Source organism: Vigna unguiculata, chromosome 7 (assembly GCF_037176805.1).
Source record: "Vigna unguiculata cultivar grain cowpea cultivar isolate G323 ecotype 2 chromosome 7, ASM3717680v1, whole genome shotgun sequence".
Taxonomy (NCBI): domain Eukaryota; kingdom Viridiplantae; phylum Streptophyta; class Magnoliopsida; order Fabales; family Fabaceae; genus Vigna; species Vigna unguiculata.
In genome coordinates this window covers 38579982-38640929 of record NC_140798.1, presented here as the reverse complement: position 1 = coordinate 38640929, position 60948 = coordinate 38579982, and the positions used below count along the sequence as shown (strand labels likewise).

The window sequence follows — 60948 nt, the reverse complement described above, 5'->3', positions numbered from 1 at the left end:
TACATATAAAAATGTGAATCCACTAAATTTCGTTTTTTGGAAATCTCCTCCATGCAAGGCAATGGTCAACAACCTTCCAATGGCCACATAAGCACTTTTTTGGTTTGTTGATCGTCCACAACAAAAAGCACTATACTTCTTTGTGGACCGTTATCACACATTTCCAGAGAACCTTCCATTCCATCTACCCTTTGTCATTACAAGACAAATTGGATAAACCACAATACCTGGCAAGAGCAAGACACCTGTGCAAAATGTGGCTAAAGCCCCATTTAGAAAAATTACTAAAATGGATAGATTTGAATTTTTTTACTAAAATGGATAAGTTGTTTTATTTTTTTATCAGAAAGAATAAAATAAATAAAATAGAGTACTTAAGATATTCTAATTCTTCTACAAAAAGAGTTATAAGGTACTTTCACATAAAGTTTACACATTTTAGGTATTTATGCTAATAAAGTGTCGAGAACGAGACTAATATGTTAGTCTAATATTATAACAATCTATAATTGCACAGATGTTATAGATTGACAGACATATCTAGTAATAGAATAATTTTTCAGACCTTGTTCACTTTAGGTTAATGTAGAGGTTATAAAGTCACATGGAATTATGCTCCCAATATGATGTTATGCTGACGTAATGAGCATAATGCTATTTTTCTAGTGGTTGTCTACCCTTGCTTATTGTCCCTCATGCCTGCATATGCTTTTTGTCGCCCAATTCCATTCATGCATTAGAGGAGTTGTATTGTCCTGTTGTCTATTCCAGATAGAAAGAACATTTGTATTTCACTGCAATCTCATCCTCAGCAAAACAGAACATATCTTTCTCAACCCTTCCATTTACATGACTTTTATCAACATCAAATGAAAGTCGTGTTATTCTGATACAACTTTAATAAATATAAAATATGTTTGAAAAAATGCATTATCAATAAAGAATATTCTTCCAAAAATCATCATATTAACTGACAAATAAGATAAAAACAAGGAATATAAGGATATAAGATAGAAATCTCCAAAATCGAAAAAAAATCACGAACACTAAAGAATAACACTATGTAAAAATTTGTACAACATATAAACTACTATCTCATGTCCTTTAACCCAAGTACATCCATACTCTCAAAAGCAAAAATTAAACTCAAACCTCACAACACTCTACTACTCTATTACAATAGTATAAGAAAAGTTAAATACAAGCTTAAAGTGTATTTAACTGGGACGAGAATTATCATAAATTTAAAACTCATTATATAATCGCTAACACTTATCTCTAAATTATCCTAGACGATGTGAAATTTTTCAAGACAGTATTTTCATCTGTCCAAAATATATACCAAAAATTAAAGTCATGTCCCCTTAATATGATTTTAACTCACCCTAACATTATTATTTTTTCATTAAAATCGTGTGAAAAATACAATTTATTCATATTCGTAATTTTTTTTAATTTAACCATTTCAATAAATTTTCAAAAAAGTTGCAGCAGAATAGTGCTTTTGCCCCCAAAATGTCATCAAACATTATGTCTTACCGAGGTTAAGAATAAAAACATAAGACTGGTCGTTAAGGAGAAGGTTGTTAAGTGAACACAGTTTCTTCGATTTTCTACCAAAATGCCTTGTCGCCGTTTCACTTTCAATGAAAAAGTGCAGAGCATCTTACTTTAACGGGGCACACCCCAGACAAATGCAATTATGCATACGCGCAAATATTTGATAAGTAAAAAAGAAAAAGGAGACATTTAAAAGAAAGTATAAACAAATCCTAAAGAAGGGAGAAATCAAATAAAGTTAGGTAGGTTGAGGAAAAAAAAATTGAAATTCTTGATGAATTTATTTACTGTGTTTGTAGCTTTTGGATCCGTTAGCAAACCGAATAAAATGGATATTGTTTAAAAATGTTACGCAAAAAGTGTAAAATTAGGTGTATTTTTGGTCTAAGTTTCAGACCGAAACATTCACGAAAAGCATTGAAGATATTTTTGGTGAATGAGAGGATCACTCTTATTTGTGTTCATGAAATCAAAGTAGAGTGTCCAATGAGCAGAGTTCAGACTTTTCAAACTCATTTATTCATTGATGTTGTTTTTGGCTTAAGATATTGTTGATGGGGATAAACTAAACGTGCATGCATGAATAAGTGATTGTTGATTATTATTAGTATTAGTGTCATTTTCAAAGGTTTAATTGGAAAGAGTTATGAGCCGACGGAGAAGGAAAATTCAAACTTCAATGGATCCTTACTTTGAACGCTGGCTATAGCTTGTTGCATTAAAGCTGGGGGACAAAATATACTCAATTTTCTTTTATCCTATTAACTTGAAACTAAATAAGAAAAAATATTTTAGAATATAACATAAATTTAATTGTTTTATTATTTTTTTTAAAAGTCAACTTTCTTATTTATTTTTATTTGAAGACAAATGATATGAGTGTAATTGGATTTAAATAAAGTTATGAATTCAGCTTGAATAGCATTTTAATAGAGGAGTTAAGTTTTTTCTCCATGTGGTCTTTTGAAGAACATCTATTAATTTTAGAGTAAATTTTGTTTGTTGAGTCACCATCGATTAATTTTTTAACTTGAATATAATAAATTAGTAGAAAACACGAAATTATAAAAAAGATACATCTAAAAATATGGTCAATTAAGTTTTTTTTTTATGATGACTAATCATCAATAATTATATCTATAAAATATCTAAAAAATAATAATAATTACACTATGTTTCATACCTTCAAAAAATAACGACAAAATTTAAATACATATTTTTTTTCTGTAACCTTTTAATAACCCTTCTAATGATAAAACCGTGAGATAATTCTGAATTTTAAATTGAAAAATATCTTATATGCACTAGTTGATTATAATTATAATGATATTATCTCAAAAAACTTTAAACATTAAGATAGATAAGAATGAAAAAGTTATAACAATTTAAATACTTTTTTTTATTCCCTAATGTGCCTATTTAAGATCCAAAAAATAACATTTGTAAGAATATATGCGTTTGTTCGTCTATTCAAGTTATTTTTATTTTGATTTGTGACATTTATATTTTTTATTGGAGTTTTAGATATTTATATAAAGAATAGGGCACGAATTTCACATATATTGTTGCCCGTACGTAATTCACCTTGTAAACCTTGATATGTAACACATGAAAAATGAGATTGTTTGTTACACTTTTAATTGTTTTCCATATGTGATGTAATTTTTTATACATTAAATATTTAAAATTTCTCAATAAAATTTCTTTATAAAGGGTTGGATAAATTTTGAAGATGCTGATACTTTTTGTTAACAAGTATCGTATTGCGAAAACAATTATGTAATCAAATGTTTATTAACATATATTTAAACCTTAATTCGATGAGTGGTAATAAATTAGTGTCTCTGTTTTTCTATAATTCTAATTCAACTCTAAATGATTAAAAATGTTTTTAATTCTATCAAGTACACAAGTACTGCATTCAAGTCATTCTAAAACTATTCCAAATCAAACATAATCTCATAAATCACACTTTCTTAATGTTATCATATAAATAAGCTGTAGCTTATTTAAAATTAAGAAAAAAAATAAAAATATACTATTGATATATATAGATATGCTGTCTCAAATTTCATTTATCAAAATCTTATTTTTTTTACCAAGATATTCGGGGTGAGTGTGATGTTAGTTTTTAAATTGTAAATATAAATCTAAAATAAAATATATCCCAATGTAATTAAAGTAAATTAAATTAAACCTAATTCCAAAAGTAATTTTTATCTTATTTTTTGATATACGAGATTCTATATTTGTTACTTGCTTTCTCGATATCTGAAAAGGATAAACATAAATAGACAATTTTTACCACCTAATCTTAGTTACCAAAATCAAGTCTACGTTTAATTTTAAAGTTTATCTTATTTCTAGAAAGACAAAGTTTGAATCAAGATCAACAGGGACCTTTTTATTTATTTATTACCAAATTCAAGTCAAATTAAAATAACGCTATAAACTATTTCTTAACAGTCAAATTTAAATAAATAAAATATTTCAATTTATTAATTTACTTATTAAATAATCATAACTTTCTGTGCTAAAAAGAAAAAAAAAACATTTTATTTTTAATCATTACATAAAGAAATTTGTTTCCGAACTAGAAAATTATTCTCTCTCCATCATCTCCTAACTGTACCCAGATACAATGTAACACATGCCAAAAAAGTAAATTTTCAAATACACATGTCAGTGAAAGCATAAGAATCTAACAAGGTAAAATTGTGTCTGTTATATTAGTGTCACTATAATGAATAAGAATCTAACAACGATCTAAGAAAACATTATTCTATCCACTCATTTATGGTTTGAATTCCACATAATATCTTCTCTTTTCTTACAATTCTACAAAATATCTCTGACTCAATTAGTCTATGTTCTTGGTTTCAAAATCTTATAAGTCAATACATTGCCCGCATCTTTCTGCAAAACCCACTCCAAATTTTATTAAAACAGATTAAATTAAATAAAATTAAAATAAATTAATAACTTTTTTATTTGATCCATTATAATTTGAAATAAAATTTATAGATGTTCTAATCTATTCAGATTTTGCTTTGACTGGATACAACACCTGACTCCGCATAAAATATTTAATACCGTTAAGGTTTTCTTTTGTTGTTGTGATAATACCGTTAAGGCTTCTTTGTCTGTGTTTTTGTAAAGTAAAGAAATTAAAAGTTGAAATATAAAAATATTTTATATTTTTTTGTTAGTTCTAAATTAACCTTTTGATTTTTAAATATTAAAAATAAATAAATATAGTATTTTTAATTTAAAGATATTAAAATTTTTTACTTAATAAACTGTTTCATACTAGAATTTAGATAAGAACATATCAAATAATTTAAACTACTTAAATCTCAAACTAACATGTTTGTTGCATGAATAAAATTTAATATAATTAAATTAAAATAATTATATAAGTTGTAAAAATTAAAATACATCAAAAGATTTTAAATTAAAAGACCTAAAATATATTTAACTTTTTAAAAAATACAACTAATCATTAACCTAACCCGTAAGATAATTATTATAAATAGGATTAAATATGTTTTTAGTTTCTTAATTTTAAGTGAAAATTGAAATTAGTTCCTCTTCGAAACTTTTGATTAGTCTCTCAACTTTTACAATTCCGTGGGTTTAGTCTTTTTAACTCAATTTTCTTAAGTTTATTTGATGTTTCGAACGTACTTAATGATAGGATTTGAGTTATTTTTACCGTTTGACACATTTTTACTTCTATGTTAGTTAATAAACTATCGTAAAACGTATTCAAAACGTTAAATCAACTTAAAAAAAAAGTTGTTGAAAGGACTAAATTTACGCAGTTCTAAAATTAAGAGACTAAATTGTGTCAAAATTTTAAAGTGAGACTAATTCTAATTTTCACTCAGTAAAAAAATATATTTAACTCTTATAAATATTAGTGTTACAATCATCTAATAGATTATAGAAGTACAGAAAGAGTTGATTGAACTTCATAAAAATTCTGAAATACTGGAAACATGAAAGAAATGAGAGAATTGAGGCGTGGCAGGTTCCTGCATGTGTGAAATGAAAATGTTTGTATGGTGCCAGGGTGGATCTGGTCAACCATTGTTGCAAAAATACATAGAATGTGCCATCTGAAAAAAAAAAATAATATAATATAATATAATTGAGTACAGCTGATTAAATTGACTTGAATATTGATGTTGGATGAGCCACCTTAATGCTTTATTGGCACCCTAAGCATTCATAATAAACTAATCATCGACCAAGTTGTTACATCTGTGTGTCAATGTCCCATAAACCATTCTAAATTATCATTTTCCAACTCACTGTGGTTATGTTTCTTTGACCACCCTCACTCAATCATGTTTCTGCACCTAAACTATTTTTCGTCTTTTTCAACATTCATGTCAACTTGCATCATCGCTTCTTATTTATCTCGCTCTCCGTGTGAGATCATACACTGTGATTCTTATCATTATTTCTAGCTCAAGGTACATATATACATTCAAATTAAATATTAGCTGCAGCGGAAAAACAAAACAAAACAAAACAAAAAACCATTCAAGAACTGATTGATACAACAACAGAGAGAGAGAGAGAGAGGGAGAGAGAAACTGGGAACAAAGATGGGAAATGCTACTCGCAGCTCCTCTGAAGTTTATACAAGTGACAGTGAAAAGGGGTTTGCGATCAACCACTCTACTCCGCCAGAGCTAGATGCAGGGGCAAAGTTCGTTCTTGTATCTCGAGGTGAGAGTGCTTTTCCTTGTTCTTGCTATATATATAAAAAAAAAGCTTTTGATTTTGACTTTTCGATGAAGATGAGAGAAGGGTGTTTGATGAATTGTCCACCTTACGGTGATGTGTGCAGGATCATGGTTGCACTGTGGGTATCATTTGACTACATCTATTGTGGCTCCGGTGCTTCTTACTCTTCCTTTCTCCTTCACTCTGTTGGGTTGGGTCGGAGGAGTGCTTTGGTTGACCCTTGCAGCCGTCATCACATTCTATTCTTACAACCTTTTATCTGTTGTCTTAGAACATCATGCTCAACTCGGGCGTCGCCAGCTTCGCTTCAGGGACATGGCTAGAGATATTTTAGGTCATTCTTCACCCTCTTTTGCTTCATTCCATGAATCACAAACCTCACATTTTTTCACTCAACTATCTTGTTCTTCTATGCGGCATGAGATCAGCATGCTATATACTTTCACTGTTCAGAAGAAAAGCACTTCAGCCTCTTGATTATATAACAGAAGCTTTCTTATTTCTGGTGTTATCCACTAATTTAGTCTGATTTTTCTTTTCCCCTTTATAGACAGTAGTTGGTAGTTACTGTTTTCCCCTTTAAATGGGTTTGTGGCATTCAAAGCTAATGGTATAATTTGAATGTTGTGGCAGGACCTGGATGGGCAAAATACTATGTAGGCCCGCTTCAATTTGCCATATGCTTTGGCACGGTGATTGGTGGTCCTCTAGTGGGAGGAAAGAGCCTCAAAGTAATTAATCACTGGTGTCATTGAGCTATTACAGTATCTTAATTTCCCATTCTCATGTTACTTTGTTTATTGAGAAGCTACATTTTTTTTCCTTTTTGCAGTTCATTTACCAGCTCTACTACCCAGAGGGATCAATGAAGCTCTATCAGTTTATTATTATATGTGGAGCCATAACACTGATTTTGGCTCAACTTCCATCTTTTCACTCCCTGAGGCACGTTAATATGATTTCTCTGATTCTTAGTGTTTTGTATGCCACATGTGTCACGGTCGGTTCTATATACATAGGTAAGGAAAATTGATATGGAAAACACAATTGCGGTTGCTGGCAAATTTGTAATCAACTTGATGTGTTGCTTGTATCCACCACAGGTCACTCAAAATACGCGCGACCTAGGCATTATTCTGTTAGAGGTTCTGATGCTGATCAACTCTTTGGTGTCTTCAATGGTATCTCTATCATTGCAACCGCATATGCTAGTGGAATCATTCCTGAAATACAGGTTTGTGTAGCATCTTGGTACTCATTTTTCAGAGAAACAAATGTTAGATATGCAATCAAAAAAGCAAATTTAGTATGAAAACTTCACTTAAAACTTGTGTTCAGTTCTAACAGAATAAACACCAATTAGACAGCAATGCATCATTTGAGGTCACTAAGTAGAATTTTTTTGAAATGTGCAGGCAACTTTAGCGCCTCCTGTGAAGGGAAAAATGCTGAAGGGACTGTGTGTCTGTTATTCTGTAATAGCTACCACCTATTTTAGTGTGGCCATATCAGGTTATTGGGCATTTGGTAATGAATCTGGTGCTTCAGTTCTTTCCAATTTCCTTAGTGAGACAAAAAAGCCTTTGCTTCCCAAATGGTTTTTCTTGATGACTAATATTTTCATTCTGCTACAAGTGATGGCACTGACTGCGGTAAGAAAAGCCTCTTGTTTACATTTGTCAATTTTTCAATTCGCATGATGAATAACCATAGATTGGTTATGTTATGTTACAGGTTTATCTGCAACCAACTAATGAAATATTTGAAGCAACTTTTGGAGACCCTAAAATGGGACAATTCTCGATGCGCAATGTTGTGCCAAGGGTGGTACTTCGGTCAGTGGCAGTGGCAGCAGCCACGGCTTTAGCAGCAATGTTGCCATTCTTTCCAGATATAATGGCATTGTTCGGGGCATTTGGATGCATTCCTCTTGATTTCATTTTGCCTATGATTTTTTATAATATGACTTTCAAGCCCTCAAAATACACCATTATGTTTTGGGTGAACACGTTGATCGCAGGAGCATCGTCAATTTTAGTTGTAATTGGAGGAATAGCATCTATTAGACAAATTGTTCTTGATGCCAAAACATATAATTTGTTTTCAGATATGTAAAGAGTTTATAGCAATACATACAAACACCGGTGTTTAGTTTCTTTCCAAGTCTACCATTTATCTCAAAATCAAGCAATTCTTTCAACCCTGTCGATTTTGTTAGCATTATGATTATGGGGAATTAATACACGTATACTCTTATACCCAAAATAATGAATCAAATGATTGTGTTGACCTAATATCTTCCCACTGAATAGTTGATCCACAGAGCCAAACATCAAGAATATTCTACTACGATACAAATATTTCAATGCATCTCATAAGCGCCAAACATTTTATCTAATTCTACAATGAAATTCACAAGATTCACGCATTTCTCACACCTATATATAAGAAACAATTATGTAACTTATGTAACTGAATAATAATTTTTAAAACTGACATATTTTATTGGATTAGTAAATTTTACTACTTCATTCAATCCAAATTGATTTTATAAAAAATCACAAGTTTATAATATATACGACTCATTTATATGTTTTTGTTTTTAATATATTATTTGTAACATTATAACATAATTATAATTATTTATAAAAAACATATTTAATTAAAAGGAGACTAGGGAATTTTTTGTAAGATAAAAATTATAATTTACACATTTTGTAAAGAATAAAACAATAATTCCAAATTTCATAAAATATAAATTTATATATATAATAAACCAAAAATTCACTAATTATCAAGAATTAAAAATATAATTTTAAAATAAGTATGATTAATTTAACTTAATTTAAATTAATGAGAGGGATATGAAGAGCGTAACAGTGTTAAGTAACAGTGGAGATGTAATGAAGAAGGTAAGGTGGTAAGGAATGACGTCGTAACCATCCAACTACCTCCTTACACTTTCTCAACCATCCAAACCTCGTTTTCTCTCTATATAAACACGTCAGGTTTCTCATCTTCTTCCATTACTATCTCTGTTAGGGTTTTCTTCTTATTCCCATTGCTATCTCCGTCGCTTCAACAATGAGCACAGACACCGAGGAACCCAAACAGTCTCCACCAAATCTCTTCTCTTTGATTCCTAAAATCCATTTTCAGTTTCCTTTTCTTCCGCACCTGTTGCAACCTCAACCTACACCTTCACCTCCATCTCCACAATCCAACTCTCAGGATGAACCTCCCAAACTCACGCGCAACGTTGTTACTTTCCCCAAAACCCAAGCTACTGTGGTTTCTACCACTCCTCTGCAGGCTGAAATCGACGCCGCCAACTCTCCCGCCGCCAGGACGACCAATCCGTTTTTACTCTGGCAGGTAAATCGTTGTTTCTCTTTCTAAGCCTGAAATTCCAATCATGTTTGTTATATTAGGGTTTGAGGATTCTCTTGGAGCCTGCGACTGTTATTTTTTGATTTCACGAATATTATCTCTTTGTTTCTGAAATTTAGTTAATAGTCGGATTAATGGTGGAAATTACTTCGCTAGTCCCTCAATCGTCATTGTACTTTACCTCGAGTGTATTTTATATCCGAGGATTTTTTTCTTCTTCTTGATTTTATGCTTCCACGTGCTTGTTTTGGATTTGGATGACTGAAATATTCTTCTGGCATTGGATTTTATTTGTCTTTTGTTTCTGCTCCTTAACTAACCACAAAGGATGGATACCTTCTTTTAAGGTCGGCAATCATAAGGTCAACTATAAGCGAAACCTTGGAATTAGGAAATCTCATGGTTGTATAACCAAAATATAGTTCAGTGAATTTCTTAGACTAATGTGGCTTACACTTTTTGGGCATGATAATTCTTGGCTAAATACTTCATACACACTCTTATAAAAGATATATTATAATTATTGCAAGGTTCATAATTTTTTTTAGGTTTGTTTCTATAGGACTTAGCTAGTTATTTTAAATATTTAAGGTTTTGTTTTTGAGAAATCTGTTGCGAGGGCTGTTATTATCTAAAAACAATAAAACCTGGCAATATTAAGGTGGTTATGTTAGTTATGTTCTGACTAAATCTGGAAATCTCGACCTATCCCTTTCCACCCAATTAGGTTTAACTTCCAGCATAGTTAAGGAATGGTCGCACAAGCTTCTGTTAAGAGGCTGACATTCTGTTCTGATGTCCGATCAAATAGTCCCGTTGTACTTGGTAATATTGTAATAAAAAATCATCTAGTATTGGATCATCATATCGCAACTGATCTATGTATTTTAAATATCCTTTGATTCTAGGATCTTCACATCTGTGGTCACTTGTGTGTATATCTACCTGTTACAGCTTAGATAAACTCACTTAGATATTTCCCAGAAGACTGACAGGCAGCCAAAAAGTGTTGGAATAAGAGGCCATCGGTTTCTAAGTCTAGAGAGATGTAGCATGTACCCCATGGGAAAGGGTTATCGGGTTAGACTTATCAGATTGAGACCTTTCCCTTTGACAGTGTGGTGTTATGGTGAAGTTTGAAAGAAAGAAGTCTCTGCAAATGGTTTGACGACAGTTTTCCCTGCTCCCTCAAGCCAGAATTGCTCAAGTGGCATTCTCTACGCGTCTTGTCTATTTTGTTAGCTCTTTTTTTTTCTCATTTTCTTATATTATTCTTATACTTCTCATTCCTGAGGTTTGTTGAATCTGGATATGATTCTGGAAGAGTTTGTGTAATGTTGTATTTGTTGAGTATGATGTTAAGTCCATTTGCGTTTTCTGACAAGTTTAGTTGATTTGATTGGTAGATTTACGCATTAGGAACGATCGCGATTTCAACATGGGTGTGGGCGAGGTGGAATGAGAGGAAGGGTCGAGGAGGGTCTCCCAATGATGAGAGAAGGCATTCTGATGATGGTAATCACTGAGCTTTGTTCAAGCGATGAACAGAAATTCGCATTAGATTCCGTTCATTACTTTCTGAATTAGTATATATTTTCTTTCATTTCAAATAATAGCATCCATTCTTCCTCGTTTCTGTTCTCAAAATCCATGTGGGTTTTTTAATTCCGATACGCGGATAAAACTTAGTAGGTAGTATTTGCGATCTCCCGCAAATTTTTATTTTTGAATTAAAATAAAATAAAATAGAATTTAAATTTATTTTATATTTAAAATTCATCCAGAAAAGTTTAAAGGAAACTTAACTAAGGTATATATATTATTGTAACATACTTTGCTACTAAATTTTTAAATTTGTCCAATCAGACATAATTTGGTTTTATAAAATTCCATTTCTGAAATTGACATGTGTTTAATCGTTGGTGTATAAGATCCTTTTATTCATACTCTCAATCTTGTAATTTATTTTCAAAATAAGCTTTAGTAATAATGAAATACGCAAAACAAATACTAAATTGCTCCCTTTCCCTTTAAATGTCCTTCCGGATTTTATTACTTTATCTTACTGAAATATTAGTCATTTTAACCTTATTATCTTCTTTTGTTGAATTAAAATTCAATACTTATATTAATTCTAGTCTTATATTATTAACAATAACAGACATCTATAGATGGGTAATGTGTATCAAATTAAATGAATATGGATAGGTGTTTGGAGGAGTGATTTGTTTGTGGTAGCACTAGAAATATTGAAATTTTGTTTTGAAATTAAAGTTTAATGAAAATACTTTTGTCGATACATCATTTGATTGGAGTAATTTTGAAGGTAGTAGATCCTACACGAACATAATAATTATATCATTATTATTATTAGAAAGTAAAACTTTTATTATTGTTGAAAAAATAGTGCAGCACAGAAATTTTAGAAAAGTATACAACGATATAAATAACACGTTTGTGTATCCGCATCTACATTATAAAGGAATGTTATCACAATAAACTTACATTTAGAACGTATCCAAACTATATAGCATTTAGCGTGATAATTAATAGTTATCAAAACTATAATATAATTACGAAAAAGGTGTGTACATAAAAATTAACTAAAAAATATTGACCGCAAGGTGCTTTGGACGTTGGTTGTTGAGGGATGATTTGATTCAATTCAACTGCTTCCTTCCATCGTTAGGTGCTTTTAGAAAGGAATGGTGGTTATATTCAGATTAATTATTGAAATTTTTGTACTTTTGACCAATCTTAATATATTAATTTTCACACACGTATCCTTGTCTTTTTCAAAATCCTACACTATCCGTGTATTGGAACTCCAACGTACGTATGACTTAACTCGCTTCACTATTGTACTGATATGGTTGACAGTTATATCCACACACTTAAAATTATTTGTCATAACTAACCTATTGAACCTCTAAAACCTTTTCCTGTCTTATTTTAGTGAAATATAATAAATACCAAGTCACCGTGTTCTGCAAGAATGAGCTGCGAATTATAGTTGCTATATACATTGATCCCTCTAGATATAAAATGATCATCTGTACAAAATTGATCTTATTGAAGAACAATGATTGAGCGACTATTCTAGATATGAATGTGGACCACCATGATGATGATCTCCAGCCAACTCCGATAACCTGTACAATTTGGGAGACCCTATAAAAATGAGAGGGTCCTCTACTTGAGGAGTGCTAAAAAGAATCAACGACCATTCTGAATGTTTAAAGAAACCAAAATTGGTTACTCAGACTTGAAATAAGTATCATCAATTGACAGCTGGTCAAATGCATCAAAGTTTGCCTTGAGGCCAACATACTGACTACCTAGTTGAGCACAACCACCCTTCGGCCACCTACAGCCTCCAGCTGCAGAGCCAAATGGGCATAGAGTTTCACATACCCGAACAATCCCATTGTTTCCATCATCATCTTCTGTTGTAACTAGTACTGAAACAGGTGCCTCCGTTTTCTCATCACGCACATTACTATTTGATTCTTTTCTTGAGGAACAACACACAATGTCTGGGTTGCTTTCAATGTCAACAGTGCATTCACCACTACCAGACACATGAACCTTGCACCCCATTGACTGAATTGCACGCTTTATAGCCATATTTTCTTTGCTCACACTCTTTGCCATGTTCATAGCTGAGCTGTTTAGCTGCTTCTCACGTCGTAATTCAGCATTCAGTGACTCCATGGAATTTGTAACTTCTTTAACTTTTCTTTCTGCCATTTCTTTAGCCTGTTACAATCCCAACAAGATCATTAGTTCCACAAAGGGCATTCTAAGGAGCTACAACCATGTATTAATCAGTAGTGACTTCCCAGAAAGATGGAAGACGATTGCTTTTAAATGGATCATAACCAAAATAAGAAAATAGAGGAAAATAACAACCTTCTGCATCTCAGAGCATTTCATAACTATCTTCCTGCATTGTGCTTCAATCTCCCCGGCTTGTGCTTCTTCTGGGCATGCCCAACGAAGGTGGAATTGAGGCCACAACGTAGGGGCCAATGCTGCTGCTGGGGGCAGAAGAGGACCATTATGCTTGAGTGAATCATAGAAGGGATTGTAATGCACATGAGAACCTCCTTCTGATGTCCTTAAATCAGCTAAATAAGCCCACAGACATCCACATGCCTCAAAAACATTGCATTTCTGCCTCTCCTTCTCACTAAAAGAATTGTAATCAGAACAAATACAATAACCAGCATCAGGACAACTGCAATTTGTCCAATACTGCATCATGACATTTACGTCCTCTAGTTTTAAAATAAACATACAACTACTAAGGTTTTTAACAAAATAACAAAATAGACATCCACCTCCCTTATAGTTTTAATAAATTAAATGACATTCATCACCCTTATGTTTTTTTAATAAAGTGACACTTGCCTTATTTTATTTAAATATAACCTTTACTAAAAAACAAATAAAAAGTAGGAAAATTACATATTAAAATTGTAAAAAAATTAAAGAATTTATAAATTTAAAATTAGAGTGAACCATAAGTTTGAGGGAAATACTTTTGTCCAAGTAAAAATAACAAAATTTGAGGGATAAATGAAACATAACTGCTGCAAAAAATAAAGCGTAACATTTCACAATTGTTTACTATATGTCAGCCTATGAGCAAAAAGTCCATATTGCTACGAAATTATAATTCTTAAATCCTATACTATGTCTTGCTAGTGAAACCTACTCACTACGTTGTTACCTTTCACTGCATTAGAGTTAGAAAAAAGGGTGTCAATGACCACAACCATTCCATGGAGAAGACAAGTTGCAAACAAAGTACCTGTTACATAAGAAGTTTCCAAAACGACAAGAAAGCATGCAGTCTATGAAGTCCACCAGGAAAGCCTGGGTCATTGAAAATAAAATACAAGTTACTAAAAGAAAAGATACTAGAAAGAAAACCATGCAACGAAAACAAATAGGTAAACATTCAAGGGTGCATACCGCAGAGAATTGAAAAGCAAAAGGATACATCCGCAATAATTGTGAAACACAATCAACCCACTGAAACAAATACAAGAAAGTAAGCTCATAATAGAAAAACACTGAAGATAACTGTTATACAAAACGTAGATTCAAATCGAAGTAAAGCACCAAATATAAAAGGCAAAGAAAGAACAAAATAGCCATCCAAACTCCAAATCTAAACATGCAACTCTGCTCATAATTAAAGCCAAGCTGAAACTGGTAGAAAATTATATTTTATGCTAGTATAACAATAATGCCATTAAGTGAATTTGTGTACAAGCTAACTCACCAGTGTAACACTATAAGCAAATTATCCAACCATCATTTCAAGAGAATAATACAAAATCATCCTTAAAATGATTTAAAAATGAAGAGCACCCTTGGTGTTAAATACAATTTTAAAAACATGGAAAACCAAAATAAAGTTTAGTAAAGATTGTCCAGCACGTGTCATACAGATACAGGAATAGGTGTAGGACACAGGTCCCACAAATCAATTCTTGAAGCAAGGCAAATGTATGTACTTCGTAGTGATATCAACCTTGAAAGGATTAGCTTAAGCCATAAAAGAAGGAAAATGAAGCATTTACTGCAGTCTTTATTTGAATGAAATTTCTATGGAAAAATCGAGAAAACATAACCCAGCTAATTATTATAAACTACATAGTTGATTAAATGAAGCCCACAGACAACAGAACCCTTCTTCCCACACTGGGTGTGGTGGGCTAATGCCTAAACCATTTAATCCATATCTAAAATAAGAAACCAACCTGCAAAAAAATAGGAGAATAGTTGTTGGAGTTATGTGAGTGGGATGAAGCTGGAGGTTGTGATGAAAATGTTCCTGTTGACTGGCGCACGGGTGACGGTGCGAAATTTCCAGTTGAAGGCTGCCTAGATAACTCGAAAGGCATGTTGCCAGTTCCTGGCATTCCCACCCGATCAGAAAATGGATGACCAAAAGCAAGCCAGTCTTTTTCAACAAGTGCCTGCATAAGGAAGAAAAATGTGAAGAAAAATTAAATAGCACATGTATTGATTCATTTTCCAAAATGTTAAAAAAATGTGATAGTTTGACTATGGAATGTCAAATAGTTAAACTTGTTAATCTTCCTATGGTGACATTGAAATAGAATTATATTCAACAGTTGAGTAATGCCAGCCTTACCTGAAACCCTGTGAATGTGCGATAATACGGATCAAGCAACAAATTAGCTAGTGAAACCAACTGGCTTGTCCTATCCCATCCATCACTGCATTAAAAAAAAGGGAGTAGAGGGGGGGGTGAAAGGCTGCTAGATACCAAACAAAGTTAAATATCATCAGAAGGAATAGATTGTTAATTCTCAATCTAGATTTCACAGTTTTAAACTAGCACCTGCAATGCACAAGAACAGAAGAGTTTTCCATTGCAACACGAGCAGCAATCCAAGCTGCTCCGGCCAACACATTCTGAACATGCAGTAACCATCCACTGTCCCCAAGGGTTGATACCGAAGCAGACATACTACTTAGATTGCCACCACCCCACGTTGACCCACCTTGTCTCTAAATAAACTCGTAAACAGTGAGAATAAAATTCGAGAATAAAATTCGGAAAAAAATAGAAACAGACTGTTAATTGATCCCCAGCATAGTTAACCCAGCCAATCATAAACTGAGGATATTTAATATTAGATTAAATCAGTTTGGAAAAGAAAAATCATCAGACCCAATCAATCATTAATTCACCATAAAAATAGTTTAGTTTAAAATTTAAATCCAATTCAATTGACTTGAGTTAAAAGCATTTGGGATTGGATCAGTTTTCAATTTCAGTCTTTCATTTTTCTTTGGAGTATTAAAAAAATTACCAAGATATGTAATTAATCTAATTTTTTTTTTTAAAAACATGAAGTATCTAATCTACAAGTCATTATAGAGCTAATAGCTGTATAACTTTTCAAATCTATACTATTAAATTCACAACTTGAAAAATGATAATTATGTTTATATACTTTTATATAATAAAGGTAATATACAAGAGATCTCGTAAATTTATAAATAAAATCATCAGCATACTTATAAGTTTGGTTTGGATTAGATTGATTTTTGAAATCAAATCCAAACTTCAATACAAAAGATAGTTTTTTTTTTTCAGTTTTTTGCACTGGTTTTTATGAACCATACATAAAACAGTTCAGTAGAAAAGTATGAGAAATGTCATGCCATCAGTATGAATTCTTAAATTGTTTAACCATACTGGATTATTTGAAGAGGTATAAGAGAAATACTTTTGTGCATGCATCTAAAGTTTTCATCAAAGCAAAAATTTTAAAAACAGTTTACTCTAACAGCTCCAAAGTGTGTTATTCTAATAGCCCAGTCAATTCATCTAATGCCGCAACAGGTAAAATGTTCAAACATTCACAGACTAACCAAGAAAGAGGACATTCCATCTGATGACGCTCTGCCATGGGTATCCATGTATTCTCGGAGCCGAACAAAGCTGTCTCTCATCGCATGGATGTTGTCTATCCCCAAGAAGACTACCTGGTAACATAAAATAAGAATTCAGGTACTTCGGAAGTAAACTGAAATTTATAATTCTGACCGGATAAAACAAAAAATCACAATTGGTCAGTTCAAGCCTATCACAACCTCAGATTGAAAATAGTTTGATGATGATTCTGAACCACCTCCCATGGCTCCATTAGCCAATGCATTTTTTCTTGGCCGTGCATCAACAATATATAACTTTCTGAAATATAATTTGGACAGAAGTTTCAAAAAATGCAGAAAATTGGACCAAATCACACCACAACCACCACACTCCCTCACAAACACAAAGAAGACACATAACTACCTGAAGATATAATCACATACTCTGTCAATAGAATATTTAAATGTCAGTTATAATTACTTATGGAAATCAGTTAAGGCCAAAAAGTTCAGATGGTTTTTTCCAACAAGGATGGGGAAGGAAATTGATAGAACTCTTACAGAGATAAAAGGAAATGTAATTTTTAATTGACTAATAGAGAATATCTCCCTATGAGAATGACACAAGCGCTAGATATTTCAAGAGGTCTGAGAAACTCTTCACAAGTTTATAATTCAAAGATGTCCCCCTACAGTATCCCATTAAACCCCTTTTATAGTGTTAAACTATAGGGAAGAGAGAAACACTAATATGGAACTGTGTTTCTAAGACAGGGTGTATACCTTCTTTATATGGAGAAAAAGAAACCAAGGCAATAAATAGAGGGATTTGATATCCTCTCTAATTGCAAAAAAGATATAATATGGGAAGAAATAAAAAAGGTTCCTAATAATACATGTATAATTTAGATATTCCTCACTATACTGGATCAGCTCCTTATTTATTACTGTGATTATAAGATCTACTACTTATTCCTACAATTACAGAACTTCTCCTCAAGCTAGATCATATGGTCTTATGTACCTAGTTTGATGCAAATATAATAAACCATCAGTCCTCTTCTTAGAGATTAGTGAATGTGTCAATCAGTTGTTTGTTAGAATTGACAAATGTAATGGTGATGTCTCCATGCTCCAATTTTTCTCTTATTAAATGAGAATCCACATCAATATGTTTGATCCTCTAATGAAAGACAGGATTAGAGGTAATGAGTAACGATGCCCAGTTGTCACATATAAGATACATTTGAGAAGTTTCTCCGAATTTAAGTCCTTTGAGGAGTTTTCAGCCGTATGAACTCACGAGTAACTAATGTCATTGCCCTATATTTTGCTTCTGCCCCTAACTTTGCCACAACATTTTTGTTTCTTACTTCATGATATTAAATACCTTCAACAAGAATACAATACCCCGGAGTGGGGCGTCTATCACCTACTGACCCTAGGGGTGGCAAAGGTCATTGTTCGCCCACAAAAAAACAGTGCAGAGCAGGCTGGTCAGCCATAGCCAAGCAGTTAAAAAATCTTGACCTGTAGAAAAAGTAGAAAAAAAACAAAGGGGTTCTAAAGTAGAAAACAAACCAAATTTTGACACATGATACTTTCCAACGGTGTTAACACCAAATTAACCAAAGGTACCAAATTGACTCTATTTAACAAATATTGGGACTCAATTGAGTGTGTGTGTATATATATATATATATATATATATATATAGAGAGAGAGAGAGAGAGAGAGAGAGAGACTATTTTAAAATACAATAAATAACATAATAACATAACAATTTTTATATCTATTATTATTATTAGTTTGTCGTATTATATATATATTTTTAAATATCTTTTTCTAATATTATTCTTCTTCTATCATTATTCTAATTGATTATATGATATATTATACTTAGAAAAAATATTGAACTTAAATGTTGGCCCAACAGTTCAACATAGTAAGAAGGAGGCCCAGTGGTCCAGCATTGTTAGAGCGGATTGAAATCGAAAGAGATAAAACCCTAATATGGTGAGCCTGCAACCCTAAAACTGAGGTGGAGAAAATAAATGGGAGTAGTGAGATGGCAAAGTGTGGAGGAGAATCAAAAACACAAAAACAGAGCGGAGCAGAAAAGACACCAAGAGAGATCTACTGGTGCAATAGGCGATTGCAACATCAACACCCAAAATAGCCAGATTATTGCAAGAGAACCAATGAACCCATGAAATCATTTCCTAGGTGCATTTTGCATATATCTTGACCTAGAAACAAACAAAGCTAGTGTCATTTTTGGCTAATTTCTAGTGTCCAACTGAGCTCAGTAAGTTGCCTCTAAACTCACAATTTCACACGAGTTTAACCAAGTTTGTTCAAGTTTCCATGAGCCTACTTAAAAACGATTCTAGCGAGTTAAACAGGTTTAAGCTAGTGGAAACGTAAACTCGAGTTTACAAGTTGAGTCACAATTTTGATAACTATGCTCACCGTCATTCTTTATAATGAAGATTCAACAAGGTAAAATGGGGATGTACATTGCCTGCATAACACGGTGAAAGAGTATGATATTAATATACATCTTACCTCCTTGAGCCACTATCTAGCTTGCCACAGAGTGCGGCCACAAGTTTTTCATCCATGTTGCTGGAGGAAAAAACATGAAAAAGCTTGTCAGTGTTCTGTTCATTTCATTTATTATAAAAGAACTTATTTAAAGAAAGCATCATTCAGAAAAAAAGAAAAGAAAAGATCTAAACAGTCCCCTCTCCCCCATAAAACAAATAAATGAAATCACTACACCATAAGATGTAAAGAAATCACAGTTCACTCCATTCACAATATACCACATTAAACGAACACAATACCGCACTAATCATGATGTTTACACAAAATTTACAACAGCATTACACCAGAATGCCATTTGACAATGCACCTGGAACAAACAATATGTTTCTTTTGCCTTTAAGAGGGCATATTTGATAAAATAGAAAGCATTACCTCCTCATGTTCATCATAATACCAACTAAGGGTTGAGAAGATCGTGCAACAACTGCTCCAGTCACTGTCATCAGTAATTCCATAGAGTTAGAAGGCCATCCTCTAATTACAATAACAAATGGCAAAAGTACAGAGAGAAAAGAATGGAAAAATAAGAAACATAAATGAAACCTAGATTCTGCACTTACGTGGATGGCACCATGAAACTACAGGTAGCCGACCTCTTGCACGGAAGCTGGATGCCTGGAGCACTTCATCATCACTAGCATTGAGACAATTCGTGGTAAACAAATAGTGGTTCAGGGGTCTCAAGCTTGTCAATATAGACAAAAATCACAACTAGTGAAAAAGTAGAAAGTTTGGCCTCAATAAATTACCTAATGATCTTTGGAACAACCAAAGCAAATGGATAACTCTGGCACATTGTATAATTGGAATTCACGCTACTTATTCTCCATAGTTCATTTGACCAGGTGAACGACCCATTTTCAATTATATCCATTGATGCATGATAAGAACCAAGGCAAAGAAGCCGACAATATTCATCTAGTAAACGGACCAGTGGAGTAGCGTTCTTAAACCTGGAAGGTCCTGAAGCAAAAGCATAAAGATCCCACAATCTTGTTGGCTTTGTACACCTCAGTAGCGCATCAAACACCACACGTCTCTGTAAAATTTTCACAATTATCATTAGATCCCAAACATGTTATAAGAAAATAAAAAGCAACCACTGACATCCTCACTGGCCTACAACACTTTTAAAGTTAAGTGTACCAACAACTACTTCAGATATTTTCTATGTCATCAAGTATAATAAAATGATTAATAGAGCACCAAGAATTCCAACTAGTATATAATATAATTAAATTTCCGCATTTTCACTTAAATTTCTTGCTTTTTCCTGCCAATGAAAGTTGGCTCAATTGGGACGGTCATGATTTAAGCTGAACCAATGTAAAGGTCTTGGATCTGATTCTTGCTAATGATCCGCTATCAGTAGGCATCCCCTAATTGTTGTGCACTTTACCTTCGTTGTGAAACAACTTAAGCACCTCCTCGACTTTTGTAAAAAAACTCAATGAGAGGTTATAGAAACCCGAATACAGTCAGTAAGAAGATAAACTTGCTCTATATTTGTCAAAACCATGCTGCTCATTATGTATTTTAGGAAGTTTTTTATTTGATACATTCTATATTTTTAATCTTTATTACAAGTGTATATTAAAACTAGGATTATGTATTTTAAAACAATCCCATAATCACATACGTAAACCAAAAACTAACCTTAAATGTTGGGGCCCCCAAAATTTATAAGGTTAAAAGCATATTAATGAAAAAATCAATTAATTCATTAGTAGAAGCATATATCTTGAAGAGAACTTGCAAAAAAAATCAAGCCACATCTATCCTGTCCAAGGATCATCTACAAAGGCCTGCTGAAAAGAAAACACAGGTTTGTATTTCATTGTACCCCTGTTCGCTGCAATTACATGTGTCTTAGAGTCGTTCATGGTGATCACATAGGATCCATGTGAAAAACTTTTCTGGGTTTGGTTGCAGTTCCCGGTGAAGGAATGAAGGGAAAAAGGGGAACTAAATTGATACATTAGAAGTATTCACAACAGCCTTTCATTTGAAAGATGTTAATGACATTTTGACCATTTATAAAGATGAACTTCAAAAGTGTAAATAAAACCACGATAAAAGTGAAACTTACACCCTTTTACAAGGTCACACAGCTACTTTCTTGGTAGAATTACCTGTTTTGTACGTGGTCTGAAACTGAAGACCAAAATTCTCATATCTTTTCCTGCATAAGTAAATCAAGAATATTATTATTCCTCTATTAAAAAAGGGCTATTTAGATTTAACACACTACAAATGTGGAGTATAAAGAATCCCCCCTTAATAAAAAAGGAAAAAAGTAACGCAAAAAATATTATTGCAGAAAGCTGCTCAATTTATATCATAAAGTAAATCCTTTACGCCATGCACTTTACACCCAACAGAAGCAGCACACAATGTATGCTAGTATTTATTAATATTAATTAAAAAATAAATACACAGACAGAAAGAACTAACTAGCTAGCCATCAAGACATCAAAATTTAAAGTTCTACCCAGTTTTAGCCCAAACTCAAAATAACATTGTTCCAAATAAAAGTTGTCATCACAGATTACAATAGAACGTTTAAAACCATAGTACACTTAATGAATATACCAAAAGAGCAAGCAATTTAAGGTGCCCATAAATTTGCAACATATTAATAGTTCTCAGAAATATAAAACCGACTCTGTGTGCCTTCCCTAACAACTAAAATTTCTAGGAAAGTTGGTGTTTGACATGGTATCAAAGCATATATGGTTAAGTGGGGCACGACATGATTGCAATCTTTGTCAACCCCATTCTTCTAAAATATGTTGAATTTAAGAAAAAGAAGAACAAGCATGTCTACTGTCCATGCTTTAAGGCTGAAGGAATCTTGAGTAAGGGGGTATGATACAGAGGTCTATAACCAATATTGTAAATGCGTTTTAGGCTACGTTAACACATTGTTTCATTTGACCTATTATTGAATGTAAAGAGTCAACCGTGAAGGGAACTTAGGTTTCCAATCAATTGCAAGATTTATCTCCTATTTAATAATTAATAATTTATGTACAAATCTTGTATAGTTATTTCATTAATTACATATTTAAAAGAAAATATTGACTTAGAGAAGCTTTTGCATACCAATCACCTGGAGCAGTCTCTGAGCTGGTGTCTTGTCTACATAACGATTATTTGACTGAACCTTTACAACCTGGATTTATAAGAGAGCATTGTATGAGATTCCAGATAATTGCAACAAAAGAAGGTACCAGAATCAAGCCACAAAAAGTACACTCATATGTTCATAAGTCATAACACCACATAAATATAATTATTTTCACAACATTAATAGAATGAGAAAGAGTACAGATAATAGTTCCTGTTGCTGAGCTCATATGAGCATATCACCTAATGACACAAATCCATCTCATTGACAAGTCAATCAAATAAAAAAGTCCAGAATCATTCAAAAAAATTGTTTTATAGAACTAACCATTTAAAATATCAAAGTTCTAATTTCCATTAATGAATCAGTCTAAGTATACTTTGGGTATTTGTGGTACATAAAACAATTAGTAATAAATTCAAGACTTCATGTATTCTACAACCAATTGCTAAATTCTAATGTAAAATAATATGAAAGTGTGTCCACGTGAACATTTGTACACTGAAAGGCGAAGAAAAGAATAAAACAAAAATAAGTGAAGAAATAGATGGGACTAAAATGGAGGCTGAAAAATGCATGCAAAAGGGATATGCATGGTCAATCAAAATTATTATTCAAATTTCATTTCACATGTCCGATTATAGTATATACTAGTATGTCAACATATATGTGAAGCAGACAAAGAGAAAGTTTGGATCAATCTAATGCAGCATAACTAAAGTAGATAACAATATACACACAAAAGAAAATAGTTGGCAGAAAATATTGCATGAACTTACTATCTTGTTAAACTTCTCAATGGTTGCCAGTGGTATCGTTCCAAGGGAAATGACTTTTCTAGTTCCCTCACTCTAGAAAATGCAAGGAAATCAAAGAATAAAGTCAATACAGGTTATTTACAAATAACTAGGCAGGTAACAAAAAAGGCACACCAATCCGCAACAGAACTCAGGAGCTTAATAAGCCTGACATTGGATGAAGGTGAGGCAAATAATTGCCACCAACTGTATCCAATAAAAGAAACAGAATTTGGCATAAGAAAATAATGTTCCATAAACTAATTATATAATTCACATTCCATACAACAGATGCTAATGTTCAGCATATGAATCAAAAGTTAGACTCTGCAAGTGTAATACATAAGTGACTTACAAAAGAAGATAAACACCTAAGCAATCAAGGGACATCAACCAGCACACAATAAAAAATAAACTCTTCCTCTTTCAGTCGGTGACTTTATTTTTTTCTCCTCTCTCCATTAAATGCAACACTCCAAACCAGTTTCTTTTAGATAGAGCAGTTTTTTAGTGGCAGTTTCTCATTTTTTTCATCCGCCTTTAGCGCCAATACCCCAAAAAACCAGGATCCTTTCTTTTGTCAAATCTCCCCTCCCTTACCCTACTGAACTCAGCATGCTTCCAATTCCACTGCCCCTCTTCAGTCTTCTTTTTCTAATCATTTTACATATTTTCACCCAATTTATATTGTATTTTATAGTTCTTTTTGTGGAAAAAATGTTTTTGGTCACTGTACTTTTGGTCAAATTTAATTTGGGTCCAAAATCAGATTTGTCCAAAAGTGCAAGGACTCAAACCACACTTTTTCCCTTTTAAAATTTGATTTAGCAGGCACTCACTGACCTTGTCAGAACATATCTAAGCCTAACACCAGTAAAAATTGAAGTTGGTGTACTGAAGATTGGAATCGACCATGGCTAGAAAGGTAAATCACGAATTATGTCTAGGCTCACACACATGCATTAGCTACAGTTTCAAGCTTGATGGTCAGGTCAGGTGCTATGAACAGTACCAACAGCATAGAAATTTAAGGCTCGAAAGATTTGGAAAAGGAAGAATTGAACAACAAAAAACCATGGTAAGGTGAATGTTTGATACAACAAAACAACAGGTTTGAGTAACGTGGAAATTAAAATGCACCTTTTTCTAATATATCTAAAGAGTTAATCATTAAATAGTTTCAAGCATGATGATCGGGTCAGGTCGGGTGCTATGAAGAGTACCAACAACATACATATTTGAAGCTCGAAAGATTGGGAAGAAAGAAGAATTTATCAACAGAAAAACAATGGTAAGGTGCATTTTTTATGACAGCAAAGCAATAGGTTTGGGTAACGTGGAAATTAAAATGCAACTTTTTTCTAAAGAGGTAATAGTGTCTCCAAAACTTCCTCCTTATCAAGTGGTCTGGCCGAATAAAAATTCAAAAATTCTACAGCAGCAGCATGCCATTATTTTGTCAACCAAAATTCTTAATTATCACACCAATATATATTTAATATTATCTTTTCTATGGGTATTAATTGCCTTTCTAGGTTGCAGGCATTCCCAAATCATAAATTCAAGACTTCTATGGCATCATACTACCTCGTAAAGAATTATCCAGGAGTTATGTAGAAAGTACTACAAAACTGAACTTACCAGAAAAATAAGACGGAAATTTGTTACCATCAATGTGCCAGCATCATCTGTATTAACAAGAACAACACCATGTCCCTGAAAATAAACACCAACACCAACTTAGTTTCATTCGATATATTCAATCATGATAAATGTGAATTTAAAATATTAAAGCCTGTATTAAAAGTTAGCAAAAGGTTCACACTAAAGACAAATTTCTAGGAACATTTGCTTTCCAGGTATATTATCATCCTCTTTCCCCCATCCAAAAAAAAAAAAATCGTCCTCTTTCATTGTTGAAGGTTCACATTGAAGAGAAATCAGTTGCTTTCTTGGGTATACTTTGTTCTAGTACATGCAAGCCAGGATTTCTAAAAACAAATGCTTATTTTAAAATCCAATAGCCAGGTTCACATTCTAGTATATTTTAGTTATCAGTTCACAAATGCTTTGATTCTCTCTTCCTCTTTTTCTTTTCCAAGTATTGCACCATTTTCTATGCATCACATATTTTCAAAAATCCTTTGTAATTCTAGTTAATATGTCGAGCATTATTTTTGCATCTCAAGCTAAACATGATTTCAAAGCAAAAAAATTGCCACTAAATTAAACCAAGAGAGATGAACTCAAAATAAATTCAAGGGAAAGTAACAGGAAAATGCATATACTAAACTAAATATTTAACTTTTATTATATCACTGCAAAAGTCATAATTAGACAGTCCAATAGCTGGAACCCATTTATAAGATGTTTATATATATTAGTTCATATTTACATTAAAAAAAAAAAAAAAAAAAAATCAACCCTCTACTCCAGTGTTTAACATGTCATATCTAGGTCAAATATCTTCAACTCTGACTATATGTTTGTTTTCGGAAGCAATGTCATCTACCAAATTGAGCTTGCAGTGAGATAATGTGAAGTAAGGAACAGAACACTGACCCACACTCTGCACACAAAGTCCTATCCACCAGTCCCCACTCCCCACTCCCCCCGGGAACTATCCTCCACCCTGTTTGGCTCCATAATGACTTGAAATATTGAGAAGAAAAGACTGAGTTGCTCACTTTGGCACTCAGCTGTATATTATGTGTGTGTGTGTGTGTATTATATGTGCAAGTATGGGTCAATAAAAGCAGCAATGAGTAAATTGACAAAAAAGAGGGCTACAATATAGAATAGGGGAGGAACCTTAGAATCATTTGCTAGATCAATTAGATGGGGAAATTTTGGAAAAGATATTGAGATGTATATGGAGCCATTACTAAAAATGTGATCAAAAGCACCTAAATCAATTAGTCATGGAGCTTGGCTATTGGATATAAGTCCAAGATATTCTTGGTACTAAGAAAGGTTATGCTCAATTTTTTCTGACTTGGATGCATTGGTTGTTTTCACATGAAAACCACGCAAGGAATAACATGTTTCTTGAGTGTGTCCCATCTTCTTACAATAAGAACACTGAGGTAAACCATTTCTGCCTCCACATGCAATTTTTCGCTCTTTTTAAGAGTAGAGACATGGAGAAGACATGTAACTAAAATTTCCATTGAAGGCATCTCATGGCCAGACACAGAGAAGTATGTATTCATAGCCCATAGAATAAAAATAACATTCAACTGATCGTGCTTTTACTTCATTCCTACCAATGAATCAGCTTCAAGAAACATCTTCAACTACTGCATCGTATAGACGTTAGCCAAAATACTCCTGGCCATCTTTTGAAAAGAACAAGTCTTAAAGTTCTAATAGAACCCACAATATTGGGTTCTATAGACTACCACAACACAACAAAAACACATACTTGAAAATCAAGTTTCAACCACTGAATTTTATTTTCATATTATAGAAGTTGTTGCAGAAGCGAAGGAAGCTTCACTAAAGAAAAGGTTGAATATAATTGATAAAGACCGTGAAAAAAGTATGGAGGTTGAAGAAAGACAAAGTATGGTTTCTTTTAGAGGAAAAGAAAGAGTTGGTTGTAGTAGGGGGGAGTTAAAGTGACTATAAAATCAAATGATAAAAAAAGGCTATAAAGAAGAAGTTGATGCTCAAGTTGCTGAGTGTTGTGCACCAATGATAATCAAAAACGTAAACAGAGGAGACTACAATGCACATTTTCCAATCAAAACAGAAACCGGATGTATCACACAACATAACAATCAATATCTACACCATCATGTTGTTTGAGTGTATGACAGTAATGATTCAGAGCCAATCAGTTGCAGGAAAGAATTTTTATATGGATATTAAATTGGATGATTGTTTGCAGGTCACATGCGTCAAACTCAGTATGCAGTGATTCCACAATGTATTGTGCACATTCACACGGAGGTAACAAAAACAACAGGACTACTAAACCTGATAAAGTTTTCAAGAAATTCTGCAAGCTATTTCGTTGGTATTCATACAACGGTAACCAAGACAACAGAGCCACTGACCCAATAAAGTTTTCAAGAAATTCTATAAGCTATGTAGTTGGGTAAGGAACGTGATGAGTTCAATACAACTTAAGTTTCTGAAACGAATCTTTGATGAGCTACCAAACCTGCATGTACTTCTGGCAAATCCCCAATCACCCTTACCATTCTCAGTCCTATCTTCATTCCCCACATTCTGTACAATTTCGCAGACTAAACACACACGATCAAAACCAGGCTAATTCATTCCAAAACAAAACTTCTAAACAACAAAACCACAACCTCTCCGCAAATAACACTAGAAACAACCTAGATTACCAAAACAAAAAAGACAAACGGCGATTTCTCAAAAATCTTGGAAACAAATGAAACAACAGAGAGAGAGAGTTTAAGGAATTGTTGCGTACTTCGGCGACAACTTGCTCCGCCTCGATCAAGAAATCGAAATTCGCATTCGAAACGAAGTGCGTAATTGGCTGCATATAAATTACGTAGAGAGGTGAATAACAGATTGAATCGAGAAATGAAGAAGGTTGAATAAAAGAAAAAGAAAAGAAAGAAAGAATAAAGAAACCTCAATTTTGGTCCATTCGAGGGCGTCCCAGCTTCCGGTTACTTCCATCTTGGAGAAGTCGGAGACATCCCGGAGAGAGGTTGTTCGAGTGGCACGGTGCTTGGGCACATCCATGCCGGAAACGGCGGAGGAGGTTGGACTCCGGCGAGTGATGTAAGAGGAGAAGAGAGAGAAAGGGTTGCGTCAAATCGAAGAGTACCAAACGTTCAAGCGGGTTATGGTACGGTATGGTAAGTTTCGTGCTCCCGCGTCACATTATTAAGTTATATTGTGCCAAACAAAACTTGTAGGTGTTTGTTTGTAGTGATGCTTCTACCGTCCCGGTGTTCCAAGCCAAGCTATTGTTATCTTTCTCTTCGTAAACATCCTTTAATATTTCCATCTCCACTATTAGTTTTACAACCCTGTTTTTTCTAATTTTTTTATCAAATAATTCTCTTTAAAATATTGTTTTCTTTTCTGTGCATTTTTTACGAATTTTCAAAATAATTAAAAATCTAATTAGATGTTGGGTTTGTTCAGAACAGTTTCTCTTCAAATCAAATACTTTTCAAAAATATATTTTTTTGTTGTAAAAAAACTTGAATCAACTTCTCCTTTTTTAAAAAAAAAAACTTTTTCTGTTTTCATTTTAAACAAACTGATTCGGTTTCTTCACCGTCCACGATTTCTTTTTTTGCTTAAACATCGGTTTGCTTTCTGATTTTTTTTCATTTCCTCCATTTTTTTAATTTATTTATTTTGTTCAATTTAATCATGTTTAGTAACAATATTTAAATCATTAGTTTTTTATAACTTTTTTATTTAAAAAAAAAATTACGTTCCTGTTAAAAAAAGTTTGGAAATTCTAAAAAAATAATAAAACTCGTTTCAACAATTTTATTTATACTAAAAAATTTTAACATTAAAATAATTAAATCTCATTATTTTTAAATTATTAACACTTCTAAAATCTCATTTTCTAAGATTTTATAATTTAATCAAGAGACAAAATTGCATAATTTAAAAATAAAGAAATTATAATTAAATTGAAAAAAAATATATAACCAAATTTAATATAAAAAATTTATCAAACACATAACACGATATTAACTTAACCGTTTATTTTTTTTATTTTTAAAAAATTATAAACAAAAAAAAACTATGTGATAACATGTTGCTCACCATACATTAATTATTTAATCAATGTTAGAAAACAAAATCAGATTAAACAAAATTAATGAATATTAAAACGAAATTAAAAAAATATATATTAAACCAAATAAAAATATCTGAACGAAAATTAGAACCAATATTTAAGTCTTTACATTTTAAACGAATTTGGCAATTAATATAAGATAATTATTTGTGTTTGAACAAGAAAGCTTTTTTGTTTATGCATCTTTTTAAAATAAATAAATTATTTACTTTTAATGGACTCAAATAAAAACTTTAGTGCATAATTAGATTATGGTACCATACTTTAGTACGCACGTATATAAATATTTTGCTCTTATTAGCTTTTATAGTATCTAAACTTTTAAAATTTAGATTCACGTTCCAAGTTTCATTCGTTTTCTTTCCTTTTGTCGGAAAAGAAAAATATTCGACAATTAATAGAAATTTAACGTATTAATAAGGTGACATCGCTTTCAATGCATTCATTGGCAATGAATGACGTGTAAGATATTTGAATTAAAATACAACTTAACAATGTTTTATTTCTATTTCCTGTTAAAATATCTTATACATTTTCCTCGTTATCAATCCATATAATCAATGTCATGACACGCATTTGATATACTCTCATTAATTGTTAAATAAAGTTTATGATGAGAGATTTAGTCTTAAATGTTGGAAAAAAAAAATGTGAATAGTCATAGAATTAAATTAGGAGTGTTTGATTTTTATTTTTTTTTAAGTATGCTGTTTTCTTAATTGTATCAAATTCAATTCCATCCAATTTAACTTAGTTTCTTGTAGATTAGGTGATAGGTTCTTTACGCTGAGCCTCAAATTTAACCTTATTAAAATTATTAAATAATATTAAAATTAATAATATACTAATATTATTATTGAATATAGTTCGTTATTTTATTTTATTAAATTATTTGATTATTTAAATATTAAAAACATAGTCTATTTTACAAAAAAAAAAGTTATTCTAAAGAATTTTTTTTAGATTATAAAATTTAACAAAAAAAATTCAAAAAACTATTATAATGGCATCATCATTACAATAAAATAAAATGTTACTTGAAAGTATGAAAAAAGTATAATATTTTTTATTAGATAACGTGCTAAAATTAATATAAACTGTTTTGTATTATGTTGTCCTTTTAAATTAAAAATTTACTTTAAATATTAACTAATTTTAGATCGAGGTAAATAGACTCGTTTAAAAAATAATTAAAGGGGAATATGAAGTATCTAAACCAAATCGTGCGCTATCAACGTATGATGTGCGCTTCGAAATACATAACTCACACGGTATAAATCTCCCTTTGGTGTTCTAAGTTTCAACAATTGAGTGGTTAAATATATTGATCGATGTTTTGTTCGAAAGTAAAAAATGTGTCTATGTTCACTGCGAAAAAGTCTTATTTGTTGTTAGACCAGTTATAATTTAGTTTGAACTGGTCAAATGATATTTTGGTTTTTAAGGCTGTTTCTTCTTCTTCTTTTTCTCCATTAACAACTCCCAGTATCAAGGAACAAAATCTTTCATCTGTCAGTAGTATTCTGTTTAAAGATATTGATAGACTCAACAGAATAAATGGTTCAACATTTCTTAAGTAAGACAAATATTTACACTGCATCTTTCTCTTTATTTTTTATTTTTTTTATGATTTAAAACTAACCATTGGTATCCAAGTTTTGCTGTTGAAGGAACTGTGAAATGGATATTGAATAAAAAGTTTCTTGCAATTTACTCCTACTGAGTTTGTTGGGAAGAACTGTGAGTTTTGTAATATTAGATTTGTGGAATGATATGGCAGAAGATTATGAAGTGATACCCACCACCATGACTTAAATAATGCATCACAGGGAGAGAAAAAATATGAAGGCAAAAGATAAGTTCTGGGTGTGATTGTTTTAAATCAAGAATAGAATGAGTATGATACTTCGATAATTCTCTCCACATAAAAATCAAATAGTAAGTTCAAAATCTATGTTTCAAGTAATCGCAATATTTCTAACAATTTAATGTTGATTGAACTATAGCGGGAGCAAGGGGCCCCTCCTTGCCCCTTGGATCTGTCACTGATCATAAAAATATCATTTTAATTACTGTCAGTAACAAACAGTCTAAAAAACAAGAAATAAAATGAAAACATTATTAAATTGTTTAAATACTAATTAAAAAAAAACAGAAAATATCTTTACATACCATAAATATAAAGCATTTGAAATCTTTGTGTCTCACCATTCAAAAGATACCGACGTAGAAATTTATAGAATTCAACAGATATCAATATAGAAATATCCCGGCTGATAAAAACTATACATTTAATACATATAAAGCTCATAAATATGCACCCATAGGACTACTATTCAAAGATGAGATATGCGATCCAAGTTAAATCAGCAAGATCTCCTCAAGAAAAATAATACTGAATATTTAAAATGAACATTTCTCACCAAGAATGCATTTCTGACACAATAAACCAGTGTATGTGGGTATTTCTCTCATGCTCCAGGGCACCTATTTCACATTCACTGAGATCTAAGAAGCCAGAAGATTTGTCTCCCTGAAAAGATTCATCCAAATCAATTGCAGGGACTGCACTTTTGTTGAAAAATGAATCCTGCCATGAACTTGACTTAAAAGTGCTTATACATTCAGTTGGGAATATCCATTATCTACCCCACCATGGCCACAGTCTAGCAGAGCTTTTTTATTTAGCTCCCTTGCATATCTCCACACATAATTCAGACCCACAAGAAGCTCAGTAATTATTGCTTCTGTTTTTTCTTGATTTGCAAAGTAAAGGGTTTGTACCAGCAGCACATTTGTTCGGGAAACAAAGCAATGTTGCTCATAACTTCTCTCAGATTGCCATCTTAGCATGTTGTGGGCAAGCGGGGCTAACCATTCTAATATACCCGTCATTGCTTCGGTCCATTCTTCTGCTAGACCTGCATCATACACTGCTGAAGCCATGGCCTTGGAATATGGCTTCAGTTTGATGCTAATAGAAACTCTTACACGTCTCGGTAACATGTTGTACAGATCATCTCTTGCATCAAGACCAATCAAGTAAGGAGATGTTGCCAGCTTCTCAATCATGATGATTACATTTGCATAGTGCAGGGCTAAAGAAGCAGCACCAAGGGATTCAGATGGAGGCTTTAACCTGCACAGGTAATGGAAAGTTGATTGAGGGCTATGAACCTCTTTTCTAGGAGTAACCAGGTTTGCCTTAGGGTCATTGGGATTCTGTGATGCTAAATGAACATCATTTGGGCTTGAGCGGCTATCAGTGACCAAAGAACTGTTGGTCAGTATAGATCCTTTGAAAGGTTCTACTTGAGTCAATCGACTATGTCTTGCATTAATTTCCTTCCCACTTACAGCAGATGAGTGGCCATTTAAGTTCCAAATCTTGCTGCTTTTATTTGTTCCATTATCTGGGACGGGCTTTTTTGAATTTTTTCCAAGAGGACCTGAGAAAAATCTGACACTTCTATTCTTTACTGAACTTAGGCCTGGCTTTGTGGACGAGTCTCCAGCATCTAAAGGAAACATGCTAGCTTTATTTGTTCGAACATTTGGACGAGATGTAGCAGCAAAAGCACCAAGAGGTCCTGAAGCAAATGTGGCCCGAGCTTTGCTAGAGGGTTGGACTGAAGGTTGCAATAATTCAGACACTGATCGACTACCATCAGCGTGATCAGAATTCAAAGCACTTCGATTCTTGATTTTACCAACATCTATTATCTCTTGAATGCCAAATACATTGTTGATCCTTCTGAATATTGTAAATAAAGATCTTGCTAAAATGTTCACCGTGTAATCATATGTTCTGTTCCACAGAGAACTAGCCTTTAAGTTCTTCACCTCGAGCCTCTTCCAGGCAACCTTCTTTTGATAGTCAATTAAATTTGGTCCATCTGACTCGGTGTAAGCCTTCATTCTTCCAAGAGTTTGCTCGAGATCAGCTAGCAGTTCCATCTCTTGGTACAAAGTTGCATTAGTTGATATGAACTTTTCCATCCTTCTTACCTTTTTTTCCATTTTTTTGGAACTGAACTCCCACCGATATGGATCAAAACCAAAAGTGATAAATTCATCAAAGGCATTCTCAAAACCTTTCAAACTTTGATCACTACACTTTCTCCCTAGCCTAGCCACAGATTCAGCTACATGTGCCATATTCTCAAGCATCTCCAGACTGATTAAACGTACAATGAAATTCTCATCTTCCGAAACAAGCTTTCTGATACCCACTGAATTTGTTATCTCTTCTCTCAACTTAGCAACCTGTTTATCACTCAAAGACTGCCACAAGTTAACAAGCTTGGACATTAAGCTTGCGACTTCAAATGCTAATACTCCAAGCACGGCCTTCTCAGAATGAGCATCGTCCTTCCGTTGATTCTTCCATAGAGTTCGAAACCATGATGCACCAACCATTGCTTACCTATGAATTGTAAAAAAATGCTCTTTAAGACAAGTCCTTGGTCATAGCTCTGTAGTACTCCATAAATAACACAAAATAAGATTGTCAAAATGGGTTTTAAGTATCCAGATAAATTTCAATCTGAATCAAATACTTTATGATGCTCAGCACAATATAACAAAATACGAACTTGGTCTTTCTAAAAGGCTCTTTTTGCTATTCTGGCCCATGGCAGGGTAAGGAAGGGGCACGGAAGATTATGCTTGAGGTTATTAAATTTGGCCAAATGAAAAATGGTTTTTCCCTATTACTTACTGCATGCGGCATGAAGTGGACTATCCTAACATCTTTCAACCATGGCAAACTATTCCAAGTGCTTAGATTTTATAGTTTATTATATCATCTTCTGCAACTGTGAAAATTCTACGTGTTTCAAGTACAACAATGGATTATTTGTGAATTAAAAGGCATCTTTTTCCCTTGGAAACCAAGCTATCTTTGCCGACTGCTTTATTAGAATTTTACCTAACTCATGAAACAACCTATTGGATGATCCTCTTTACCTTTATCCGGTCATATATAGTATTTTGATGCAAATAGATGGGCCTAAGATAAATCAATTCATCATATTATAGCTTCATGATATAATTACCAATTTTCCAATGTCTTGGAATATATGGCAAAATCTAGCAGACACAAACTACGAAGCATGTGAAATGGATATCTATATCTTGTGCAGATTAAATTGATGTATAAAAACAGCAATTATACTGTGGTTTAAACAAAATGGGTATAAGTCTCGGTAAGTTCTTAATTTTGACTTCAAATTGTAGCAAAAAATGTTCAAGTTGACCAGACATCAGTCACAATCTTGTATAGATACAACCTTAGTGTAACCCACAGCGATAGAAAAAAAAAAAAAAAAAAAAAAAAAAAAAAAAAAAAAGCGAGATTGCATGAATTTTCAACAAAAAGAAGGAAAATAAATAAAAAGAGGAAATAGGCCCCAACCAAAGAGAGAAAAAGAAGATTCTTTCATTTACATGATTTTGCCCAAGCGTATAATTATAAGGGGGAAATAAGCTCTGAAATCAACTCCATAGTTTCATTCTAGCAATTACTGCTCAAGAATATTTACTACCTTTTTTTTTTTTGTAAAGGAGGAGAATATAAACCAAAATCTGGAGATTCTATTGTTTATCTATCCCCACCCCTCCTTTTCTGTTTACTTGCTTTTTATTTACAAAGAGTACTAGAATCACAAGCTGAAAAGAATATACTTTAGGGTGGAAATGGTTCCACAACAATCCTCACTGCAACTACAAAGGAAAACCGCAGAAACCATGAAATAAAAGAAGATAAAAATCACAATTAATAATGAGTTTGCAAGTTCTAAAGCATCTAATATACACAGAAATTAAAAGTGACAGTGGGAGACCCAGAAACTCACCGATCAAAAAAAAGGAAGACTTGGGCTTGGAGAGAAATAGTTGAGCTGAGAGAGAGAGAGAGGAAGAAAGAGAGAGAAATGGAAGTATATGGAAGTTGTGCAGTGAAAGGAAAATAAGACGAAATTGCAGAGAAAGCGAGTGTATGTATGTGTATGAATGAATGGAATTAAAGACACATTTTCTCGGTTATTTTTCTATTCCCCCTTCACACCCTCCACAGTAATTATTTACCCTAACTCATATGCAGAAAGTAGTTTAAAAAACACTTGACATGCTATTGAAACTTTTTGTCTTGGTTGAAATCTTCTTTAAAATTAAAGCAGTAATTAAAATGCCACTTAACCTTAAAGTGGTTTGAGTTTAAGAAGATTACTTGAATGTGAAATTAAAATATTTAAATACCTTTTTATTATATAAAATTATTTAAATACCTTTAAAATTTTATTGATGTTTATTTTTATTCAAAAAATTGTTAAATTGTATTTATTGGATTTCTTTTCTTAAGCTCTTTTTTAACTACTTGTAAATTACAATTTTATACTTTAGGATACCGAGTCCTATTTTTGCAATTTTGACTTTGACTAGTAAACTTTGGTCTACTATTTGTTAATTCATTAATTGGAATCTAGCGCGCACGCTTGTTCCTACATTTACGTGTATACTATTATGAATCTAAATTTTTACATTAAAATCAGAGCGTTATTCTTATTTAAATTTATTTATTACAGCAATAACATTTAACACGCTATATTGATATATATACTGTTTAAATAATTTATTGTGTAAAATTACATTTTTAGTTATTTATTTATTTAATGTTATAAATATTCATTATTGTTTTACTCAGATTTTTACAATTCTTTTTCAAATTAAAAATATGTAGAAAATGGTATTTATGTCAAAAAATTGGAATTTCAATAATGAGTTATAATACATTAATAATGTTTATATTATTATTCAATTAATTTTACTGATTTTTGTAAAACTATCTTAAATGATGTATTTAAGACAACAGTGTAGACAGTTTGATCTTACTAACTATGGAAGTTAAATGTTTTCTCTATATAGTTTATTGAGTGAAAACTTTAAGTTATATTAAAAAATAAAAACATAATTATATTTTTAAATTAAAACCAACTATGAATAATGTCTAATTAATTTTAAACTTTGTGTTAATTATTAATAAAAATTGTAATTAAACATATGATATGTATACTATTGTATAAAGATGATTCCTCATTTTATTGTGTACATTTTTTTTCAAGTCTAATATTTGTTAAGTAATCATTTATCAATTTCACTTTTTAAATGGTTGTTGTTTAAAATTTAATCATTTTTAAACTAAAATAACTATTTATGATAAAACATTACAAACAAAATTATCTGCAATAAAATTATACAAAATATTTATATTTTTTAATAATTACAATTTTATTATATTTTGTTATCGGAAAAAAAATAAACACACAACGTAATGCGTGTATTTTCACTAATATAAATAATTAATTTTAGTTTAATAGTTATGATAAGTAACTTAATTTCTCGTGTTGTTGCGTCTAACTTTTTTTAATTTGTATGTTGGAAATAGTTAATGTTCTTGTTTTTATAAGAAATATTTTAAAGTTTTAATGTATTATTTAGCTCTGTTATATATTATAGTTTTATTACAAATAACTATCAAAGCAAATTGTTTATAAAAAAATAAATAGTTAATCTTAAAGAGTGAAAAAAAAAAACAGAAGACGTAATGCACGAGTTAAGAAATTGTTTTAGTTGGTCAATAACATATCAATTATATCTCTATCTGGAGATTGGAATGGTCACACACACACACACACATATATATATATATATATATATATATATATATATATATATATATATATATATATATATATATATATATATATATGAGAACAATATACACACATAAATATAAATTAATTCATATAAAAAGTATTGATCATGTAAATAAAACTAAAAGAAAATATAGTGTAAGTGTCTGAAAGGTAGACAAATTAATTTAATTAATCAGACAAAATTTTAATATTAAGATGAAGATAGAAAAATTAACTTAATTAATTAATATCTCATCATCACACGATCTAACTCAGCGACAGCAAGTAAATAGAGCAAATAAAAACTAAAAACAAATTAGCGCATATCATTCTTTTAGAAAGATAGTTTGAACTTTCTGCTCGCCATATACGAGTGAAAGCTGACATAATTTTAGATAATTTCTTTTATCATAACATAATGTTTTTGGTTTTACGAATAAATATAAATGGATATCCAACATAATCTAAAATTTAGATATGTGAAAATAAGTTTTAAACTATGAGTTAACCTGGTTTATTTATGAGTTAACCTGGTTTATTAAATGTTCGAGTCAAGTTGATTGAAAAAAAATTAATTTTATTCAATAGTAGATTAAACTAAACCTAGATTAATTAATCCATCGACATTATTTTATAATTATTTTATAATTATTTTCTACTTTTAATTATATAAATTTACAATTTGATAATAGAATATATTTTAATAATATTTAAATAATTTGAATGTTTAATTAATTTATTTATCAAGTTATATACATTAATATTTTCTTCTTTAATTATTATTTTTACAATAACGTATTCAGGTGAATATTTTGATTTCATTATTATAAAATATAAATTAAGTCAATCATTCTCATTGCAATGTAATAAATATATCAAATAATTGAAAAGAAAATCATTCGTAGGTGAGTCAATCCACTAACTCACCAACCCATAATAAATCAAACCGTATTGTAAAATTTATAACTCATTAAGAAATTAGTCAGATTAAACTGATATTTTTTAGCTCAACATAAACTAATTTATATGAACCATGTTAGTTCATCTCGATAACACTATTAGAAACATTCGTCATGTACTTAAAAAGAAAAAAATAATAAATAAAATTATATAAATAAATGTTGATTAAGTGGGTTATAAAAGTATATATATATATATATATATATATATATATATATATATATATAATAATGTCTAACGTGAAAAATGGCTTTTATACAAATAATATAGATCTTTTATGTGTAAAAATAAGATAATGTTTGTCTATAGTATTATATTTATGCAGCCACTCGCCGTTTTTATCGTGGGATGTGTTTTTATTTTATATTAAGTTAATTTAAAGTATTTTGTCTCTAAATATTTATTTAATTAATAATTTAAAATCTGAATTGTTTTAAATTTTGTAAATAAATATTGAACATGATTTTAATACCTATAAATTATAGCTAGAACGATATTTCATTGGTGAAGCTAATTTTGAGATTTTTAAAAGTAGAGGTTGCAATATATAGACTCTTTATCTTTATATTACATAATTAATTAAGTAATACTTTTACAATAAATTTAAAATTCAATGAAATATTTTGAGAAATTTATTTTTCATATTTATAGTGAATACCTATTAGATAAATTTTAGAGAAAAAAAATGTGTTACTAAAATTGAATATGAAAGCACATAAATCTATATATAAAAATTTGGAAGTGAAGTGATAAAATTGGAAGGTAAGAGTAATGAATATGAATCGATCACAATCAGCCATGAGTGGCAATTACGCGGAATTGTGACCTTTTACCAATATGGCCTCCACGTAGTCCTTGGAGGGGCCCACATATTAAAAAATGGACCCACAATGGTTGCATTAAAATATATTTTTAATCAATCATTTTGCTTTGATTTCTCTTTTTCTGCTTACTTTGCTTTGATTTATTGAGCCAACAAAATTTTATATTATCCATTCCATTTTTATTTTTTTTAATCTCATTAGAAAACATTGACTTCCATTTACAAACCAATTCACTTCGTAAACAACTTATAATCAGTCTTCTTTTCAAGTCATGGTGTAAATGACCCGCTATAATTTTATATTTCTTGAAAATTATCATAGAATTTCAATGTTATTAAATCTCTGTTTAAGTATGACTTGTGTTACTGTGTGTTTTCAATCGATTAAACGTGTTTGAATTCTGGAAAATATAATGATTTATTATTTTTAATTAAAAAAATATATTTTAAAGAGTCTATTTGTAAACTAAAACTCCAAAATATAAATTAATAGATTAATGAATCTTCAACAAACCATACTCCTAAAATCTATTTGTACCTCATAGTTTTTATATACACCCACGTATCCTATTTAATGACTAAAATATTTTTAAGGGATATTTAGGAAACAAGTTTTATTCTCATTCATCATTTAAAATTGTGCAATGACAACTCCACACTTTCCCTCTGACAAGTCTTTGTGCTGTCTACCTGCTTCACTAACCGCTACTTGCACATTTCCGGTAATTTGAAGTTATCTTCTTTTGGAGAGAATTTAAGAGAGAGAAAAATAGATAGAAAGGATAAGAGAGTTAAATTAGTGTTATTTTTTTTAAGAGATTTAAAGATAATTTTAAAATAGATTATAAAATGAAATTTGTGATTAAATTGACTAGTGTGACATATTAAAAAAAATAATAGATAAAATAGTTAAATTAACAAAATTTTTTATTGTTATAGATCATATAAAATTATATATACATGATTTAGAATTGTTTTTATAAATTTTATTCAATGATTGAAATTACAAATAAATATTTAAGAAACAAATTAATATTACAATATTTTTGTATGAAAATAAATTTAATATGTAAGGTAAAAAATAAGTAAGTATTACGAGGAGGGTAACATGAGAAAAAATAAATATAAAGAAGATAAATTAGTTATTTATCATTCATCATCCTCTAATGTCACATATCAAAGAAATGGTATTTACTATGAATCATTCTAATCCTCCATTCCTATCTCTTTCTATCACCCTGAAAAAAAATAAGGCAATCACCATCTAATACTTGTTTTTCAATCCTCTTGAATAGTGGATTCACCCCAAAAAAACACAGTCTAAGGGTGTGTTCTTATGGAGTGATGATTTGAGGGAGAGGAAGATGATTGATTTAGGTTTATTAGAATGTGATATTTATGTTGTTCTTTTTTATGGATTTCGGAGTGATAGTGAAGTGGATTTAAGAGTAATTTTTGTGAAAGTATGTGAAGGATTTGACTGATGTAACTAAAAAAATTTAAATTTAATAGATGAAAATGTAGAATGACTTAATTGTCCTTGGTGTTAAAAAAGTATGATTAAATGATATTTAGATAATTTGTAATTAGTTGTTCATATATTATTATCATAAATAAAAATATTATAAATATTTATGAATTGAAAAAAAAATATTATTAAAATATATTTGATTTATAAAATTTAATATTTAATTAAAAAATAAATAAACATTGAATACAAATGTAGTGTGGAATCGGATACAAGTAACATGTATCCGGATCCTGAACCATTTGTAATTAAATACAAATGTGGTAAGTGAAAAGCTGGAACCGGATACAAATGTGTGCATCAGGAATCTTGTTCGCAGACCTCGAGCCCATGGCTATGAGTGCAACAGTGACGTGATTTTGTTCACATATAATAACATGAACAACAAGGATATTGCGGTATTTTGTCATATTTATCACTCAAATCTCTTCAAAAAAAAGAGATCGATTTATGTAATAATCCCGTAATTATTCGTCTTTTCATCGCTGTCTTTTCCCAAAAAAGAACAATTGTTTCTCTTCTTATTCATCGCTCTCCATTTTGCTTTTACAGTCTTTCTTCGCATGAGAACATACTCTAAATGTTTTTTAAGGATAAATTTAAGTTCTAAAAGGGTTCTCTGAAATTATTCTATATATATATATATATATATATATATATATATATATATATATATATGAATGAGTAATGTTTACAGGGTAAAAATAAAGATGAAAGGTTATGCATAAAACTATTAAAAAATGTCTAACAAATTTGGTAATTCCTACACATATTTTAAAGTAGTCTTTTTTCCAAGCTGATTATTTTTTCTGGGTAGTATTGTGAATTAGGTAATATAAAATGCATTTTCAATTTGGTTTATTTGATGTAGTATTATAAATTGAACAATTAAAAATTGTATAATGAATTGATCAATCCAGATACATTGGAATGAGTAATCTAGAAATGTTGGAAATTAAATGATATACCACTATAATAAATAAGAGGTGAAGAAAAACCGAGAGGAATACTATTTGATCAGAGACGGTAATGTGAGACAGTTACGCGACATAGTGTGTGTGAGCCAATGATAACGGGTTGACTCGCATAACCCGCATGATGTGAATTTGCTTCTGTCCAAAATTTATTATGTGTTTATCGATACGAGTACTATGCAAATTTATCATTAATTACAAATCAATTTAAATAATAATTCGTTTGGTACTTTGTGAAGCCCCTTACTTTTTTTATTTCTCTGAATTATCTCTTTCTTACTAAACTTAAGTGCACCAACTCACCCACACCGAACAGAAATACTCTCCATCGTTCTCTCAAATTCTTTTCCTCTTAATTCCATACTCTTCACAATTCTAATTCTTCTTCTGCAAATTCAGTTCCTGGAAGAGAAATCTTTACAGAGCTCCCAGTTGACCTTGCTTCCAACTCCCTCCCTCACAGTAAGTCAATTCTTCAAAGTCTGATCCTGTTTTACTCTGAATTCGAAATTCTGCCTCTATTCTGGAATTAATCAGGCGTCCTCCTCTTCCTGTGTTGTAATGACTAAATTTTCTAGGTTGAACTGAAATCCTAAGCCCTCATTGTTTAGGAGGTATCTTACCAAGCTCAAACATCATAAAAAGGTAAGGGAAACTAACCATTATCTTATAATTCGTAGAGAAATCTGTTCTGATGACTTTAGATTGCATGTTTAAGTGATGAATTGATGTTTGAACCGTATAATTGAATGTGTGTTAGATTGTGTGGAAAAATATGGGCTTCTGCACGTAGGAACATGTTCGTAACCTGGTATTTTTGCTTGGGCGAGTGGCTCTCGCCTGAGTGAAAATACCAGGAAACCCACCAATGTTCATGCGCGAAGCCTCGCCTAGGCGAGCTGAGGTCGCTTAAGCGAGAGACATCATCGTCTAAGCGAACTAGCTTAGCCTGAGCGAGAGTTCGCCCAAGTTTTTTTAATTTTGCCACTGTTAGAGCCTCGCTCAGGCGAGATTGACTCGCCTAAGCGAGACGACCTCTCGCCTAGGCTAGATTGTTTAGCTTGAGCGAAAGCTACTGCAGTGGGACACTTGATGTTCTGTTTTAAAGGGTGAAATTATATGTTTGAAAGTGATTTTGTGCAATTAGTCTCCCTTGTGAATGGAATGTGTTGCCAATGCTATGTATGGTGAAACTTGATGAATATGAACTGTGAGATGTGGTTGAGATAGAATTTCAAGGGAAATTCAGAAGAGAATGTTAGTGTGTGTAAGGACATGAGGAATCCGTATTGGTTGGTATCCTGAAACTCCAATAATCATTCACGCTCAGATAGAGTAGAATGAATTATGTCGTGAGGAGTAGCAGGAGGTCCTAGTCTCTGGACTTGATTAAGTCTTAGATGCGAAGGGGACTTACCCTGTGAGTGGTTGGGTGATAACCCCTTGTGCTCAAACTCTGCAGAGTTTGGGAACCTTCACAGGCGCAAGCCACCGAGAGCTCCAATGTCACCTACACAATCCGGATATCAAGTCTAGAATTATATAATTGAGTTATGTGTTATGAATGATTTTATACTGTGGACTGTATGATTTTCTTTCATTTCAGTTAGCTTACCTTTCTTGTTTTATGTTTATTTCCTTATGTGTTCTCCTTTGCAATGATCACTTACTGTTGGTGTGAGCAAAGCCGAATCCAGATGAAGAAACCCTTCTCCTAGACAGGAGCTGATCTTGGCTTGGAACTTTTAGTAGTAACCTTTTTGAGTTAGATCCTTGGAGTTTTTAATTGTATGAACTGACTCTACTTTGTATAGACCGTATCACTTCCTTAGGGAATTATATGATTATTTTGGATGATTGTATCATCACTTTTTAACTATTTATCCATACTACCTGCTTTGTTGGATCATGATGTGAATATTTTATTTAGTAGCATAAAAACTATTAAATGGGATGTTACATACTTAATGTTAAAAAATTAATTTAATAATCAATTTACAAACTAATTATAATTTTTTATTTATAATAAATTATTTTAAAAATCAATAGTTTTTAGTTTATAAATTGATATTTAAATTGGTTACGATTAACTATTTTTTTCTCTAAGATTGATTATTATTTAAGATTTTTTTTTTCAGGATACAAGAAGACTAACAACTCCAGTTATGACTAGTGAGGTGGTTAACACATCGAATAATGTGTTATCATTAGGGCACATACCAATTATGGATTGACTTTATAAGTATGTAACAATAACAAAAATAACAAAGGTGTTTGAGGATAATGAAATGGATGGTGAGAGATATGATGAAATGGAGTTTGACGACAAGTTGAGGTTGAAAGTAATGAAGAGAAGAATAAAACTAAATTGATAATATTTAATTAAAATAAGTACTTATTTGAACAAAACATAAACAATCATAATTAAGATAGTCCATAACAATTAAGACAGTTCATGACAGTGACACCCTGTACACTCTATCGTCATCAATTTAATCGAAGTCATGAAAAATAACCAAACTGAACAAAATTTAAAAAAATAGACTTAATTAAACGCGAAAATAACAAAAAAAAACTAAATTGAACAAACTAAAAATAGGTACCAAAATTGTATTTAACTCTTATATCAATTTATAATAACTTGTCTATATCGTATACATACATATATATATATATATATATATATATATATATATATATATATATATATATATAAATTTGTATGAATTAAGAATAATAAGAAAATAAAATAATTATTCAAAATACTCTAGATAGATATTTTAACTTCAAAAGAGTATAATTTGAATGATACAAAAACCAGGTCTATACGGTTGGATCAAATTCGAATCTGATCGATTCAGTATAACTCAAAACTAACACTTTTAAATTTATATCCTATCATTTAATTTACTAAATTAGTCGGATACAAATTATTCATATTACAAACTGATTTGGATGAATTATTCAAATTGGAAATTAAAATGAAGTTATATTTTTATTAAATATATAAAATAAATATAATAAATTTCTAATCCAAAAAATTACACTTGTGATTTTAACAATAATTGTTATAGTAAACTATAATTTTATATTATTTACTATTAAATTTTAATAAAATATATCTTGAAATAAATTTAAAACATAAATTTATAAATATTAAAATATAAATTTAACACCTAAAAATTCTAATTCATCCAAATATAATTATCTAATTAATTTACTTAAATGTATTTATCTAATATAATTTATTTATATGACTCGATCCAACCATATATTCAAATTTACCTTGAATTTCTTTTGAATCGGGTCGCATGTTGGTTTTTTTTTTCTCTGGTCTGACCTAACAAAAAGTATGCAAAAAGTTAGATTAAAAAAGAAAAGAAAAGAAAGGAACAAAAAAAGAGAGTTTAGCAGCCTTTTCCTGTGTAAGCAAGAAGTGGCTACTGGTTTTTTCAGAGGCAGCCGTTGTTTAGTGGAATGAGTCAAACATGAAACCAAGCTTCACTGTCACATTTGTTTATAAATTATATAAACTAGTACTACTACAAAACTATGTTTAATGTTTTTATTTTTATAAATTACTCTAAGTTATATTTATTGAGAATTTTTTAAAGCAAAAATATCACTAAAATCATGAGATTAAATAGGAGGGAGGTGATTGAAATTATTTATATTCAAATTAAGTAAAAATAACTTTTTTTCTTACTTGAGCACGGCTGAAGTTATATCCAACATGCTTTTAATATTCCTTTTATATCACTAAAATAAGATTAAAACAATATACTTTATAAACAAACTCATTCAATATTAAATGTTTTAATTAGAAGTTTTAATGATCATGTACTTTAATTAGTTATCATTTTTATTAATCTCTATTTAAAAATATCTGAGAAATACAATCGGCAATGCAGCCATTGTTTTGAAATCAACATGCATACTTTATAATTTTTTAATATTTTACTAATGTATTATAATAAAATAAATAATTAAAATATTAAATTAATAATATAATTTAATTTTGGTATTTTTGTGAAATAATTTTATTTTTTTATTGTAAAAAATATTTTTTATTACAAATTTATAATAACTATTTTTTATTTATATTTATAATATTTTTACATGTTAAAATATTTTACAAAATTAGAATTTCTAATATGAATGATATAATCAGAGATTATTTTATAAATAATACTTTTTAATATTTAATTATATATCATTTTGAATGTAAATTTACTTTAATATTTTTCTAAATACATTATTTTTTATCTTTTATTATACAATCTGACTTCACTCTGGAATCTTTTTCTATTGCTCTTAGTAACCATTTTTTTCTTTCTCCACCTTTCATAAGTTACCTAAAAAACAAAGTACACAATACCACTCTAAATATTGATTTGATGGTTTCAACCCTTCAACCCTTGGTTTTTTATGCTATATGATACAACTCCATTTGTAATATGATGAACATTTTTAATTTTTTAATCTAGAATTTCCTAGACCATATATATTGGAAATAGAAAACAATTATATAAGAGTACAATAATAACAAAACTTTTTCTCTCTCTCCATATTTAATGTAACAAGGGGTTTTAAACTTAAAAGTGTAATTACTTTAATTAAAGAAAATCATTATGCACCTTAGATTTCATGAATTGACCTCAAAATCATCAAGTTGTAACAATCTAAGTATAGTAAACAATTAAAGTGAAACCCACCACAAGTTTCTTAAAACAGTTGAATGTTAAAACAATGGTAAATCACTATTCTTAGTGTTCAACTTAGAATACCATTTAACATTTGTCTGTTTGATAATTGATAGTAGTTGTTCTGTTCTTATACCTGTGGCTTTCTGTCCCCACGTGAAGACTTTGGTAAATGCAATTGAAGGACGCGTGTTGCATGATTGCTGCACCTGGCGCTTTAATCGTTCTCTTTGAGATTTGAAGAACAGAAATACATGCTACACACACACTTTCTATAATTCTTGTTCATTCTCTCTCTATTCCCCAATTGCTTTCTGCTTTGATCGATTTGATTCAGTGATCAGTGGTAAGGTGTTGTTTGCTGATCCAAAATGCATTCAAGTCCTTTACTTCTCGAGGAACCAATTCGGATGGTATCCGTGCTTGAGCCATCCAAGCCGGTTAGCATTTTCCGTTCTTCCTCTCTCATTTTGATTTCCATTTTGTGCTAATCACCATGCTCTTGTTGTAACATGCAAGGACTGTGTTAAAAGCTATAAACTTTTGGTGACCCATTTGTGGTGTTGATATTTGGAGTGAATGTGTGTGTGGCTCTGGTGATGATGCTTTTGATATGTGTGGGATTGGTGATGTTGCTTTTGACTGCTAAATGCTGAGGGTTTGGCGGATCAAGTTGAATAATTGATGAAATGAATGACATTTCTACTCTGACTATGTTTCTGTTGATAAGGGTTGTGCTGATTTCTCTGAAGTTACCCTCTTTTAACCACTGTGATTATGAGAAACTAATGAGCTTTAAGATCGTTGCTAAGGAATTTAACAGATCGAGATGCAAAATGACTGTCATTGATGAATTGAAAGTCGCTCTGACAATGACATTGAGTTTGAACTAGCCAGTCATATTGATTTAGAGTTAAAGCGATCGTGTGGTTTGATATATTAATTATGCATGCTTGTTTCTGTGGCAAGGATACGGTGCTGTTTTTTCAAATTTTGAGAAAAGGAACTTGAAAACTCATGCTAAATGGATAACTAATTTATTTATTTATGGAATGTAGCATCATCTACCAAATCCATTCCAAGAAAACAAAAGAAAAATATGCTAGTCTTTTAAGCTATGGATTTTAAGTACAAAGTTTTGAGATCTTAAAAGGGTCATGGATTGCATGCAATTTCCTGAAAAATTTTTAGTCATATTCAATGAGGAATTTCAGTGTTGTCAATTTGGATTTTGATTGAAGTTTTTTTTTAATGCCATCATGCAGTCTTTCTTTCCAGCGATGACAAAAATTGTTGGCACACTTGGTCCAAGGTCACGATCAGTTGAAATAATTGCCCGTTGCCTTGATGCAGGAATGTCTGGTATTCTCCTGTCACAGTTTTTATTACTTGTGGTCCTTGTTTTAAAACTGAATGCGTTACATTTTGTCCACATGGATCTCATCTTTTGTCCTCTTTCAGCAGTGGATAATAAGATGTGACATTTGATTTTTTGTTTCTTGCTATGTTGTCAGAAAAACAGAACAGTTCTGTCAAGAATTATCTGTGTTGGATGGCCCTTGTAGTTTCCCAAAAGTGCAAGAAATACAACAAAAACTATTGCAATCTAGCTTGTAGCAGTTTTCATTCTCACCTTTGGGAAAATACACATTGCGAATAAATTAAAAAAATATATTTTGTTCGTGTCTATAATCTTCTTGAGTTTTCTGTTTTGTTATCTCATTCTTCTTTTCTTCCCATGTGCTAGTGGCGAGGTTAGATTTCTCATGGGGTGATCCAGAATACCATCAGGAGACATTGGAAAATTTGAGAGCTGCTATCAGAAAAACCAAGAAACTCTGTGCGGTATACTTGTCATGTGTTTACTATTTTATTTATTTACAAAACAATGGCGTCTATCACCCTATATGCAAATATCTTCTGGAGGGTTATTGATGTAAAAAATTTACGTGTGCATTTTGGTTCAATGCAGGTTATGCTAGATACTATGGGTCCAGAATTACAGATTCTGAATAAGACTGAACAGCCAATCACCCTTGAAGCAGACACATTAGTTGTCATTACTCCAGATCTAAAGAAAGAAGCTAGTTCAAAACTATTGCCAATAAATTTTAGTGGGTTGTCGAAGGTCAGTGTGTCATTTCCATATACTATGTAGTTTTCGGGGTTTGCACTTTGCAATATTATTCTGTTGTATAGCCGCTGGTTCTGCCAATTTTTTGCATATAATCTTCTGATATTGCTACATGCATGTTATGTAATCATCTTGAACTTTTGAGATTGTTCCTGATCGTGTGAGTTGTTTTCTTGTTGCATCTTTGTATACCATCCTATATGTACTCGATGATAGATTTTTGTGATTCTTAAATCTAGATTTTGAGATTCTTAACTCTATGATAGATTTTGTGATTCTTAAATCTAGATTTTGTGATTCTTAACTCTGATAGATTTTGTGATTCTTAACGGTGGTTTGAGGAATTACTGGTCTGGTCTAATCATTTTCTAGAATATTTTTTCATTCATGTGTTTTGTTTCAGTCCACATTTAATATCGTTCAGAATGGATAATGAATTTTTATTCCATAATTGATAATTTTACATTTTCATCATTGCACTTTGAAATTGTTCAAACACTCGAGTTCCTGCGTTTCTTGACTCGTGTAAACCACTTTGCATTGATTGGCAAGGATCATGTAAAGATTCGCAAATATTGTGTTGTGTCTCCTTAACTAACATGTTCATAATTTCGCAGGCTGTTAAGAAGGGTCATCCAATTTTTATTGGAAAATACCTCTTCACTGGAAGTGAAACAGCTTCAGTATGGCTGGAGGTAATGCAATCTAGGTTTTATTGTTACATTCTTAATATATGTAAAAGCATTTGGTATATATTTTGAAATGATTTATCATTTCAAGCAGACATATATTTCTTTCCATCTTCCTCATTTCTTGTCTAACCTCTTTTTTTCGTTTTTCTATCTTTATCTGTTCTATTAGTCCATAATAATGCAGTAAAATAGAAGGTTTTTTCATCATCCATTAACAACAAACTTGCCACATGTATGCTGGTTTGTGCAGTTAGCTTTGTAGGTAGCATTATATTAAAGAGTGCAGAAAGTAGAATATTGCTATACAGAGTCAGAATTATTGTGTTTTATTACTGTCAATCAAGTAGTCCTGGTTTTAAAATGCAGGTCAGTGAGGTAAACGGTGATGAGATCTCCTGTCTCGTAAAAAACAGTGCCACACTCTCGGGACCATTGTTTACTGTCCATGTCTCTCAGATTCATATTGATCTTCCTAGTCTTACTGATAAGGATAAGGAGGTACGTAACTAGAATCTTGAGTAAAATTACTGAGGCTGATATAATTTAGTTGAGTAGCAAATATGCTTTAGATTTTTGAGAATGAATGCTTCACTTTTTATCTTGTTTAGGGAGAGGACTAAACTGTATTTTGTGGTTGAAATATTAGCTTTAGTTGATCAATGGCAGAAATTACTTAATGCTGTTGTACAATGGCTTATGTTTCTGTTATTTTGTCAATGAAAAATCCATAATTTATCTGTACTGACAAGAGAGTATATCTGGTTTGATTTTCGAGTCCAGATTCTCTACTGAATTTTAATGTTGCCCTTTACTGTGTATTAAAAATACATTATATTAGTATTTTAAAAGTCTTTTTAATATATTTTAAAACTTCAACATCAGTGGTCATCAATATATTTTGAAGACACAGCAGATGAACAATACAGAAAAACTCAGCAGAAAATACAAATCCTTGATTTTCCCCCCCTTTTACATTCATGAAGGAAATACTTTTTTTCTTATTATCTTTGTTAATCTAAATGTTCCCTTTTCATTTTACGTACTAATCCAGGTGATAAGTACATGGGGTGCTCGAAACAATGTAGACATCCTTTCATTATATACCAGGCACGCTCAAGATATTTCCCATGTAAGGAATATTCCTGATAAATTTTTATCCTATCAATTTTATCATATCTCTTTCTATTTTCCCTAACATTCTTCTTGACTCTATTTTCAACTTCTGAATTTGCTTTGTTTTTGTATCGTTTCTGATTCAGTGATTAATTTTCGTTTAGTTTTCCTTAGTATTTTGGAAAAAATAAAATGCCATCATTTTTCATTTTGCAGGCGCGTGAATTTCTCTCTAATTTGGGTGACATTAAGCAGACGCATATTTTTGCGAAGATTGAAAACATAGAAGTAAGAAACTTCAAGATCTTTAGAATAGTTAACTAAAAAGCCATGTTGTAGAGTTCTTAAATGTGATTCTAAAATGCATATTTCTTCCGTAAAATTATAACAGGGACTGACAAATTTTGATGAGATATTGAAAGAAGCAGATGGCATCATCCTCGCCCGTGGAAATTTAGGGATAGAACTACCACCTGAGAAGGTCAGTGTTTACTTCTGGACAGAAAATTCCAATGTTATATATATGAGATATTTCCATTTTTGTGTGGTAATAATTTTCAGTATGAACGAAGATCTGTGTCTACTTGTGATTTTTTACAGCATTCCTTGCTCTCTCCAGAATAAAACTATGTATGACATCTTTGGATATGACAGGTTTTCTTATTCCAAAAAGCTGCTATTTACAAATGTAACATGGCTGGAAAACCAGTTGTTGTTACACGTGTTGTGGATTCTATGACTGATAATCTAAGACCTACTCGTGCTGAAGCAACCGATGTTGCCAATGCAGTGTTGGATGGTAAATTCCTTTTGTCATAACTGGTGAATCCTGTTTCATTTTTCTATAAAGATTGCAACAGAGAATTGTATGAACTCCTGCATTTAGTACATTTGCATGTTCTTGTCTTCATTTATTGTGTTCATCACATTATGCACAAGTATGCCTTGCCCCTTTGATGTCTAATTTTGTTTTCCTCTTTCTTCATGATCAGGAAGCGATGCAATTCTCCTTGGGGCTGAAACCCTTCGAGGACTATACCCTGTAGAGACCATTACAACAGTTGGAAAAATATGTGCTGAGGTAATTATTAAAATCTTTCCAGTGTCCACCATCTCATCCTCTTATGCTTTTGAATTCATTTCTTGTTATTCTTTGAAAGTTTCCCTCTTATGCCATTCTTTGAAATTTTGCCGGTTAAATGAATGACATTATGATTTTCTCACTATGATAAATTTAATTCCATTACTTATATAATGGCTACTGTGTGTGCAGGCAGAGAAAGTTCATAATCAAGATTTGTATTTTAAGAAGGCTGTAAAACATGTGGGAGAGCCAATGAGCCACTTGGAATCAATTGCTTCCTCAGCGGTACCATTAATTACTGTTTTATGGTTTTTTCACCAACGTTCTTCTGTTAGCTTATTCAAAGGATTATGTACTTGTAGTGTAGCAGTAATACATATTGACAAGTAAATTTCATTTTTGCTGAAACATGCAGGTTCGAGCAGCTATCAAGGTTAGGGCATCTATTATTATTTGCTTCACTTCATCTGGAAGAGCTGCAAGGTTTCACTTTGTCTCCTTTTATAATTTCCCTTTATTAAAAGGACATCTCATTTCTGAGATTGTTTATTTTTCTTTTTCAGACTTTGGATTAAGTTATTTGCAATTATATGTGTAGCTGACATAATAAATTATTTGTTTATTTTGTATCTATGTAGATTGATTGCTAAGTACAGACCAACCATGCCTGTGATATCTGTTGTGATTCCCCAGTTGAAGACAAATCAACTCAAATGGACTTTCACCGGTGCTTTTGAGGTATATAATTAATACATTTGACAGTAAACTTCACCACTTTTCACTTTCTCTTTTTCTTTACAAATACAAAAATTTACTTTTTTATGACATTTATCCCATATAAGTGTCAAATTAAATATGCTTTTACATGGCTTTTGAAACTGATGTGAGGCAAATTCACATAATGCTATAAATAAATAAATAAATCCTACTTGACCAACTCAAACTTTTCAAAGAAACTATTTGCTATTGTAATAGCTTTTTGGATTGAGACTAATTACTTTTTTCTAACTGTTTCCTTTCGGTGACCCTATGGCAGGCTAGGCAATCACTTATTGTGAGAGGTCTTTTCCCTATGCTTGCAGATCCAAGCCACCCGGTAAGAATTGTTCAAAGTCCATCAAGATAATGATGTAACCAAAGAACTATTCAAAACCACTCAATTTTTTTTTTCTTATTGTACAAAATTCAATATTTCAAAAAACTCAGAAGATATTTAATTAATTATATATTTTACATTTGTACAATAAGAAATATTGAGTAAATCCAAATTGAAATAGGAAATACAGTAAGGCTAAGCCAAGAATTGGAACGCCAATCCTTAAACTACTTTTAAAAGTGATTAAGGTTAGTGAGTTTTGTGGTTTGTGTGCAGGCTGAGTCTAAATCAGGGACAAATGAATCAATTTTGAAGGTTGCTTTAGACCATGGGAAGGCTTTTGGCATCGTAAAGCCACATGACCGAGTTGTTGTTTGCCAGAAATTGGGTGACTCTTCAGTTGTGAAGATTATTGAGCTCGAAGATTGATTACAACTTATGCATATTTTGATTTCACAGATGGAGAATAAAACTTCTTCTGAACCTCTTCATTTTAGCATTTATGTTTCGTTAAAGAAAAATAATAGACAAATGAGATCATATTGTAGAGGTTGCTACACTCATTTTGTTGCTGAACTGAGTCGTGTAATCCAGTTCATTGCTGAGTGATATATAGAGTGGGAATGATACTTTGTTGATCGGTTGTTTTAATAGGAAAGCACAGTTTTGAGTTATTAATGGTATGAACACCAAAAACCTTACATAATTATTTCCCAAATTTGTTCCATTTGTTTGTTCGAAATGGGCTTGTTCATTGATATCTCGGTTAGTTGTAGGGGATTTCTTTTTTGCACCTGATATTTTCCTTTCGCTGATTTTATATTTAAAAAATTATTTTTTAATTGTGTGATTTTTTAATCCATAAATATTTTTCATTTTTGGATTATATAATTTTAAAATTATTTTTTTATGAAAAATAATTTTCTGATGTGCAATTCGGGGACAGTGACAATGACGAGGAGTAATTAGGGATGTCAACAAAATTTGTATTTGCGGGTATCTATGGATAAAATCCGTGATGGGTAGGAAATAGATATTGAAAATAGATATTCGCGGGTCACGAGTACGGGTATTTTTTATACCGTTAGTTAACGGAGCGAGTACGGATATCATAATATTTGTACCCGTGGATACTTGTACCTGCTATACTCTAGTTTAAATTAAAAAAAATTATTAAAATATTAACACATTAATTTTGAAGGGGTTATTTTTTATCAATTGATTTTAAAAAAATCTTTATTTTTTTGTAAATTGTCATTCAATGTTATTCATTTCCACTTTGTTTGAAATTTATAAATGTTATGTATTGTATTTTTATTTGAATTTATGGTTAAAATTTGTTATTAAATATTAAAATTTTCTTTTGTAAATACTCGCGGGTACCCGTGGATATTAAAAAAATATACGGTTACCCGCATAACAGATACCTGCACAAATATGAGTACAGATACAAGACAGATATTTATCCAACGGGTAGGGTACCCTACCTGGCCTCCCTTTGACACCCTTAGGAGCAGTTTGATCTTTTAACCACTCACGGAGATTAGTTGTATTGTTTAATAGTGGGCTAGCCTTTCAAATTTGGAAAATTTTATGACATTTTCTTTTTGCACCCCATGATTACTAGTTGCACTCCCATACTAAAAGCAAAAATATAAAAATACATTTCCTCATTGAACCATGTTGCGGCTACCATCACCTCTGCATCTGTTGCCATTGTCATTGTACCTCTATTCTCCATTGTTGCTGCAGTCCTTTCGAGAGGAAGCAATAAAAGAGTGTAAAACGGTGATTTGGTCGGAAGCTTGTTCAAGAAAACTCGTTCTAAAAAATTTGTTTCAGAAATCTTGTACTTGGAATCCTATTCAGAATGCATCTTATAAGTTTTGAAAAGTTTGTTCTGAAAAGTTCATCTAACAAAGTATCTCATATGTTCTAGAAAGCTTATTTTGAAAATTCTGGTCTAGAAAGCTCTTTACAAAATGTATTTCATATGTTTCAAAAATTCTTTTTCAAAATTCTTCTTCCAAAACCCCTTTTTTGGAAATCACGTTCTTAGAATTTCATAAAACTTGTTCCAAAAATCTTGTTGAATAGGTAATCTTGAAGTACCTTTAGGAAGGGTAGAAGGTTCTTTAAAAATATGGGACTATTAGAAATCATAGGAGTGCAAGAAGAAAAAGTATTTTCCATTCATCTACAACAATGCATAAATAAAGAGATACCCTCTTTTGTGTCCACATTTCGCTATTTCAATTTTACCCTTAATTATTATTTTAAAAAAATATTTTATAAACCATTTATCTTTAACCATTATCCTAAAAACATATTTTGTCTTTAACCATTATTTTAAAAACTTCTTTTTGTATAAATATTTTATTTTTCTAATTTTACATTTAACAACTATTTTTAAAATTATACATTTCTTATTCATCTCAACTCAAATTTCTATAAAAATTAAAAAAATGCGAACACACAAGCGCAATAACGTCATACTTGTGTTTTCGCTAGTATTTTGAAAAGGAATACGTCTATCTTTTAATGAATTTCTTTAGGCTTTTCTTCCTACACCTTCATGCTTACTAACTAAACCTCCATGTTAGCAAAAGAAAAACTAAAATATCCTTCCTTCTTGAGCCACATTGTTGCCATTACAATCATCATTGCCACCATGTCTTATTATTCTAGGTTTTGCTTGTGTGTACTATAGCCTTGCTACTAAATATCATTATGACTGATGACATTAGTAAGGATGTCACTAAAAACCTTTAGACTATGTTCTCGAGTGTCGATTTACTAAATGGATGGATTTGTTGGGATGGATTTATAGGTGTGCATGATGTTCATATCTACTTGTTTGCGAGAGAGTGACAACCCTGATTTACGAGATATCTTCTTGTACTGTCTAAGGAAGGATCGATCCCAACATAGTCATTTTGATCAAGACTCAATGAAGACTTATCATAAAACAACGAGTTTTATAAGAGATCTACAATGGACCGAGGTGCCCTTCTAAGATTTAGGTCGAGCTAAGAGGGAAAAGTATGATGGATCAGAAAGCTATTATGTGAATTGAGCAATGATGTTAATCTGACATTAGGAGTTCCTCCAAGCTAGCTTGGTGGGGGATGCTCGTTGGTTATTCAGCAGGTATCGACCTTTGCAATACTACTTCAAGATTTGTTCGGGTGGAAATTCACCATGAAATAGCGCGTTCTAGCAAAAAAACATTCTGCTAAGTTGGGGAGAAGAAACGTCTGGTCGTAAACTAACATGGAGAGATTATTATCACATTTTATCTTTGTAATCTTAAAGGAGTTTATGGATCTCTATTTCGATTATGATATTTGTAATTTGTATCGTGTAATAAGTGACCAATCTAAACAAAACATACTTCGTTTTCCTTTCAGATGGCCTAATCTAAAGATTGTTTAATTTGTAATGTTTGCAAATTGTTCGACCCGAAGAGGAAAAAGGGATGTTTTTATACAAGATTCTAAGAATATTTTGAAAGTTTGTTCTTAAAAACAATTCATGTTTTCTAGAAACCTTATAAAAGTAATGTTCCAGAAAAAAATTGGAATAAATAATAAGAAAGTCACCATTATAATATAACATAAAGGCAGAATAATCATTTTAAAAATCGTGGGAGTGCAAGAAGCACAAGCCTCATTTTGAAAAGAAAACGCGATTACTTGCCTTAAAATAAGAAAAGTGCGAAGTGTAATTCATATGAATATGAAATAAAGGTGTAAAACTCATCTAAAATCGTCTCCATTTTCAAAAATAAGGAATTTGAATCTAAAGTGTAAAGAATGTAATTTAAAAGTAAAAGGGAATAATAACCATGTGAAAAGTAACTGTTATGACTGTACTTAATAATTTAAATTTGAATAAAAATATAAAATTAACTACAATTAAAACGGTTGATTTTTCACTCATCGTGCATGGCCTAATTTTAGAATAACTAAAAATTAGAGTCCGTCTATTCTATTCTTACGCATCGGATGAGCTAAATTGAAATAAAATCTAAGGCCACAATATCTGCAATGTTCGAGCAGCAGAGCAGCTATTAATAATGAATCAAATTTCAAAGATTTCAGCTTCACTAGTGGCTATTCAACAATAAAACTTAAGGTGTTACCTTAAATTGCATAACCACCATCATCAACATGTACAATACAAATATTAAGTTAGACGGGGAGATTTAGCCGAATTTCCCATTATTGAACCAACCACTAGGCCAAATCCTGGAACAAAAATTAAAGATGAAAATGCTGAGGACAAGAAGTCAGCAGAGTACCATTGTGCCAAATCATGCCATCACTTAAGTCGGATGACAGATGCAGCACACGAAAAGAATATTTATTCATCCATATGGCTGTCTATACAGAGATCTTCATACAAAATTTCACATAAAAGAGCAGCAAAGTGCCTAATGAACAAAATTTCCAACTTGCATGAATCTTGATTGTTGGAAACCTAATGTTAGATGGTACCTTGGTGGGTCGTTTCTCAGGGTATTTGATAATTAGACCCAAGATATTATTATACAAAAACTAATGAGGCGCAACAGTCCAAAACTGTTTCAGATGAAGGGATAAATGAGAAAAGGACAAAAATGGGGATGGTATGGTAGTTTGATCCAGGTTGTGGTGAATCCACATGATTGGTCGTAAGTTCAATAAATAACATGAAAATTGGTTTGCGTCATTATAAAAGAAGTCGTCTTATATCACTGAAGTTTGATTGCAACGCAGAGAGAAATGCACCTGTGAAAGAGTTAAAACATCAACATTAGCCAACTCGGTGGATTGCTGCAAAAATGGTTCTTAGGTGCATAGGTTTCACACCTAGGATCTAAGTCAATTATTAATAATTAATGGCAAAATGACATTTCAGTTCGTGTAGATTAATTAATCACATAAAAAGTGGATTTAAAAAAATAACTTACTACAATTAATAATGTAAGCATATTATTGGTTAGCTTCCAGGTTAAATAATTTGATACTTGGTTAGTCAGTACATGAATTGAAATGGAAACTTCTTTATCAGTAGTTAACTGTGTTTTTTGAGTCATATTTTCATTATCAACCAAGAAACGATTTAACCATACACGAAAATCCAAAAAGAGGGGATTTACTATCACACACCAACAAACATGCATGATGCAATCATATATGCGAAAACTCTGTTTTTTGTATAGAATACCAAGGCGGTTTGATTTTGTGATATTTTTAGCTGCTTCGTACCTAATTTGCATTGCAACTACGCAAACTAGAAGGCATGAATGTAACTGTAATCAAATCTCTTCCTAGTTTCCCTCGGGTAATTAAGTGTTCCAGTAACACGTACCTCCAACCTTGCCTTCAAAAACACGATGATCAGCAGACAACGTTAAGCTCAACTTAGTGGCAATCGATGGCTTCTCAACTCCTACAGAAAACAAATATCAATGTTAACAAAACTTAACATTTTAGCATTGAGGCACAGAGAAAACAATCCTAAAATTTATACCATCATCTCCAAGTACAGGTTCCACAACTTTGTTGCCTCTCCCAACAGCAAGAATGCAGGCCTGAAGTAAATGACAATATATATACATATATAAGCAAAAAAAAAAAACAAAATCTTTCCACGCTACAGTCCTTCCCTTAAGTCTTGATAACTTGTGTCTTCAGACTAATAAACCAGACAATCTGAAAACTCTTTCAAAATAGCATGTTGTCATAAAATGTATGTTCTGAAATCTAGGCTTGCTCAACCTTAAATTTATTTCATTGTGATGGTTTGATTTTTCATTGCCACAGTATAAACTATAAAGTAGAGTACATAAAATAGATTTTTCTTTGTCTTTTACCAAACGAGCAAAATATGGGATTCAAAGAATAGGAATAATTCTATGAAGGGTCTGCTGCTATCGGTATGTCTGGATTGGAGTTAGAGAATGAAATGAAATGAAATGGACAAGAATAAAAATGTCATCTCATTGTTTGTATATTTTATAATGGAATGAAACAAAAATGTCATTCTATTTATTGAAAAAAGGATAGAATGAAACAAGTTGTAACTTTTAATTCCCATATTATCCTTAAGACATTATTTTACAAATATAAAACAGCCATTTTATGAACTAGAAGCTTTGTTTCATCAAGAGCACCCTAAATTGGAGGAGAAAAAAAATTGAAAATAAACAATGGAATGGAACATAATCCATTCTTACATTTTCAGTTCTTATTTTGAAAAAGGCCAAATATTGGAACAACTTTTCCTTCCAGTCCATTCCATCCTAAATCTCCAACTCAGACATAGTCTAGAGGGAGAATTAAGAACATGAATATGTATAAACCTGAAATAGTTCTCATTTACTTTTCTCTTTCTTCTAGAAAATCAAATTTGGGAAAAATTATGTTAGGTTCACCATGTAGTTTGCTTCTTTGTTGATATAGTAATAGCATACTAGAAAAAGTATACGATGGGTTTTTCATCCTTACAAAGAAGTAACATACTGGGAGTAAGTTGAGGAACATTAGTAATTAACTGTGATCACAAGTCACATTAGTAATTACATATCTTTATCAATCTATTTACAGGTAACTGGGATTGGACCCGCACATGCTAGATTCACTATCCACTTGGCTACATCCACCCCTATACTCAGTAAAATTTAAATAGATTTGGCAAGCAATTTTGCAAATACACAAGACTCGTAAATTAGATATTGTGAGTGCACGTGTGCATGTCACAGAGGGGGAGAGAGAGAGAGAGACAGAACCTGAGGAGGGTTTATAATAGCACAAAATCTATCCACAGGAAACATTCCTAAGTTTGAAATGCTGCATAAGACATTGTGCAAAACTCAGAATTATTACATTTGGCGCAGTAAATATTGCTTAATAAATGGGGAATCTCCAAGGTTGTATGATAATATTAGTAAAATCACCTAAACGTCCCGCCTTGGAATTCCTGTGGCTTCAACTTGCCATCACGTGCCTTTGCAGCTAGTTCCTTGACCTAAAATGCCAATAAACTATCAAAGTTGATTGAGATGGAAACAAAAACCTTACTTTCCTGACTTTCCAAAATTTAAATTTGCTTAGGAAAAATGTGAATGCCTAAATTAACGCAAACATATATAAGACATATGAAGTTGAAGAAATTTATATATGAGAAAGTGGACGAAAACTATTGGTGAAGGTCTTGGAGGGTTGGCTACCACACCAGCAACAGTCATCTTTTCTCTTCTTTTTTTTTTGTTGAGTATTTAGTTATCGGAGGAATCTTACTCAGCCATGAGTATTGCTCCTTAATTTGTCAGTATAGCATTCCATATATTCTAGTTTCTATCTAAAGTCATAAACCAAAAACCTACATATATAAGACCGAATTACCTCTGAGGAGATGGCAGATATAGTCTTCTGATCAGCGTTTTTTATTATTGGAGTCATCAAGCCCTGCAGTCCAACAAAAGATTCGAGTACTTCCTATAATTATACTATCACATTGACAATTAAAAACCGTCAATTACCTTATCCGTGGCAACTGCTATTGATATATCAACAGAATCATTTAAAACGACCTCGCCCTTCTCAACATTCCAGTATGCTGTCATAATGAATATTGGATTTCAGTACTAGAAACTCACATGACAATAACTCTTTAATAGAGTAAGCAAATGGGAAAAACGTAACGAGAAAGATATCACAAACCATGAATGTAACATAAAATTAGTATTGTATTTAAGTATTTAGTTACTAATTTAGGTTCACGCCACTCCAAATTGGCATGGCATGTTTGGTATACAATCCAAGAGATGGACAAAAATTAAAGAGGAATGGCAGGAATGTTGACACTGATCAATACACCAGGAATGTAAGGGAATCCAAATATAGAACGATACTCCCTCCATCCTTATATATATACGATACTAAAAAGTTTGTTAATGTAGCATTAAGTTTGTCTGAGATTATATTTTTCAATAATTATCATTATATAACTAATGTGTGATGAGAGAATAGTAGGAGCGAAGTTTTAATTTTTAAAACTAAACACTTCAAATCTCAAATCTTCATAAGAGAGAGGAAGATAATTCACAGCTTTTATTATAAAGTTTATAAACAAACTAATTAAGGGTATTTAAGTCAAAATATAATTAATGCAAGGAACAAAGGGGAAAGAGTCTTATAAAAGGGACAAAGAAATTTCAAAACAATGTCATATAATTACGGATGGAGGGAGTATATCATAAGCAAGGAAAGTAAGTTAATATTCCCAAATTTGTGTATCCATGCACTTCATATCAGGTCAATTAGCCTCTCCATGTACTAATACAAGCCACCTCTCTCCAACAACCCTTTGGGCACATGATGACATGTCCAACAGTCTGTCCCTTTTCTTTTACAAGGCAGGTCTACTCACTCATTTCAGGTAAGGTCAAGGCTCCCCACCTCCTTTCTTCAAGTCAAGGATTGATATTTAAAAATCCAGAATAGCCTTTTTATGTTTGCTAACTATAATCATAAAAAAGTGTTGATTTTATAAAAGAAATGGAGTATACAAGGTAAGTTGTAATTGTATCTAGAAAATTATCATAGTCTAGGATGTTTTTACTATCCGTTTTTATTTTTACTCCATCTTGCATGAAAATGTCGATTGCACAATAAAT

General features: G+C 31.5%; 6 protein-coding genes across 9 annotated transcripts in view; 3 read left to right on the top strand and 3 right to left on the bottom strand.

The window, feature by feature from the left end:
• Positions 1 to 5929: 5929 nt before the first annotated feature.
• On the top strand, positions 5930 to 8474 carry LOC114189805 (GABA transporter 1-like). The gene is made up of 7 exons (XM_028078503.2): positions 5930 to 6300; positions 6422 to 6652; positions 6952 to 7049; positions 7151 to 7337; positions 7422 to 7552; positions 7734 to 7970; positions 8053 to 8474. The coding sequence occupies exons 1-7, from the start codon at positions 6177 to 6179 to the stop codon at positions 8431 to 8433; spliced, it is 1389 nt and encodes a 462-aa protein (XP_027934304.1). The 5' UTR covers positions 5930 to 6176; the 3' UTR covers positions 8434 to 8474.
• A 768-nt stretch (positions 8475 to 9242) lies between these two features.
• Positions 9243 to 11338, top strand: LOC114190186 (uncharacterized). The gene is made up of 2 exons (XM_028078983.2): positions 9243 to 9693; positions 11115 to 11338. The coding sequence occupies exons 1-2, from the start codon at positions 9403 to 9405 to the stop codon at positions 11232 to 11234; spliced, it is 411 nt and encodes a 136-aa protein (XP_027934784.1). The 5' UTR covers positions 9243 to 9402; the 3' UTR covers positions 11235 to 11338.
• Positions 11339 to 12704: 1366 nt separating this feature from the next.
• LOC114190185 (phosphatidylinositol-3-phosphatase myotubularin-1-like) lies at positions 12705 to 28631 on the bottom strand. 2 transcript variants are annotated; one of them, XM_028078981.2, is made up of 19 exons: positions 28285 to 28631; positions 28118 to 28186; positions 25312 to 25386; positions 23653 to 23724; positions 22849 to 22918; positions 21876 to 21925; positions 20493 to 20782; positions 20304 to 20377; positions 20116 to 20179; positions 19702 to 19761; positions 17353 to 17452; positions 17131 to 17244; positions 16091 to 16260; positions 15881 to 15965; positions 15483 to 15701; positions 14689 to 14748; positions 14525 to 14589; positions 13621 to 13900; positions 12705 to 13467 (listed from the first exon to the last, which is right to left on the bottom strand). In XM_028078981.2, exons 1-19 carry the CDS (start codon positions 28396 to 28398, stop codon positions 12964 to 12966), a joined length of 2535 nt encoding a protein of 844 aa, XP_027934782.1. In that variant the 5' UTR covers positions 28399 to 28631; the 3' UTR covers positions 12705 to 12963. The 2 variants fall into 2 exon arrangements, with proteins under 2 accessions (XP_027934782.1, XP_085531823.1); XM_085675697.1 differs by lacking the exons at positions 25312 to 25386; positions 28118 to 28186; positions 28285 to 28631 and having other exon boundaries at positions 22856 to 22918.
• Positions 28632 to 31662: 3031 nt separating this feature from the next.
• Positions 31663 to 35506, bottom strand: LOC114191039 (uncharacterized). 2 transcript variants are annotated; one of them, XM_028080187.2, is made up of 2 exons: positions 35338 to 35506; positions 31663 to 33908 (listed from the first exon to the last, which is right to left on the bottom strand). In XM_028080187.2, exon 2 carries the CDS (start codon positions 33899 to 33901, stop codon positions 32099 to 32101), a length of 1803 nt encoding a protein of 600 aa, XP_027935988.1. In that variant the 5' UTR covers positions 33902 to 33908; positions 35338 to 35506; the 3' UTR covers positions 31663 to 32098. The 2 variants fall into 2 exon arrangements, with proteins under 2 accessions (XP_027935988.1, XP_027935987.1); XM_028080186.2 differs by having other exon boundaries at positions 31663 to 33957; positions 35338 to 35495.
• Positions 35507 to 46291: 10785 nt separating this feature from the next.
• On the top strand, positions 46292 to 53025 carry LOC114189621 (pyruvate kinase 1, cytosolic-like). The gene is made up of 16 exons (XM_028078242.2): positions 46292 to 46604; positions 47430 to 47526; positions 47912 to 48009; positions 48137 to 48292; positions 48916 to 48993; positions 49357 to 49488; positions 50042 to 50119; positions 50320 to 50391; positions 50495 to 50584; positions 50758 to 50902; positions 51096 to 51184; positions 51377 to 51472; positions 51603 to 51670; positions 51826 to 51925; positions 52224 to 52283; positions 52560 to 53025. The coding sequence occupies exons 1-16, from the start codon at positions 46536 to 46538 to the stop codon at positions 52710 to 52712; spliced, it is 1581 nt and encodes a 526-aa protein (XP_027934043.1). The 5' UTR covers positions 46292 to 46535; the 3' UTR covers positions 52713 to 53025.
• A 3376-nt stretch (positions 53026 to 56401) lies between these two features.
• LTA3 (Dihydrolipoamide acetyltransferase, long form protein) overlaps positions 56402 to 60948 on the bottom strand; it is a 13383-nt gene continuing 8836 nt past the window's right edge. For both annotated transcript variants that reach the window (XM_028081038.2, XM_028081039.2), the window contains exons 17-23: positions 59812 to 59888; positions 59675 to 59737; positions 59227 to 59297; positions 59059 to 59119; positions 57801 to 57861; positions 57639 to 57719; positions 56402 to 57055 (exon numbers count right to left, since the gene is read on the bottom strand). In XM_028081038.2, coding sequence (XP_027936839.1) covers positions 56997 to 57055; positions 57639 to 57719; positions 57801 to 57861; positions 59059 to 59119; positions 59227 to 59297; positions 59675 to 59737; positions 59812 to 59888 — 473 coding nt within the window. In that variant the 3' untranslated portion in view covers positions 56402 to 56996. The remainder of the gene's footprint in view (positions 57056 to 57638; positions 57720 to 57800; positions 57862 to 59058; positions 59120 to 59226; positions 59298 to 59674; positions 59738 to 59811; positions 59889 to 60948) is intronic.

Coding starts and splice junctions, on each gene's coding strand:
- LOC114190186 (XM_028078983.2), top strand. CDS start 9,403: ATGAGCACAGACACCGAGGAACCCAAACAGTCTCCACCAAATCTCTTC. Junction 9,694..11,114: donor ATCCGTTTTTACTCTGGCAG/GTAAATCGTTGT, acceptor TTTGATTGGTAG/ATTTACGCATTAGGAACGAT.
- LOC114189805 (XM_028078503.2), top strand. CDS start 6,177: ATGGGAAATGCTACTCGCAGCTCCTCTGAAGTTTATACAAGTGACAGT. Junction 7,050..7,150: donor TGGGAGGAAAGAGCCTCAAA/GTAATTAATCAC, acceptor TCCTTTTTGCAG/TTCATTTACCAGCTCTACTA. Junction 7,971..8,052: donor AAGTGATGGCACTGACTGCG/GTAAGAAAAGCC, acceptor GTTATGTTACAG/GTTTATCTGCAACCAACTAA.
- LOC114191039 (XM_028080187.2), bottom strand. CDS start 33,901: ATGGTTGGTGCATCATGGTTTCGAACTCTATGGAAGAATCAACGGAAG.
- LOC114189621 (XM_028078242.2), top strand. CDS start 46,536: ATGCATTCAAGTCCTTTACTTCTCGAGGAACCAATTCGGATGGTATCC. Junction 50,120..50,319: donor ACGCTCAAGATATTTCCCAT/GTAAGGAATATT, acceptor TTCATTTTGCAG/GCGCGTGAATTTCTCTCTAA. Junction 51,671..51,825: donor TCATCTGGAAGAGCTGCAAG/GTTTCACTTTGT, acceptor GTATCTATGTAG/ATTGATTGCTAAGTACAGAC.
- LOC114190185 (XM_028078981.2), bottom strand. CDS start 28,398: ATGGATGTGCCCAAGCACCGTGCCACTCGAACAACCTCTCTCCGGGAT. Junction 16,261..17,130: donor ATGGAATGTCCTCTTTCTTG/GTTAGTCTGTGA, acceptor GAGTTTATTTAG/AGACAAGGTGGGTCAACGTG. Junction 15,966..16,090: donor TCTGTTCTTGTGCATTGCAG/GTGCTAGTTTAA, acceptor TTTTTAATGCAG/TGATGGATGGGATAGGACAA.